Source organism: Lathyrus oleraceus, chromosome 4, assembly GCF_024323335.1.
Source record: "Lathyrus oleraceus cultivar Zhongwan6 chromosome 4, CAAS_Psat_ZW6_1.0, whole genome shotgun sequence".
NCBI lineage: Eukaryota > Viridiplantae > Streptophyta > Magnoliopsida > Fabales > Fabaceae > Lathyrus > Lathyrus oleraceus.
Window position 1 is genome coordinate 406284224 of NC_066582.1, and position 72089 is coordinate 406356312.

Here is a 72089-nt window from a genome sequence, read left to right on the forward strand (position 1 = left end):
ATATGGATGTCTAGTATTTTTATGGAGTGAGTTCATGATTTTATCTCTTCTGGATTTTTGATTGTGTGGAATTACTTGAACATGTACACAATTATGCCATGCCTCATTCAAATTGGTGTGAAATGCTCAATACTTGTCAAAATGCCATGAATTTTTACTTGATGATTCACAACCATGATGCATGATTTGTGAGATTTTATTTGGCATTTTTTGCAATTTCCTTCTCTGTTTGGGACACATGGACTTAAGGTGTGACAATGTGTGTCACACATTTGGATGTTGATCTTATTCATTTTCATATCTATGCCAATTGATGTCCTTTGTTTCCAATTGCTTGCATGATGAATGTGTGTAATATGTTGAGCTTGCACAAAAAGTTTCATGATTATTGGATGTGTTTTTGATTTAATGTGCATTTTCTCTTCTTGATGATCAAGTGTGACCACCATTGTGTGTCTTTGCCTTCTCTTGCTCACACATGATTTTGCTTAATGCTTTTGACTTGGTCCTTTTTAGGACATGTTCATGATAGAGTAAATGTGATTCATGTTGAGTTTTAGTTTCTGTTTTGACTTTTTGCCCCACCTTTGACCCTAGCCTTTGAGCTAGTGGTTTGTTCTCATCTTTTGGACTTTGTATTTCAGGTTTCAAGCAATTAGCCACATTGGTTGACATGATCTCATCACTTGAGATACAAGTTATTTTGGTTGACTAACCTTGCTGTTTTGTAGGTCTTGTGGATGATGAATCAATTTAGTTTGCTTGCATCTTGTGCCTTGCATTGATGTTGTCTGATGATTGGTTGTCTCACTGTTGGACTTTCTGTTTGATTTGTCTGAATACTATACTGATTGTTTGGTTGCTTACACAGGTACTTTAGTAGCTTTAACTCATTGCTTGAGTTGCTTTGCCTTGCTTGTGGTTGGCATACCACCTAGGTAACCTCTTTGACTTCATGTAGTCTGGAAGACCTGTTATCTTTGGCAGGCACCTGTCTGAAGCCCTCCTTAAGAGGCAATGTTTGTGGTTGTTTATGTTTGTGCCATGTACTTCAAAGACCTCCTAAGTGAAGAGGAAATTGACAGATAGAAGGGATGTGCAATCCATCCCCTGCTATTCAGTTGAGTCATTCATCTTGCTCGCACTACGTGCTGATGCATTTTGAATAAACACCCAAGATCCTTGTATATATAGTCAGTCAAGTGGAGTAGGGTCCCACATTCTGGATCCCCACACTTTCATTGAGTCAAGCTCACCCAGGCCCGGGTTAAGAGCTATGAGGTCTTATCCTCATTACCTTTCATCTGCTCACCCTGACGGTCAATGTCAGTGGTTAAGAGCCTCAGACACCCTTTCCAGTTGGCTTGTTTGTCGAGGTTGATATGACCCCTTGACTAAAGCCCAACATTGTATGAGCCACTTGTTTGCATATAGCGTGTGATACCTGTTCACCTGTGCTTGTGTTTGCTTACTTATTGTTTAGGCTAGCTTGCTTCCTGTGCAAGTTAGGACCTGATTAGAGACCTCAACATAGGGTTCGTTTTCATGACAACTTCTAGGCTCGAGTCGTAGTCTCCCTCTTAGTTGTTATCTCCCTAGTCTCTGGTTAGGATAGAAGTTTACCCTGTTAAGGGGAACTACGTCGCCCTGATCCTCATACCAGATGAGGTACGTAGGCAGGAGATGAGCAGATCTCTTCGGGCGCCCTTTTTCTTTTTCAACCCTCTTGTGTGTTTGCTTGTTTGGAGTCTGACGTAAGTCCAGCGATTGGCAGTCGGTTTCCTTTGTGTGTTTGCTTGTTTGGAGTCTGACGTAAGTCCAGCAATTGGCAGTCGGTTTCCTGTGTGAGTTTGTGTGCTTGGAGTCTGACTTAAGTCCAGCGATTGGCAGTCGGTTTCCCGTTTGTGGTTGTTTTGTCTGGAGTCTGATGTAAGCCCAACGATTGGCAGTCGGTTTCCTGTGTGTGTTTGCTTGTTTGGAGTCTGACGTAAGTCCAGTGATTGGCAGTCGGGTTCCTGTTTGCGTTTCTTTTGTGGAGTCGGATGTAAGCCCAACGATTGGCATTCCGTTTCCAGTTTGTGTTTGGGCGTTTGCTCTGACGTCTCAGTGTCTCCGTTTAACATTTTGTTTGGTGTGCGTTAGCTGAGCTACGAGTGCTCTGATTCTTACACTGGTTAGAGAAGATACGTATGCATAGGGTGCGATGTCCTAGCGAGCACGTTTCCCATGTCCCCGAACTACGTTAACTCTGATGTTTGTTTCTGACAAACTACGTAGGCCCAGGATGCGACATCCTGCCGAGTCCTCTTCTTCCGTCTTCCATTTGTGTTTCATTCCAGTTTTGTGCAGTTTTTGAGCAGTTATTTAGCAACCTTTCTTCTATTCTTTTTGAGCGTGGATCCCGTCGAGTACGACAGATGCGTAGGGGTGCTAATACCTTCCCTTCGCATAACCGACTCCCGTATCTAGCAATCTCTGGTCGTAAGACCATTCCTTTCCAGGTTTACTTCGAGCGTTTCCTTTCCCTCCTTTGGGATAAATAACGCACGGTGGCGGCTCTGTGTCTTTTCCCGCCGGTTTTTCGCGTAATGCGACACACCCCCATGCCACAAGCTGATTTCCAACGGGCCTTTTGGCCTTTGGCTCATGCGCCTATTTTACTCTTGGCACCTAATTACAGCAATGCACCCCAGGCCCAATCTCATTTATTTATTGTTTTTTGATATGTTCATGAAATTTTTATTCTCAATTCTTGTTTTTGACTTTAATTGTTGATTTCCATGAGTAGAAAATAAACAAAAATAGTCTTTAATTTTAATTGTTCATTTAGAATTTTCATGAGAATTAGATTAGAACTATACTGGATTTAGGTATTTGTTTTGTTAATCAAATTAGAAAATCCCTTAAAAAATAATTGATTAACTATTTTAATTTTGATGTGATGAATCATTTTAATTCTTGACTTTTAACATTCATGTTTAGGTAGAATAAAAGTTGATTTAATTTCATATGCCATGCTTGATTTCAATTCCATTTTAATTGGTGTTATTTCTTTGATTATGGTTATTGGATCTAAATTGAAAATGATATTTCAATTTGATATGATGTTTTAGCATGTCCATTATTTTCACCATGATCACTATATCATTTCATCATTTTATCATATGGTATTTAATTTCATCCATTTGTGTTAGCATTTTAATTCCATTTTAACCAATTCATTAATGCATACTAACTAACTTTGGTTCATGTTTATGTTCACATGTGACTTTGAGATCCAAGTACATCCCAAGTTGTCCCATACCTTTAATCCATTCAATTGACTTGTATTATGTGAAGTACCATGTCACTTGTATGTTTTAGGCATGATACATTGTTTGTATTTGTTTAATCCCTTTCCATTTCCCATTTATGTGGAATAGTTTCATCCCCCCTTTGTGGGTTACATGTCCCCCCACCCCATGAATATGTAATAGTATAGGTTTATTCTTTTATTAGTTCATCATGCATGCTAACTAAAAAGATAAAAGCAAACGATAAAAATAAAATATTTCCAAAGAAACAAAAAGTACTTGATCCAACGTCAAGTTGTTTTCCGAATAAAACTCACACCATTGCAACGCGAGTACTTGATCCAACGTTAAGTATATCTCATCCATTCTATGATCCATGACCCATCTCTTCTCCATTATATTCTCAATCTCATTCCACCCCTTTACCTTCATTCTTCACACGCACATTTTCACAATAAATTCAAACACTTGATCCAATGTCAAGTGCCTTTTTCAAAACCTTTTCATAACAATCCGGAATGCAAAAGTGGGGTGTACGTGCTTGTACATAACATTCAAGTACTTGGATTGTCGGCTATACCTAGCTTGAGGATCCAACACTTGACTCCCCCCTTAAAACATCTAATGATCAAACAAGTTAGATATAAGTACTATGAGGGAGAAAAAGGATAGTTAGGATACTATCGTCCTCTCGACTCCCAAGTATTCTAATTATTGGTCGTACTTAGTCAAATGTCAGATACTTGTCTCCCTCTAAGTTCCAATAATTATACTTGCCAAACCTTTTTCACAATTCAAATCTCTTTTGGACGAAAAAGAGTGGTTAGGATAACATTGTCCTCTCAACTCCCGAGTTTTTGGGTTGTTGATTGTATCTAGTCAAGAGTTTGATGCTTGTCTTTGTACTAAAATCAACCCCAACAAATCAAATCATCTTTTGCCTCAGCGCACTCTTCAAACCTTTGAAAAAGGACGTGTTACTTTCATTCTACCGTGAACGATGTTTAAGCCTCCACGTGTGATCAAATAATGTTTAACTGCTAGAGTATGATCCAAACGCATCCACTTTACCGCAAACAAGAAAATACTTTCCGCTCCCATGTCAGAGTATATAAGTGAGTGAACAGTAGCACACGAACGTTAACACTATTCAGTAAAAATAACCAAATAAATACTCTATTTGTGAGCGGAACTATGAAGCTCTGATTTCTTCATTGCATGTATGAGGATACGTAGGCACAAGGGCCTAAATCCTTGGCGAACACACTACTTTAAAACTTATTATTTCCCACATCTCACTTTATTCATCTCATTTCACCGATAGCAAGCAACATACAGATAAACAACATTCATATGCATTAATACAAGCAAGTGGTTCCCATCGAGTACGATGGATGTGAGGGGTGCTAATAACTTCCTCTTCCATAACCGACTTCCAAATCCGCTCTTGGTTGCGAGACCATTCCCATTTGGGGTTCTATCGCTATTTTCCCCTTCCTTTACAATAAATAAATTTCAGTGGCAACTCTGTATTTTTTGCGGCGCGACAAACCCCAACAAAGCTTATATTTTGTAGCAAATCATTACTTTTAAACTCTTACTCACATTTGAGAAATATTTTGTTCTCATATTATCTAATGAATTTTAACTTTGAAAAATTCAACATAAGTATTTAATACAAAATTTGATATCAATTTCATGAACCAAAGTTAGGGGAGGCAAACAGGCATGCCCGTCCCGTTTAGCCTCGCCCCGCAAAAGCCCGCAAAAAACCGGGCGGACATGCATAATTGAGGATGCGGGCTTAAAACTTTGGTTCGCCCCACAAAGAAAGTGAGGCGCGGCGGTGTTAGCTGGGGATTTCGACAGATAGCTGAAGGTCTTTGGAAATATTATGTTTTGGAGAATAAGTAAAAGATGGTTGTGTCGAAGCTGTTTAATTCTTTTCGTGGGTGAACAATTCTTTGTTGTCGAAGCCTGGGACTTAGAAGATTTTTTGGGTTTCCATAAAGCTCTCTTCGACGTAGGCGTTCACAGAGTCGAAGCTTCAAGCAGGAACTATTTGAAATTCAAACAAAGCCGTTCCGTCAGGCCAACACGTGGAAACATCCGAGATATGCAACGCTTGAGAATGGCGAATGTGGCAGTCATATGTGTAAAGGCCGTTAGGGTCGAATTTCTATAAATAGGGGTCTTAGTTTTAGATTCAAAGGTGTTCAAACAGATATACAGAACTTCACAAAATACACTCGAAGTACCGGAGCGAGAGAAAAGAGTTTTTACGCTGAAATGTATGTATGAAGAACACCATAAGTTTCGTTCATGTTATATTTTTCATACCAATTATTTAAATTAAAGTTATTCACCGCCTTTTATTCTGTCGAATTGTCCTTACTTTTCAGTAATTTATCATCACTTTTACTTTGCATTTACATTTCGCCAAGTCCTCATTTCCAGTACTTTCTCAAAACTTAATTCATTTACTTCGAGTCCTTTATCTTTACCTTTCCCAAGTATTTTCGTTATCTTTAAGAAACCTTTTACTATAAAGTTATCGTCATTTACTTTGTTCATAAAGTTATATGTTTCTTTCAAAGTTGTTGTCAAAACACTTTTCGTCATCCACACATTAGAAACAAACTTAACCATGAGTCAAATCACCATAATAATAATTCTTAAGACACATGTCCTAGGATCAATCTAGTCGATCCTGCGAGTTACCAAAAATATATAAATTTGGAAGACTAGCGGTTGTTTATCAGAAATCACTGCTAAACAAATTGGCACACCCGGTAGGACAGTGTCAAAAGAATTGTTGATTACAATAGTTTGTTTTACGATTCGCAAAATTGTTGTTATTCTTTTGGTTTAAAAAATTAGTGTTGTATGATCCTCAGAAGTGGTAGGATAGCCAATAATTCACAACCTATAACCAACAGAAAAAACGCAAAAAAGATGGTTAATACAACTAGTCAAGGGGAACAATTCCCTCCCCAAGGAACATGCACAATCGGAGCGAATTCGATTGATGTATCCACTGAAATCCCTAATGCACAGGCCATACCAACGTCTGGATCCATGGCCTTGCATAATTCGACAGCAATGCCTATCATGTCAGGCACGACAGATACTTCTGCAGTTTCAACCCCTAGGCCACCAGGATTCGAAAACTTTAGGCCTGTGAGAGATTACCCATATGGAATGCCATTTACCGCCATGGCAGGACTTCAAAACAATTCTTCCATATATACTCAACCATATAATACGGTTATTTCGCCAATCCAAAATTCTGGATCTGGCATGAACCATGTAGGTCGAAATAACCAATCACAAGGAGTCCCCACCCTATTACCGACCCTTACAACGAATAATCAGGCAGCCTTTAGACAACAAATGGATGCCAGTAACCATGATATGGTAGGAGTTATGGCCAGAGAAATGAATACCATTTTTTCTCCTTTAATACAGAATGTGAATAGGACTAATACTAACAATGCCCAAACATACCAACAATTGTCAGCACAGATGGGACGCATAACAGATTTTCTAGGCGCCCCACAACCTGCTCTTCGACGCAGGCCAAACCAGGTTATAATCCAGGGAGAAGAACCAACGATAGATCAGGTTCGACCACAAAGGCAAGCCCCTGACGAAAGAGTCATGGGGGCAAGATTGGAACAATAGCCAATTCGACGGGAAGTCCCTGAAGAACAACCTAGGAGAGTGATAATGGTTAATAGAGACCAGGATGCAGACGAAGTAATTCATAGGGTCAGGCGGGAAAACATGATGGAAAATGACCTAACCAGTATGATAGAGAGAATCATGGCCCAGAATGGTCTGAATACAGGACTTCGACAGCCAAATTATTCTTCTCCTCTATCAAAATATGTCCTGCAAACAGAATTACCAAGGGGTTGTAAAATCCCTAAGTTCACCAAATTCTCAGGGGATACTAGTGAATCCACTATAGAGCATATAGCCAGATACATGACAGAGGCAGGGGATTTGGCGAATAGTGAGAACTTAAGGATGAAATATTTCCCTAGTTCTTTAACAAAGAACGCCTTCACGTGGTTTACAACTTTGCCACCAAATTCCGTAGATGCTTGGCCCCAGTTAGAAAGATTGTTTCATGAACAATTCTGCATAGGCCAAACTAAGATAAGTCTTAAGGAATTAGCCAGCATCAAAATAAAATTCACCGAACCTATATATGATTATCTGAATAGGTTCTGTTTGTTGAAATTTAGATGCTTTATAATAGTGCCTGAACACGAGTTGGTCGAAATGGCCGCTGGAGGTTTGGACTATTCCATCAGAAAAAAGTTAGATACCCATCATCTAAGGGACATGGCCCAATTAGCAGATAGGGTTCGACAGGTCGAACGCTTAAAATCTGAAAAGGCCAGAGCGAATAAGAATTATAAGAAAGAGAGGGTTGCTTATGTCGAATTCGAAGACGGAGAGTCTGAAATTGCTGAAGACCCTTATGGTCCTGAGGAATTCGAAGTAGATTTGGCAGAATTAAAAGAAGCACCACCCTACGCTTGCAAATTACTTACACCTTCGAATGGCAGAAATCCTGTCGAAACTGAAAAGAACGAGAGATTTCCCAAAAAGACTTACACATTTGATGTTACCAAATGTGACGAGATCTTCGATTTATTAGTAAAAGATGGCCAAATGATAGTGTCTCCTAATACCAAGATTCCTCCGTTAGAACAACGAAAGAAAAGAGGCTTTTGTAAATATCACAGTTTTTTAGGCCATAAAACTTCACAATGCTTTCTTTTCAGGGATCTTATTCAGAATGCAATCAGAGATGACCGCCTCAAGTTCGCTGACAAAGGGAAAAACCAGATGAAAGTTGATACTGATCTCATTAACATTGTTGAGACAAACTATGTTGAACCTGTCGAAATCAACATGGTTGACGTAGGGGAAGTGGAGGTTGTAAAAGCAACAGGAACCGGAGGCTACACGCTGGATGGAAAGTAGGCTACTGATGGCCTAAGTAACGATGTTTCCTTTGGAATCTCTGTCAAAGGTAAACAGGTTGCTAACGTCGAACCTATGGCCACTGAAGGTCTCAAGGGGAAAGCAACCGAGGCTACTGAGGGCCTAAGAAAGAAGCTCGAAGCAATTTCAATCACTGATGGCGCCAGTCTAGGTGTCAACATGGTAGATCTGAAGCAAACCCCTTCAGTAATGGAGGAAATGGAGGAATGTTTGAAGATAGAGCAAGAAGGGGTAAAGTTTGGCTATCCCAAAGCCAACGAAAGCCTACATGAATATCTCTGGAGATGTCACAAAAGGAATGCTGACATGTTGTTGTGCCCAAGATGCAGCATCAGGATATCTCGAAGGGTGGCTGAGGATTACGAAAGATGGCAACGAACAAAGACCGAGAGAAACTGGAGGAAGAAAAGCCAATTACAGAAGGTGTATCCCACACCAGGAGAAAGCCTTCTGGGTTTCATTGTGCACTGCTATAAATATGAAACAGAATGTTTGATGTGTCCCAGATGTGGGGAAATGTACAACCGAGAATTAGCCGAAGCCTTCGAAAGAATCCCATATGACCAAGGTTGGGACGGACATGGAGGTAATCTAAACATGTATAGCTTCAACAAGAGGGGAGCACCTAGGAGGCCAGATAGCCCTCACCCAAGAGCGAAGAGAGTTATGTTTAAATTGTCAGCAGAAGTCCCTGAGGACAAATGGACTCAGGCGGGACCAAAGAAAGGAAAGTGGAGAAGTTTCGAAGATGGAGGAAGAACCTCGTGGGCGTATAGAAAACAATTTCAGGCGTCCAAAAGAGAGGCTATCAGGCTAGAAAATTACAAAGGAAAGAATCTTATGTCAAGATCCCAATGGAGAAGACATCAAAGGATGAGGAAAGCAAAAAGAGAGATGAATCTAAAAGAAACTGGAGAATCCAGCAGCGTCAAGGTTCCCCCAAATATCATGGATTCGACCAAACCACCCGTGGGAAGGAAGTTATTTCCAGATGAAAACGTAAGTCAGAAGGTTCAGAAGGAACAAGTAAGAGAAGAGGAAATGCTCACAAACGACTTCGAGTCCGACGGAGTGTCTTCTGTGAATATGAATTGCAACGTAGTCTAAGTCCTGCCGTACGAGTATAACCAGGAAACAGAGGTTGAAGATAATGAGGAAGCGGACACTGCGGAGATGGCGAAGCATCAACCAGTATGTTACTATGTTCTGAACAGTGGTGTTGTCGAAGAGCAAAACACTATTTTCGAAAGGCCCCACCAGGGGATGCAGAGTCACCTAAAACCCCTATACATTAGGGCCAAAATTGGACAGGTGGGAGTGAATAAAGTCTTGGTGGACGGAGGAGCAGTCGTCAATTTGATACCCCAATTCATGTTGAAAAAGACAGGGATGTTCGACACTGACGTCAAACCTCACAACATGGTACTGTCAAATTATGAAGGTAAGATAGGACAGACGTTGGGCGTCATACAAGTGGACCTAACTGTTGGGTCAATCACAAGACCAATGATGTTTATGGTAATACCTGCAAAAGCAAATTACAATTTACTACTAGGGATAGAATGGATACATGGAATATGGGCAGTCCCTTCGACCATGCACCAGAGAATATCTATTTGGAAAGAAGATGGTGTGGTAGAGAATGTCGAAGCTGACCAAAGTTACTTCATGGCAGAAGTAAACCATGTGGACAAGAGAAACTTCGACAGAAATTTGGCGCACATAGGACCATGTTACCCAGCAGAAGAAGGCTACGCCCCAAATAAAAATGCCTTGTACTTCTTGACTCTCCACCCAAATGGCTTCCAGTGGGATAGAGAGATCATGGGAGACCCAGAAGAAGGGGAATCATCTGAAATAAGGCCAACAGGCTGGGATGAAGACCTGTACTATGACTGAGTCTTCTTTCTTCGAAAATATTTCGGCCTACATGGTTGAGAATAAAAGACAAGCGGCTCTCGAAGCCGAGATAACAAACATGGCTAACAAAGCCACATATGGTGAAATCTATAATACAAGACCGGGGGAGTTCTTTAAACCAAAACCCCCTGACGAACAAGTACCTGTGGAACTAACAGAACATAGGTTAGACGCCATCTACGACGAAGAGCCTTTGGGATTTGAAAAAGATCCAGTAACGTCAAGTGCAAAGATGTTAGCGCAAGATCCTCTCGAAGAGATTGATCTCGGAGATGGAAGTGCAAAAAGAATTACCTACATCAGCGCTAAACTGGACCCCAAGTTGAAAGTGAGAAGTATTAAATTGCTAAGAAAGAACAAAGATTGCTTCGCTTGGGATTACGACGAGATGCCTGGTTTGAAGAGGGACTTGGTCGAATTAAAGCTGCCTATCAAGGATGGCAAGAAGCCCATCAAGCAGACTCCAAGAAGATTCGCCCCAGAAATCCTCACAAAGATCAAAAAAGAGGTCGAAAGACTTCTTCGCTGCAATTTCATCAGGACCACAAGGTATGTCGATTGGATTGCTAATATTGTCCCTGTCATCAAGAAAAATGGCTCTTTGCGAGTATGTATAGATTTTCGTGATCTAAATGCAGCAACCCCTAAGGATGAGTATCCAATGCCTGTGGCAGAGATGCTGGTTAACTCAACCGTAAGCTATGAATATCTCAGCATGCTTGATGGATATTCTGGCTATAACCAGATTTTCATTGCAGAAGAAGATGTTTCTAAAACAGCTTTTCGATGTCTATGGGCAATAGGCACTTATGAGTGGATAGTTATGCCTTTTGGCCTAAAAAACGTTGGGGCGACATACCAGCGAGCAATGAATTCTATATTCCATGATTATATAGAGACATTCATGCAAGTATACATAGATGACATTGTGACAAAATCTACGTCAGATGAAGATCATTTATCCCATCTCAACCAATCATTCGAAAGAATAAGAAAACATGGCTTAAAAATGAATCCTCTTAAATGTGCATTCTTTGTGCAGGCTGGAGATTTTCTGGGCTTTGTGGTCCACAAAAAGGGGATAGAAATCAATCAGAACAAGACGAAGGCTATTATGGAGACCAAAGCACCATCAACCAAAAAAGAATTGCAATCATTATTAGGAAAGATAAACTTCCTAAGAAGATTCATTTCGAATTTAAGTGGTCGAACTCAAGCATTCTCTCCCCTTCTGCACCTGAAACAACGGAAGTTCGAATGGAATGACGAACATCAAAAGGCATTCGACAAGATCAAACATTATCTGACGAATCCTCCTATCTTGGCACCACCATATGGAAAGAAGCCTATGAGACTGTATATATCAGCTTCCGACACTACCATAGGTAGCATGTTGGCGCAAGAGAATGAAGATGGCGTCGAAAGAGACATTTATTACCTTAGTAGGGTTTTAAATGATGCATAAACTAGATACACTTCAATAGAAAAGTTGTGTCTTTGTTTGCATTTCTCTTGTACTAAACTCAAGTATTATATAAAACCTATTGATTTATACATCTCTTCGCATTTTGATGTCAGCAAGTATATGTTATCTAAGCCAATAATGCACAGTCGAATTGGCAAATGGGCTTTAGCACTCACTGAATACTCTTTAACCTTTATGCCTTTAAGGGCGATGAAGGGACAAATAGTATCAGACTTTATTGTAGACCATGCAGTGGTCGAAAATCCTCAACTTCAAGTTGATTTGAAACCTTGGAAATTATTCTTCAACGGTTCCACTCATAAGGATGGAAGTGGGGTTGGGATAATGTTAATTTCTCCTGACGAAATTCCAACAAAACTCAAATATAGAATTGAAGGTCCCCTTTGTTCTAACAACGAAGTAGAATATGAAGCCCTTATTGCAGGACTTGAGGCTTTGTTGGAATTGGGGGCAACTAGGGTCGAAATTAAAGGAGATTCAGAATTAGTAATCAAGCAACTGAGGAAGGAGTACAAATGTATAAAAGAAAATTTGATTATGTACTTCGTCATTGCAAATAGGTTACTCAAAAAATTCGAATACGTCGACATAAAACATGTCCCTAGAATAAAAAACCAAGAGGCTAATGACTTAGCACAAATAGCCTCAGGGTATAGAATTTCAAAAGAGAAGCTAGAAGAACTTGTCGAAGCAAGAGGAAAGGCAATGGCTGCCAGATTATCTCTGACAGATTTGGAAAGCACCTAGTTAGGATATGCTAACAAAGAGGAGTTTGAAGTATTGGCCATTGATACCTTGATAGATACAAATTGGAGGAATCCAATTATTAATTATCTCAAGGACCCTTCGACAGACACAGAAAGAAGAACCAAGTACATGGCTTTATCTTATGTATTGATAAGGAATGAATTATTCAAGAAAACCCTGAAGGGATCCTGTTGAAATGCTTAGGAGAAAGCGAAGCTTACTTGGCATTATCTAGTGTACATAGTGGATCTTGTGGAGCACACCAGGCAGGCCATAAGATGAAATGGTTGCTTTTCAGATATGGAATGTATTGGCCCACCATGTTAAAAGATTGTATAGAGTTTGCTAAGGGTTGCCAAGAATGTCAAATACATGCAGGAATTCAACATGCTCCTGCAAGTGAACTTCATACAATTATTAAGCCTTGTCCCTTAAGAGGTTGAGCATTAGATCTAATTGGGGAAATTAGACCCAATTCATCCAAAGGTCAAAGATACATACTTCTAGGAATTGACTATTTCACTAAATGGGTCGAATTAGTACCTTTAGTAAATGTGGATCAAGAAACTGTTATCGAATTCATTCAAAGGCAAATTTTATATAGATTTGGAATCCCAGAAAGTATAACAACAGATCAAGGATCAGTTTTTACTGGTCGAAAGATGCAAGAGTTTGCAAAGGAAATGGGTTTCAAATTGTTAACATCCACACCCTATTATGCTCAAGCCAATGGGCAAGTTGAAGCAGCCAACAAAGTAATAATTGGTTTAATCAAAAAGCATGTAGGGAAAAGGCCAAAAAATTGGCACAAAACTTTAGACCAAGCACTCTGGGCTTGTCGAACCTCCCCTAAAGAAGCCACTAACACTACACCTTTCCAACTTACATTTGGACATGATGCAGTACTGTCTGTCGAAGTCTACTTGCAATCAGTGAGAATCCAAAGACAAGGAGAAATTCCATCTGACTTATACTGGGAAATGATGATAAATGAGCTGGTAGATTTGGACGAAGAAAGGTTACATGTGTTAGAAGTATTAAGAAGACAGAAGGAGAGGGTAGCAAGGGCATACAATAAGAGGGTCAAAGGTAAAACCTTTACTATGAATGATTTAGTTTGGAAAGTCATATTACATATGGATTGAAAGAATAAGGCATTAGGAAAATGGTCTCCACATTGGGAAGGACCTTTTCAAATTATAAAAGCCTTTTCAAACAATGCATACGAAATAGAAGAACTAACGGAGGATCGAAGAATCCTAAAAGTAAATGGAAAATACTTAAAGAAGTATAAACCATTTATGCACGAAGTTAGAATCATAACAACATAGTAAGTAAAGAACTATCAGGGTCAAAATGGTGAAGATATTTAAACCAAATATGTGCCAAAATGGCTTTCGTCTCAATCAAGTTACAAGTAAACAAGAGTCGAATAAAGCAAATATAAGAGGAAATCAAAAAGGAATAGTGGCCCTCATCCGATCATATTTTTTCTTTGCCAAGCCAATCTTGTACTGAACAACCGCTTGAACTCCTCTGAGGCGTGCAATATCTTCATTCATTGCCGTAACTTTTTCGACATGATCCACGCTTTGCTTCGCCAGATCATCAGCTTCAGTATTATCCAAGCCTCGGATAGCAGTCTGCTTCGCCTTAGCATCAAAAATCTTCTGCTGCAGTTCTGCAATATGAGATTCCCATAGACGTATCGAAGCAGTCTAAGTGTCGAACTCTGCTTGGGTTGATTTTCTGGAAGCGGCTAACTCCTCAGAAGCTTGTGAAGTTCTAAGGGCATTATCAAACTCAATGGCTTGAGCTTTTTCAGTCGATAGAAGCTTAGATTTGGCGTCCAGCTCCTTATGATATTCAACACACACTTGGTCAATGAGGTTCTGAATATCAATAAGGGTTTCACCTACGTCAGCGAGGCAAGCAGTAATGTTAATCTTGCTTATCAGCTTCTTTATGCTAAAGCTCGCCCCCACATTATTACTTATTTTGTCAAAGAGATTTACATCAAAAACTACCCTCTTCACCTGCTGAAGGAGTTCGTCATGTGATTACTAGCACCAGCCTGGGTCGAAGCTCCAGAAATACTTTGCTCTGAAGAAGACTCTTTTTGAGCCATCATTAACCTCACATACTTGAGGGGATCATTTTGTTTTAAAGCTCTTTTCTCCTCCTCAGTGAGTGGTGTAGGTGAAGTCTGGGTGATGGATGGTCGAACTTTAGTTGGATTTGGGACCGTGTCGACATTGGCATTACTAGTTCCAGTTTGATTTACCTCAGTATCAGCTTCTCCCATATTCATGTCTTCATCTTCTTGAAAATATCCCTCAATTTCATCTGAATCCTAATCATCCTCATCAGCATCATTTGAAGGGAACGCAACTCTGGCAGGAGAATTACTAGGAGTATCCTCAGAGTTTTCTTTCCCTGTTGAGTCCTTCTCGTCAACGTGCTCCGAATCTCGTTTACCATCTTCATTAGTAGAAGAGGTTTCTTCTTCGTTTTGAGCGTTATCTACTTCAAGATTTTGAGCCCTAGTCGAAGAGCCTTTGTTTTGGATAGCACCGCTGACTGTCGGAGGAAGAGATGGATTCATGCCGCTCGAAGGGTCACTTTGATTGGCAGTAGAAATGAGGGGAGTGGTGGCTTTGTCCTGAAAATAAAGTGTTAGAATGAAAATATGAATTTGTCGAATGATAGAACACTTAAGGTCGAAGTATACCTGTTGAGCCTCAAGATCGGAGGCATTGCTCCCAATATGCTCCAACGCTGCAGCACCAGAAGGTTAGGATGAAGTTTTCTTTGGAAGGGGAGGGAGAATGGTGGTTTCGACACCTTGTTGTTGATTTGGTTGGAAAGGGGTAACTGTTGCCTTATTTTTCTTCTGTTTTTTCTTGAGTGGAGTGGGAGGAGTATCCTCTTCATCATCTTCGACAAGAATTATATTAGCAGGAGAGGTTTTTCTTTTCTTGGGTGTCAAAGGAGGCTTGCCACTACCCTAAAAAAGAAAGTTATAAATAGTTAGAAGAAATTCGAAAGAGACAAAGAAGTTATTTGATGTAATACCTTTGAACTCCTCTTCATTTTTTCTGGAGCAGCACCAGAAGGCACTCCCTGGCTTGAAGAGGTAGTTGGCCTGGAAGCAGTAGTCGAACTAGCCTTCGCCGCAGGCTTTTCTTTCTTTGCCACCTTCCTTTCGACAGCTAAAAAAGGATGTGAGTTAGTCGAAACATGCAAATGTTTGAAAGATTGGCAAAAAGACGAAAGGGGGTTGTAAAATCAAGAAATCCAAACATTCCACACCTTCACATGTCGGAGAAGTAATTCTCACTGCAGCTAAGTCGAAGTGAAGAAAGCCTTTGAAACGGTCTAAGGTATGTTTGGATGCAACTACCCTTTTAGCAGGTTTTTGTTGGTCATTTTTCAGTTCATTAAAAATATTCCCACATGTAAACCAGTTTGGGTAAAGGGGGAAAAATGACAAAGCAAAATCTACACTGGGTAACTTTGGAAACTTGGGTGGTTCGCACTCAAAGGCCAAATCATATTTCAATTCAGGTTTTACAGCTTTGAGAGATTTTCTTTTGGCAATCTGCTTTTCAAATTTTTCTTTTAAAATTGGTGCTGCATAACAAACGGTTCCAACAAGGTTCGTTGGGTCATAGACAGTTTCAAAGTACTTTTGGAATGCTTGGATTTCTGCAGAATGAGTAAGCTTACCCTTGGGGACATTTTCATGCAAAGATGAAAAAGCCTTCGTTAGACGTTCTTTGATCTCAGCAGTAGAAAACATATTCTTGGAATAGAAATCTGTCCACCAAGTGGCGAAACCATTGTTGGAATAGAACGACGGTTGGAAGGCTATTAATTGGAATTCGGCAAAATTGGCATGAAATTCTTTATGGACGGCAATGTCTCGACCACTCCATCCAGTCCCTGCACAGCAGATCTCGCGCTTTCGTTTGAATAAAGAGAAAGGGATAAGTTGACACAACCCAAATTGTCGAGAGACAAAATTAGGTTGATAAGCCAACAGACATACATGACTCTTTACTGGCAGAATCCTAGAAACAAGTAGCCTTGGGAGGAGAAAGGCACGCCATATGTCTTCGATCTCTGTGTTGGTATTTTTCACAGCGTCTTCGAGCGAGGCAGTAAACCAGGAAGGACCATGCGTTTGACTGACAAAAGGAGCCATCGAAGGAAGGAAATGGTGACGCTTCGAGAACATCAAGGTGTATTTGGTGAGGGAAGTTTGTAAGTTATCAACATCATCAGCTGGAGTCAGTCGAAGGAGTCTGGTGCCCTCAATGCTTCGATTCATTATCTCTGGGGCATTTTTTCGATGTTTCCTCGTGTTGGCAAGAAGGATTCGAAAGTGGCATTAAGCCACAATTGAAGAAGCCAATAAGGCCCAAATAGTAATAGATTGGTGCCAGCTTCATATTCCTTTAGCTTAGCACTAGCTGATCCTAGACTTTCGTACAAACTAGCCAATAAGAGTTCACTCAAACACACTCTTCGACCAGCATGCAATTGGTTAGCGAGCGTTAAAAATCTTTTGGCAACTTGTAGAGATTTGCAGCAAAAGAAGAACTTGGACAACCATAGACCTAAGAATGCTATATATTCTATATCAGAAACTTCTTCCCCATCAGCGTGATATAGATTAATATAAGTACTAAACGAAGCGTTCTTAATGTTGAAGTCAATCAAGTTTTCACAGTCTTGGTAGGGGTCGAAGGTTTCTTCTGTCGGAGAAAGTCCAACAATAGTAGCTATGTCGAAAAGTGTGAGTCATCATTCCACAAGGAAGATGAAAGGTGTTATAGGTGCTATCCCAGAAATATAGGCTGGATAATAATAAAGGTTGACAATAACTGAATCCTAGCTTCGACATCTGGATTAGGTCAAAAATACCCAATTCTTTCCAAAATGAGGCTTTCTTCTTCTCATTTTTTGTTAACCAAGCGAGATAGGATTTGTCTAGAGTTGGACAAGACCGAAAGGGTATGAAACTATCGGTGATAGAATCTAGTTGAAAAGCCTCTCTTTGGTTTAGATCCTCATTGTCTTTAGAAGAAAGGGTTTTGTTGGCTATGAGTTTAGTAGTATGATGACAAGGAAAAAATTGAGCACATTTCTCTAAATGTTCTTCAGACACTAATGGGCCTAGAAACCCTAAAGCATTTCCAGAAATAAGGGAAGGAACCATTACCTGAGAAGCAAAAATTGCTTTCTGTTCTTTCAAAAGTTTTGGAGCAGTGATGTATTCTCGGTCCCCAACAGTGATGGTTGTGCTGGTTGAAATGTTTTGGGAAGTAGAACTTTTTGAAGATCCAGCACCTTTGATGTTCTTTGATTGCTTTGGTTGTTTATCAGAAGACATTGCAATGGATTTTGGAGGTTTTGATGAATTAGGGTTTTAGGGAAGAAGAAGCGTTCAGAAAGGTTGAAGAAGATGAACTTAGATGGAAAATAGAGATTTTCGTGAAAAGAAAGAAAAAAATGACAAATGAGTTTTTATAGTACTAAACCTGCGAAGCTGACTGGTTACGCTTTACTAGGATAGTGGGCCACGTGGAAGTTTTTCTGAGAAAAGGGTACAGGGAATACTATTCATTTTCTTGGAAGTTGAAGCTCATGATGACATATAACTGCGCACACGTTCTGATGAGACGTTTTGAAAAAGTTAATCATGATTAACTGACAAACATGGACTTTTAGGTCTATGAAAGGTCTCTGGTCGAAATCCGGTGAATACAAAAAATGTCCATTTCTACAGTAATTCGAAATAGACATTTCTTGGGGGCAATTTGTTAGCTGGGGATTTCGACATATAGCTGAAGGTCTTTGGAAATATTATGTTTTGAAGAATAAGTAAAAGATGGCTGTGTCGAAGTTGTTTAATTCTTTTCGTGGGTGAATAATTCTTTGTTGTCGAAGCCTGAGACTTAGAAGATTTTTTGGGTTTCCATAAAGTTCTTTTTGATGTAGGCGTTCGCAGAGTCGAAGCTTCAAGCGGGAACTATTTGAAATTCAAACAAAGTCGTTCCGTCAGGCCAACACGTGGAAACATCCGAGATATGCAACGCTTGAGAATGGCAAACATGGCAGTCATATGTGTAAAGGCCGTTAGGGTCAAATTGCTATAAATAAGGGTCTTAGTTTTAGATTCAAAGGTGTTCAAACAGATATACAAAACTTCACAAAATACACTCGAAGTACCGGAGCGAGAGAAAAGAGTTTTTACGCTGAAATGTATGTATGAAGAACACCATAAGTTTCGTTCATGTTATATTTTTCATACCAATTATTTAAATTAAAGTTATTCACCGCCTTTTATTCTGTCGAATTGTCCTTACTTTTCAGTAATTTATCATCACTTTTACTTTGCATTTACATTTCGCCAAGTCCTCATTTCCAGTACTTTCTCAAAACTTAAAACATTTACTTCGAGTCCTTTATCTTTACCTTTCCCAAATATTTTCGTTATCTTTAAGAAACCTTTTACTATAAAGTTATCGTCATTTACTTTGTTCATAAAGTTATATGTTTCTTTCAAAGTTGTTGTCAAAACACTTTTCGTCATCCACACATTAGAAACAAACTTAATCATGAGTCAAATCACCATAATAATAATTCTTAAGACACATGTCCTAGGATCAATCTAGTCGATCCTGTGAGTTACCAAAAATATATAAATTTGGAAGACTAGCGGTTGTTTATCAGAAATCACTAGTAAACAGGCGGGGAAAGCCCGAAGACACTGCATCTTTTCAGCATAAAAACACAAAAAATATAAATACTTATGCCCACAAAAGTCCGCGAAGAAAACGGGGCGGAGCGGGGCAAACACATTAGAGGATGAAGACCTAAATTCTTGGGCCTCCCCGCACTAAATTACGGACAAAACGGGCATGCCCAATGAACCGGACCCGTTTTACCACCCCTAACCAAAATCATATGTGATATCGATCAAATATGCCCATAAAGAAACATATTCAAATAATTATAAATTAATTTGATTTAGACAAACAAATTCAAAAATCAATTCGTAAAAAGAAACAATTCTAACTGTATCTCTAAAAATACCTAATTGTGCCTCTAAAAATATTTTATTTTCTTATAACAAACTAATACAAGTAACTTCATATCATATGGAGGTTAACTACACAAAAAAAAGAAGAAAAATTCAAAAATCAATTGATCAACACAACGAAGATCTTGTAAATTTGAAAAAATATAAATTTCACATTAATTAAAAGTATATATATATATATTTTTATATAGTGTCACTTTTTCCATACAATTACTATTTTGTATGGATGAATTATACTGAAATTTAGTGGTATTTAGCTCATTGGCCACATATTCAATATTGCGAATAGGTTGGTGTATAGGAAGATGCAGTTCACCGTTAATATTATTCTATCTACGGTCCTTAAGCTATTAACTAGCTATACACGGATCACCAATATAAGCCGTCGATTACCTCATATTTTAACGGTAGATATCAAATTGAATTCTTACAAGCCTCTTCTTCCTCCCGCTGCAACAGATGAATAAATAGTGCGATCACATTCACATTTCTCAACACGAATTCATATTCAAATCCTAAATTCCCAATCACAAAATTTCAATCGAAAATGTCAGGTCGTGGTAAGGGTGGTAAGGGACTAGGAAAGGGAGGTGCAAAGAGGCACAGGAAGGTGTTGCGAGACAACATCCAAGGTATCACAAAGCCAGCTATTCGTAGATTGGCGAGAAGAGGAGGTGTGAAGAGAATCAGCGGTTTGATCTATGAAGAAACAAGAGGAGTTTTGAAGATCTTTTTGGAGAATGTGATTCGTGATGCCGTTACATATACCGAACACGCTAGGAGGAAGACGGTTACAGCTATGGATGTTGTTTATGCTCTCAAGAGGCAGGGAAGAACCTTGTACGGTTTTGGAGGTTAAAGATGATGAAGAAGAAGCTCACTTATGATTTTTCTTTAGCTGTTCATGATGATTATGATTAGGTTTATGTTGTACTCCTATAATTCTGAATGAGATTGATGTATGATATTCAGTTTTAACCTAAATTTAAAGTTGAAACCAAAATGAAGTGATTGTGATGGTCTAGACTGGTTTTAATTTATACAGATCATGGATAAATCTTGCCCTGTAATGTAGTTATGTGCTATGTGCTGTGATAACGTTCGAGCCTTTGGCTTTGCTGCTCAATTTGGTTTAGTGGTCTCTCATCTGGGTTTCCTCATGTAAATGCACAATTTTTTTAACCTTGCTGGGTAGAAAGTTTCTCTATCCTCATAAGATATGCAGAAGCTTAATGTCTAATTTGTGGTATATCCCAATTTTTATTCACATTTGACTCTCATTGCATCTATTAGATGTATAACTTAATGTTACTAATATTGCAAGGAACCATAAAAAACAAATCCTTAAGAATTATTGATGAAGAAAAAATAAAGTTTCTTAAGAAATATTCTAGTGTTCTCTATTTATAGGTTCATTGGAATCAGAATCAAGTCCAACTTTAAAGTCTTTTAAGTCTTTATTTATACACACCAAAATCTAGACAATTAAAATCCATCGTCAACTTATACACCAAAATCTAGACAATTAAAATCCATTGTCAATTTATGTATAAACTCATATTCTATTGTTTAATTAAAAATGGATGGAATGTATTCTATTCCATTCCATAATTTTTTATACCTTTCGATTTGGACGGATGAGAAAATTGCTCTATTCCGTTATGAAATACCCAAACATTCAAATGACATATTTATTCCGCTCGGTTCGTTTTAGCGTATTCAAAAATAGTCTTAAGGATGTGACTAAAATTAGATGAAAAATCATCATATATTATATCGGCCATTGTTGTTGGTGAAGAAGAAGATGGTAGCATGAAGTTATGTGTTGCCTATCAATAACTTAATAAGATCACAATTAAGAATAAGTATCTTCTTCCAAGAATTGATGACTTTATGTATCAGTTAATAGGTGCTTTTGTTTTCAATAAGATTGATCTTAGATCAAGTTATTATCAAATTTTAGTGAAGGTTGAAGATATTTTGAAGACTGTTTTTATAACCCGTTATGGTCATTATGAGTACTCAGTGATGCCGTTTGGTGCGTCTAATGCACCAGATGTGTTTATGAAGTACATTAACATAATCTTTCATCTCTATTTAGATCAATTTGTTGTAGTATTCATCGATGACATCTTAGTGTATTCAAAGTCAAATGAAGAGCATGCAAGACATCTGAGAGTTATGTTGAAGACTTTGCGAGAGAAGAAGTTGTATGTCAAGTTATCCAAGTGTGAGTTCTGGTTGCATGAAGTGACCTTCCTTGGTCACGTGATTTCTAGTGGTGGTATATCGGTCGATCCGTTTAAGATAGATGCAATGTCGTATTGGGAGATTCCTAAGTCTGTTACTGAGATCAGAAGTTTTCTTGGTTTTGGTGGTTATTACATGAGCTTTATAGAAGGTTTTTTGAGATTAACTTTGCCTTTGACTCAGTTGTCTCAAAATGACAAACTAATGTGTGGGATGCTCAGTGTGAGGAAAGCTTTCAAGAGTTGAAGAAGACTTTAACGACAATTGCAATTTTGGTTCTACCAGATACTAGTGAATCCTTTGTGGTATTTTGCGATGCTTAGAAGATGGGCTTGAGTGGTGTGCTTATGTAGAATTGTCAGGTTGTTGTGTATGCTTCGAGACAATCGAATATCCATGAGAGGAATTATCCTACCCATGATTTAGACTTGACAACTGAATCAGGTGAAAGTGTCATGCTTGAACCAAAGATCATTGAACATACTACTGAGAAAACCGGGATGATTCAAAAAAAGATGAAAGCTTCATAGAATCAAAATAAGAGTTATCATGAAAAGTGAAGGAATGCACTTGAGTTCCAAGAGGGAGATCATGTATTTTTGAGAGTTACTCTAGTGATTGGTGTTGGTCGAGCATTAAAGTCTCGAAAGCTCACGCCTAGTTTCATTGATCCATATCAGATCCTCCAGAGTGTAGGAAAGGTGGCCTACATAGTTGTATTTCCATCTTTCGAATCTTCATGATGTCTTTCATTTGTCGCAACTTCGAAAGTATATTCCTTATCTATCTCATGTGACTCAGTTGGATAATGTGCAAGTTAGAGAGAACTTGACTGTTGAGACATCACCTTTGCGGATTAAGGATAACTAAGTGAAACACTTGAGAGGCAAGGATATTGCTTCAATGAAGGTGGTGTGAGGAGAACCTGCTTGTGGGAGTGTAACGCGGGAGCTCGAGAGTCAGATGAGAGAGTCTTATCCAAAGTTTTTTCCTTCAGGTAATTTTTTAGGACAACAATTTATTAAGTGAGGGAGATTTGTAATACCTCCAATTTTTGTATTTTTGTTTTTATTGAGTTAAAAATTGTTTTGTTTAATTATTGGCATCTTGGATATTTTTGTGGGATTTATGGAGAGTGGTGAGAATTATTTAGAATTTTAGTTAATTTTAAATTATTAAAATAATAAAAAAATAGAGAATTCATGAGATTTGAGTGAAAATTAGGAATAACAGAAATATGGGGTAAAATGGTGAGAAATAAAGGTAAGTTAGGGGCAAGGTGAAATAATTAGAAATATGGAATTAGGTTAATATTAATAAGGATTAGTGAAGCCTTTGAGGTATCAGTAAGTGAAATTAGAGAAAATTAGGAGAAAAAGCAAATTGTGAGAAGAGGTAAAACTAGAGTTTGAGAGAGAGGAAGAAGCCATAGCCAAAGCTTGTTCTTACTGGAAATTAAGATAGAGGGATTACTCTAATATTGGTGTCAAATTCATGAAAGATAGAGAGGAATTCTCACCCTCCTCTAGGTTTTTATCTTTTTCATTGTTGTTGATGTTTGACGTGTTTGGGGAAGATTTATGTGAACTTAATTATTATAATGTGATAAATATGAGTTTGATGTTAATTATCGTATGCGTATGTATTTACAAATTTATCGGGTTGTTATTCATGTGTTAATATATTGGTGTTATGTATCAGTGAAGAGCATGATGATCTAATACGATGGTGTTGGTTTTGATGCTGTGATATGTTTATTTCTATCAGTTCATGTACCTTATGATATGATATGTTTTGGGGGTTGTTAAAGGAAAAAACTTGGGGTTTTCGGGCTGATACAAGGCTGAAAAAACAAGAGAGATCTCATAAAATCGCGAGCTAATTAGGGTTTTCTAAGCACTGCTACGGGCCATAGCAGCTATTTTTTGTACTAGAGGCATGCCCAAAGGACGTTTTTTGGCTTGAGGAGTTCTACGGGCTATAGGAGCTCCTTGGATTTTGTACCAAGTGCGTTGTTTCCGTGCGTGACTTGAGTTCCATGACTCCGTTTGAGATGCGGTTTGAAGGTTTGGATAGCTGATGCATAACTCTACCTTATAATAATGCTTTAGAGATTAAACACATACATGAAAATATGAATGATGTGTTTTACTTGTGAAAATTTTATGAGATGATTATTGAATAATTATATAATCATGGATCTAAAGGTTGTTACGAGTTGACGAAGAGTGTGACAAATTATTGTGATAAAATATTATGAGGAATTGAATAACACCTGGAATGTAGACATAATTCTATGATTATATATTCTTGAATATATTTGCATATCATATTTATTATGTTGAGGTGATGGACTTATTGACGGTGTACACAATCACAAGTGGGGCTGGTTGTGAATGATCATATTTGCGTGTTGTTGTTGAGTCCATGCATCTTGGTGTACAAACTTTGGTTCGGTGGTGAGCTCTGGTTCTGAATGGGGACCGGGAGCGAGTAGCTGTTTTCAATAATGAGATTAGTGAAATGTTACTGATTTAGTAGTGGGGATCAATGATGATTATGGTGGGCTTACGTCCAATTATCCTTTTTCACCCGATTTAATTACGATTTTTTTTTGGTTTAATTAAAAAAAAATAATTTTAGAAAACATATTTGGTTTTTATACTAAAAAGACTTGTTGATTTTTATATTATTTTTGTTAATATTTAATAAAGGCTCCACTAAAAAATAAAATAAATAAAGAAACAAAAATAAAGCTAAAAACAAAAGGAGGGGGCATACATAAGTGAAGGGAGATGACTTGAAGCTAAAATAATTGTGTAGAAAACCCTAAGGGTATATATCTAAAGTAAGAAAAAATTAGCCTAGTTTTTGTCGGTACGTGTAATTTGAGAAAAGAGGCAAAAGGAGAGAAAGAGCTTTTGAAGGAAAAAAGGAATTAGGGTTTGAAAAATGAGACCCATAGATATTATATTCTGTTTGTTGGAAATCTGAGGTAAGGAGGGAGAAAGGGCTACCAAATTAGGTGTATTGCATGATGGGGTAGTGATGATAAGTCCTTAATCTCATTAGGGTTCTAAGCTTTCTTGTGATGATTTATTATATGATGAATTTTCTGGAAATTGTTTGTTGATTTTGTGTTTATAGGTGTTGTTATGATTGAATCAATGTTTGAATAATCATGAATACGTAAGTATGAAGTTTTGCCATTGATGTGGATGTGAAAGTTTGAGTTTTATTCATGATTGATGATGAATTTGCTGTTAAATTTATTGGTGAAATTGCTATGAATTATGATGAAATAAGTGTTGTATATGCTAATGACTAAGCTAACATGATTCACTATTAAATTCGTTTTTGAATCAATGGGGTTTTGGAAAAAATAGTTGGAGGCATGTATGAAAGTTTAGGGATGAAGATCGTATGATGAAAACTAGATTTTTTGAAAAAAAACTACAGTGACAATCAATTGCGCTGGTTGATATTTTGAAAAAAAATACATAGTGCAATCGATTGCACCAATGCCTCAATCGATTGCCTAGTCTAAAAAAAGTATTTTTTTTGTGAAGTCAATAGCGAAAGGTGTTCGCTGACAATCAATTGTGACCCTATGAAAATCGATTGTCATAGGCCAAATGGTGAAAAATTATGTTTTGTCCTAGTTGCGTTGTCCGACGATTTTGGCCGTATCTTTCATTTCGTAAGTCCAAATGAGATGCGATTCAAAGAGTTAGAAAGCTAACACATAGAGCTAAATCATGGTAGTGCTTGGCGAATTGTTTGAGTTATAATAATGTGTATTTCATGGCAATGTTTGTGTTGACATGTATGATTGACTAGCGAATCGTTATATGATGATGTGTTGTTGTTTTGGTAAAGTAACATGAATAAATGCCTATGAAGTTAAATTTGTTGAGTTACTCTTATTTGTTGTTTATTACTAATGTCGTAACATTGATTGATTATTGTGTATGACAAATGATGTGGTGCATAAATGGTGAGATGTGTATTGTGATCCTTTTGGTGGTAATGTATGTTGTCGAGAGTCATGCATCATGGTGTACGAACTTCAGTCCAGTTTTGATATGCTCTGGTGCGATGGTGTGGATCGGAAGCGAGTAGATAATTCTAATGAAGAATTAACGAAGTGTTATTTATGGTGATGGTAATGAATTTTGGTATGCTTTAGTCTTATGGTGGGGATCGGGAGCGAGCATTCGGTTCCAGATGGGGGCTGGTGAGGCGTTACCTATGATGATGATAACGATTTGGTATATGCTCTAGTTCTATGATGGTGATTGGGAGCGAGATGAACCTGAGTGTTCGTGAATGGTACCACATTCATAATGAGTCCGTTGTGGAGTACATTTGCATACATGATTGCATATGTAGTTGATTGTTCATGATGCTATTGATTGGTTGTGAATGTGTGTGTACATATTGTTATGAATTGGTGTGAGACTATGTTATTATCGATTGTGTAATGAATATGGTCAACAATGGCATCCCTAAGCTTGATAATAATGCAACTGATGCTCAGAGAGTCATTCATAAGGATGTAAAGAAGAAAGATTGCAAGGTTGCGTATTATATTCAATCAGCAGTAGATGTGACAAACTTTGATAAGATTTCTCATGCTGAATTGGAGAAAGAGGCATGGGATATTATTGTCAAGTATTAAGAAAGTGGTGAGAAGGTTAAAGTCATTAAATTACACACATTGAGAAGGCAGTATGAATTACATTAGATGGGAGAGGAAGAAAATATTGCAGGCTATGTCTCGAAGGTGTAGAATCTTGTCCATCTCATGAAAGGTTATGGTAAAACCCTAAATGATAAGATGATAATTGAGAAGGTAATGCATACGTTGATCTTTCACTTTGGTCATGTTATTATAGCCATTCAAGAATCCAACAATATTGAAACCATGAAACTGGAAGATCCTATTGGTTCGTTTGAGGCACATTAGATGAGAATTGTCGAAAGGAAAGGTGTTCAAGATTCATTATAAGCACTACAAGCTCATACTTGGAAGAAATACGGTGGTTCCAACAATTTCAAGGTCAAAGGAGACAGGACTTAGATTAAGAAGTCTTGATCGAACCCTGAAAAGCATAAGGTCGATGATAGGGCTTCTGAATCCTCCAAAAGAGGAGAAGGAAACTCCTATCAGAAAGATGAAGAAGAGAAAAAAAGGCGTGTAATGATATAATTGTTAAAAATGAGGTTACTTTGCCAAGAATTATTAGTACATGATATAACTGTTAAAAATGAGGTTACTTTGTCAAAGATGGACTATATGTACATGGAATGAAGTGAACCTTGCTATGTGTTGGACAATTGGTCGAAAAAGGTTTCTCAGTGGTTATGAAAGATGGATACTTGTAATTGTTTGACGCTCATAATAGTTTAGTCTTAAAATATCCTATGTCGAAGAACAAGACATTTAAGACCACGATCAGTTCAACAGAGGTACAATACCTTAAAACAGTTGTCGACCGCACGAATAGTTGGCTGTGGCATTTGAGGTTTGGCCACTTGAATTCTGGGGCACTCAATCAATTGATTACTCAATATATGGTAACTAGTATACCAAGTCTTGAGATGCTCGACAAACTCTGTGAGTGTTGCTTAGTAGGGAAACATTATAGAAAGTTTTTCATTTCAACTATGCCAATGAGGTCCTCTTGCATACTAGAAGTAGTACATTCTGATGTATGTGACATGCGTGAAGATCATACGATGTGAGGAGGCGCAAAGACAAAGTATTTTCAATCTTCAAGAGATTCAAGATGCTTGTCAAAAACCAGAGGGAAAAGTAGATCAAAGTTATGCAAATAGATGGATGTGGCGAATACACATCCAAGATGTTTGAAGAGTTATGTGAAAAACATGGTATCGATCATGAGGTAACTACTTCTTACACGCCTCAACATAATGGAATAGCAGAAAGAAGAAACATGACCATAATGGATATGGCGAGATGCATGCTGAGGCATAACAATTTACCAAAATCATTATGGGGTGAAGTTGTCACCATTGTTATTTATATTATGAACATGTGCCCTACCAAGAAGCTGAAAAATAAGGTTCTTGAAGAAGTGTGGAGTGGAAAACAACCATTTGTGAGTCATTTGAAGGTGTTTGATCTATTTGCTACAAGCATGCTTCTAATGCAAGAAGAAGGAAGTTTGATGATAAAAGTGAAACTATGGTTCTAGTAGAATATCACAAAACTGAAGCATTTATGCTATTCAATCCAATCAACAAGAAGATCGTAATGAGTCGAAATATCATGATTAATGAAAAATCTGCATGGGATTGGAATTTTGGTGATGCAATTAACAAGCCTTTGACAAGTTACGGTGTTGACAAAGAAACTGATGAAGTCAAAGTCAAAGTAGTTGCTGATATTCCAGACATAGCCGTACTTGAAGAGGGTGTGGCTAGCACAAGCCAAAGACCTAAAAAACTAGAGTACTCCTAGAAAAGCTTCAAGACTGTGAAGTCGTTGGTGATGATGAAGTCACACCAGATGGAGATTTGATTCATTTTTCTTTACTTGCAAGTGCTAAACTAATCAACTATAGTGAGGCCTTCAAAGATAAACAATGGAAGGAAACTATGGTCCAAGAGTTACAAGCAATTAAAGGAAACATTACATATGAGCTAGTCGAATTGCCAACACATGCAAAAGCTATCGAAGTGAAATGGGTGTTCAAATTGAAGCATAATCCTGATGGGTCGATTGCAAGACACAAGACAAGATTAATAGCTCGAGGATTTCTTTAAAGATCAGGACTAGACTACTCTGAAATATATGCACTGGTAGCAAGATTGGAGACTGTCCAATTGGTGGTAGCCTTGACATGCAAGCAAGGTTGGCCGACATTTCACTTAGATGCGAAATCATCATTTTTGAGTGGTCCCTTAGATGAAGTCGTGTATGTAATACAACCTCTCGGGTTTGTGATACAGGAGGAAGCGAGGAAAGTGTATAAGTGGCAGAAAGCGCTATATGGTCTCAAGCAGGTGCCTAAGGCATGGAACAAGAAGATCGACTCATACTTGGTCGAATTAGGATTCATCAAATACAAGTCTGAGTATGGTGTTTATGTTCAAGTTGTGGCACAAGATATAAAAATCATATGCTTATATGTCGATGACTTTTTAGTAACTTGAAATAGCATGGAAAACTTGTCAAAGTTCAAAAAGCTGATGAAAAGGGAATTCAAAATGCCAGATTTGGGAAAATTGTCTTATTTCCTAGGCATGCAATTTCAAATGTCGAAGCAAGTTATGGTGCTACATCAAAGAAAATATGTCAAAGAAATACTCAAGAGATCCAGGATAGAAGAATCGAATCCTGTATCCTCACATGTTAAGTCAATTATGAAACTGGAGAAACATGGAGAGGAGGACAAGGTCGATGCAACTTTGTTTAGACAAATTGTAGGATCTATGAGGTATGTGTGCAATAACATACCTGATATATGTTTCTCAGTTGGATTAATGAGCATATACATGGATGAACCAAAGGTGTCACGCATGAATGCTGCAAGAAGAATACCAAGATTCTTAAAAGGATCAGTGAATGATGTAATCCTATTTCGACGAGACTCTGAAAGCAAAGAAACTGTGATTAATTGCTATTCAGACGCTGATTGGTGTGGAGACAAGGAAGATCGAAGAAGCACAACTGGTTACTTCTTTCAAGTATTTGATGCCCTAATCTCATAGTGCTCGAGAAAGCAACCTGTGGTGACATTATCATAATGTGAAGCTAAACATATAGCAAGATCATATGCTGCTTGTCAAGCAATTTTGATTAGATATGTGTTGGAAGAGATGGAAGTCGAAGTGAAGAAACCTCTGGTGCTGCAGATGGATAACAAGTTAACAATTAATCTTGCAAAGAATCCAGTTCTGCATGGAAGATGTAATCACATTGAGGTTATGTTTGATTTCCTAGGGGAGAAGGTAAACCAGGGTGAACTTGAATTGAGACATTACTCGAGTGAAGAACATTTGACTGCGATTTTCACCAAAGGATTGAAGATCGACAAATTCCTAACTTTGAAAAAGAAATTAGGAATAATTCAGATCGACTATGATTACTTTGTGTTCGACAACTTGGATTATAAGGGGTATGTTGTGTTAGTTACTTAGTATATAAGTAACATAGTTGTATATATACACATAACTGTAATTCAGTTTTACAGCTTTTTAATAATAACAATTTATCAATTACTTCTCATTCCCTCTCTCATTCCTTCTATCACTTAAAATGTCTCACACACTAACATACTTCTCTATATACCACCGATTAATTATGCTATTGTCTTTTGAATTATTCAATATATCTAGGGTACTCTATTTTAAGGTCTTCATTACTCTTTTTCACCCCATCAATTCTTAGAGCATATCATGATGTCGATTGTGCCGATAGTTCAATTCTTAGAGCATATCATGACGTTGATTGTGTTGATAGTTCAATTGATAGTGGATACATCACTAGTTTATATATTTTTTTTAGAGATTCCCTTATTTATTGGCGTAACAAGGAGCAAGCTTTCACAACACACTCTCACACTCTCGCATCAAAGTCGAATAATGTGATATTGTTGATACTACTTTTGAGAGATATCATTGATATGTTTTTCTAGTGATTTAGAAACATCTTAATCTTTAGCCATTGACCTTTATCATCTTTAAGATACATTTTAAAAAAATAATTATAATTTTGATTATAATCTTCAATAAAATAAAAATTACTTTTTAAAATTAAAACAAACCGCTGGTAATAAATCATTGTTAAGTTTTTCTGATCCTTGCCAAGGGAAATAGTGCCATATTCTCATTTTCCATCGCTAGTCACAGCAACAATATTAAATATACTGGTCTATAAAAAATCCATCTCACCGTTAATATTCTTCTATCTACGGTCCTTATGTTATTACCCAGCTATCCACGGATCACCAATATAAACCGTCGATTACCCCAAATTTAACGGTAGATATCAAATTGACTTCTCATAAGTATCCCCTTCCTCTTGCTCCAATAGATAAATAAATAGCGCGATCACATCCTGCATTTCCATCTCAAATCGAATCAAAATCAAACCCTAAATACTCATTTCCGAATTCTCCATCGAAAATGTCAGGTCGTGGTAAGGGAGGTAAGGGACTTGGAAAGGGAGGTGCAAAGAGGCACAGGAAGGTGTTGCGAGACAACATTCAAGGTATCACAAAGCCAGCTATTCGTAGATTGGCGAGAAGAGGAGGTGTGAAGAGAATCAGCGGTTTGATCTATGAAGAAACCAGAGGTGTCTTGAAGATCTTTTTGGAGAATGTGATTCGTGATGCTGTTACATATACCGAACACGCTAGGAGGAAGACGGTTACAGCTATGGATGTTGTTTACGCTCTCAAGAGGCAGGGAAGAACCTTGTACGGTTTCGGAGGTTGAAGAAGAAGCTATCTTATGCTTTTTCTTATTGATTATGTGAATTTTCTTAGGTTTACGATGGTGATTAGGTTTAATTTGTAATCTGTAAGGCTGAATTAAACTGGTGTTTATCCAGTTTTACCCTAATTTTAAAGTTTAAATTGAAATGAAGGTTTAATGTTAGCTGGTATATCATGTTTTTGATTTATTTTCACACTTTGTTGATTATATTCTCTTTTAAAATAAAATTCATTATTCTCTCCCTACTATTATGTTGGTAGTGAAATAAATAATATCATAACCGTATTTACTTAATTTGGAAAAAGCAACTCAGTTTATGTTTTGAGAGATATTTTTCTATAAAATACTGTATCATATCTATAAAAATATGTCCGTGTTTATGTGACGCTTCTACCAATATTTATAATTATATTTAGTTTATTTTTTTTAAAAATTATTATCAGTATCATCGAATTAGTATCGAAATCCTATTTGTATTCGTAATAGTCGTGCTTCATTGAATACTATCCACCATTTGAATATTTTATCAATTACATGACATTATTATGATATTTTATACTAATTGTTACAATATAAATTGAAGTATAAAATACACTAATTATTAATATAAATTGTATAAAATGTAAAATTAGTTTTTGAAACTTAGTAATATTATAGGGAGTCTTGTAACATTTGCAACATTTAGTGACGAAGTTTATATATAATAATAGGTGGAAATGTAAATCAATTAAATTTTTCTTAATTATTAATTTAATTGACAACTACTTCTTCCCATTTTGTTGATCTCAAATAAATAACAATTTCTTCTTTTGTTGACCTCTACTATAATAATGTTTTTCAGCTTAAATTTTATTTAATTTTATTGTCTCAAGATTTATAAATAGAAAATATATATTTTACTTTATTTTAAAATAAACTTATAAAGCTTTTACTAAATACCAACTACAAACACATGATTGGGTCAATCCTCTCGTATCAAAAGACAATCTACTATAAAAATCAATGTAACATAAAAATCAATAAGTGTAATCAAAGTAAAAAATTAAAGGAGAAAATATCATCAAAAAATATTATTAGAAATCTATTAGGTATTGTGCATGTCTTACAATTCAAGTTACAATTTGTAAATCTATTAGGTCTATCTTTTTATACTAAGTTTTTGTGCATGTCTCACGTGCCTATAGTTTATTATCGCATGCACAATTGATAAGAAGTATTTAGAACCAAAAGCAAAATATTGCAATTCAATTTTTATTTTATCTGGATACAAATGCATGGTAGAAGTTGTGTGATTTACCTTGACTACAAATTGGTATATAACATTTTCTTCCATGCAACTGATGTTAAGATGAAGAATTTCAAAAGAAAAAACTTTTTAAAACTATTATAATCCTTGAAACTTGACCTGAAAATTCTCTGAGATATCACTCTTAAAATCACATTTGGACTTAAGATTTTCACTTCTACATTTGCAACTGAAGAATTGTATGCTTATATACATAAGCTATACAAAAGAAATATTTAGTATGCTTATATGTATACATGAGCTACACATTCACATTCAGTAACTACCATCTCAACCGCTATGACATCTTAGCCAATCAATTATTTAACTATTATTTAAGCTATGATCTGGTAATAACTATCACCAAAGAGAATATGAAAAATACCTAGCAAATTCAGTTAATCTTACAAAAGAAAATTAAATACCTAAGAAATTCAGTATGTAGCGATTCTTCATTATGGCAGAACCAACACTATTGACGATTTATTATGCAGTTATAAATGTTGATTTTTTATTTTTCGAAATAAAAAACTTTTGATTTATTTCTAGAACTTTATCGCTCACAACTTATGCACCAATGTTTATTTTCTCAATAAGCCCAAGTTTTTGGTCAAAATATGCAACTGTTGCCAAGGCTATCGATGATAACTGGAGTTTCTCATCAAAAGTCTTTGCTTAATTGGCAACGTTTTTCTCTAAGACAAAGCCTTTGGCTACCATGCTGAAGACTACATCCTCTGCCTTTCGCAACGCAGATTCAACATCACCAGGAGTTTTAATTTCATTTACCTGCAACAAATGAGTAAAATAAACAAATCTCATAGTTATGGATTGGTTCCACCTCAACAAAAACACTTAAAATTGGGTCTCTCACAAATAACAACATTTGAATTTGAAGTCATTTTGTCACTAATAAAGATACAATCTCGTAAGTACATGTAAAATGGTAAAAGAATGCAGAGACATTTGATATGCTGGACGCAAGTTCAAATATGCCATTTCTCATTTTCAATACTTTGGTTTGTTAGAATTTTGCAACTAGAATATTCAGAACACCAAAACAAAAACTAACTGCATCGACCGAGAACCTCACAAAGATAGAATAGATCCTCTGGTCATCAACACAACAGAAATAGAGAAAAAATTGCACACACGACAATAACTAAGGAGTGCAAGATAAGTTTTTAGTTATGTAGCATGACAGCAAGACCCGATAAAATCCTGTGGTTGTGAGTTGTTGTTAATGGTACAAGAATTGCACATGAAGCCAAGAAGAAAGAGAGAGAATGAACAAGATAAGGAAAGGAAGAAGATAACAAAATGAGGTGTAAAACTATTATTCATTGAGTAGTGTGTACAAAGCTACAATAACCGGTATAAATACATCGGGAAATAACTGCTAGGTAGCAACTTGTAACAGAAAATTACACGTGTACTGAGGAGATTAAAGGTAATATAAATTATGCTATATTAATATCCCCCCTCAAGTTGGACTATGGATGCTATATAGTCCTAACTTGGATAAAATGGAAGATAATGAAGGTGAGTGTAATGGTTTAGTAAAAGCATTTGTAAGCTGAGACTTTGTCGAGATCGGTAACAAATGGATTAACTTGGATTGTAGCTTTTCACGGATAACATGACAGTCGAGTTCAATGTGTTCGCTTTGCTCATAGGATTGTGAGCAAGATATATAGCAGATTTGCCATCACAGAATACATAAGTAGGTTGAGACAAATTGATATGGAAATCTTGGAAGATGAATTGCAGCCATTGAAGCTCACACGTCAGTGAGGCTAAAGCCTGATATTCTGCCTCCGTTAAAGAGCGAGACACATTGTTCTGTTTCTTTGATTTCCAGCACAGTAAAGAAGAACCAAGAATGACACAATAACCCGTAACAGACTTCCTGGTGTCAGGGCAACGAGCCCAGTTAGAATCAGCAAAAGATGATAATTTGAGATTGCTGGAAGCGGAAAAAAGTAAGCCTTTTGCAGGGATAACTTTTAGATATCGAAGGATCCGTGTTGCAGCTTGATAGTGGGGGAGCAATGGATTGGAAACATATTGGCTTAAATGTTAACGTCTCACTTTGATTACATTATCGTTTCTATTCAAGAATCCAGCAATCTTGAAACACTGAAGTTGGAAGATTTGACTGGTTCGTTGGAGGCGCATGAGTTGAGAATTGTTGAAAGAAATGGCGTCCAAGATTTGATACAGACACTACAGGCTCAAACATGGAAGAAGCATGGTGATTCTAAAATGTCTAGAGGCAAGACTTAGAGTAAGAAGTCTTGGTCGAACCCTCAGAAGCATAAGGTCGATTATGAATCCTCCAAAAGAGGAGAAGGAACTTCGACTATTAAAGAAAAAAAAGAAAGGTGTGAAGTGTTACAACTGTGAAAAATGGGGTCACATGGCCAAGCATTGTTGGTCCAAAAAAGACAAGGGAGCGACAAAAGGCAAGGATAAAGGAGCAAATCTTGCACGTCAAGATTCAAATGATTATGAAGATTTGGTGTTTATGGATGCAGTTGCAGATGAACATGTCGATTTCAAGATCTGATTCCTCAACACAGGCTGTTCGAACCACATGACTGGTCGAAGAAAGTGGTTAGCAAACTTCGACGAATCAAAGAAGAGCAAGATAAAACTTGCAGATAATAGCTCATTACAAGCAGAAGGTACATGTGACATAGTTATTCAGAGGAGGAATGGTGGAAAAGCTATGATCAAAGATGTACTCTACGTACCTGTAATGAAGTGAAATTTGTTTAGTGTTGGACAAATGGTCGGATTTTTTTTCTTAGTCGTGAAGAAAAATGGAGCCTTAGAACTGTTTGACACAAAGAATAATCTGGCCTTAAAGTCTCCGTTGTCAAAGAACAGGACATTTAAGATCAAAATCTGCTCGACAAAGATATAATGCTTGAAGACAGTTGTCGACAACAAGGATAGTTGGTTGTGGCATTTGAGGTTTGACCATTTGAATTTTAAGTCACTCAATCAACTGATTACTCAAGAGATGGTAAATGGCATACCAAGTCTTGTGATGCCCAACAAGCTTTGTGAAGGTTGCCTAGTAGGGAAGCAATCCAAAAACTCTTTTGCTTTAACTGTACCAATGAGATCCTCTTGCATACTACAAGTAGTACATTCAGATGTATGTGGCCCGTTTGAGGATCATACCATTGGTGGAAACAAGTATTTTTTTTTTCATTTGTTGATGAGTGTAGTCAAATTTTTTGAATCTATGTGATTAAGCGAAAGGACGAAGTATTTGAAATCTTTAAGAGATTTAAGAAGCTTGTCGAAAACCAGAGTGAAAAGAAGATAAAGGTTTTGCATACAAATGGAGGTGGTGAATACACATCCAAGATGTTTGAAGAGTTTTGTGCAGAACATGATATTGATCATGAGGTAACTGCTTCTTACACGCCTCAACACAACAGAATAGCAGAAATAAAAATAAGACAATATTGGACATGTCAAGATGCATATTGAAGTAGAAGAATTGGCCAAAATCCTTATGGGGTGAAGCAGTCACAACTGCTATTTATATTCTGGACAAGTGCCTTACAAAGAAATTAAAGAACAAGGTTCCTGAAGAAGTATCGAGTGGCAAACGGATGTAAGTGAGTCATCTAAAGGTGTTTGGCTCTATTTGCTACAAGCATGTTCCTAATGCGAAGAGAAGGAAAGTTGATGACAAGAGTGAACCCATGATACTGATAGGATATCATAAAACTGGTGCATACAGGATGTTCAATCCAATAAATGAGAAGATCATAATAAGTTGAGATATTGTGATTGATGAAAATTATGCCTGAGATTGAAATTCTGGTGAAGCAGCTACAAGCCACTGATGAGTGATGGCTTCAACGAAGAAACTAATAAGGTCGATGTCGAAGAAGTTACTGAGATTCTAGATATAATCGACATCAAAGAAAACAATCGAGAGGGTGTGACTGGTACATGCCAAAGACCACAAAGAATTAAAGCTCTTCCAGCAAGGCTTCAAGACTATGAAGTTTCCAGGGATGATGAAGTCACAACATATGACGAATTAGTTCATTTTGCTTTACTTACAAGTGTTGAACCAATCAAATACAGTGAAGCCTTAAAGAATAAACTGTGAAAGTCAGCTATGGTCAAAGAGTTTCAAGCAATTGAAAGGAATAACACATGGGAGTTAGTCGAATTTCTAACACATACAAAAGCTATCAAAGTGAAGTGGGTGTTCAAGTTAAAGCACAATGTTGATGGGTCGATATCAAGATATAAAGCAAGATTGGTAGCTCGAGGATTTCTTCAGAGAGAAGGACTTGACTATTATGAAGAATATGCCCTAGTAATAAGATTTTAAACTTTCAGATTGGTGGTTGCATTGGCATGCAAGCAAGGCTGGTCGACATTTCACTTAGATGTGAAATTAACATTTTTGAATGGTCCCTTAGACGTAGTTGTATATGTCACACAACCTCCTAGGTTTATGATTTAGGAGGAAGAAATGAAAGTATACAGGCTGCACAAAGCTCTATATGGTCTTAAACAGACACCTAGGGCATGGAACAAGAAGATCAACTCTTACTTAGTCGAATTGGGATTTGTTAAATGCATGTCGGAGTATGGTATCTACGCACAGGCCGAGGCACAAAATATAACCATCATCTGTTTGTATGTTAATGACTTGCTGGTAACAGGAAATAACATGAAGAACTTGTCTAAGTTCCAAGAGCTGATGAAAAGGGAATTTGAAATGTCGGATTTGGGAAAATTTTCATATTTCCTAGGCATGGAATTTCAGAATACCAAGCAAGGGATGATGTTACATCAAAGAAATTATGTCAAAGAAATACTCAAGAGGTTCAGGATAGATGAGTCGAATCCTGCATCCCCGCCTGTCGAAGCAAACCTAAAACTAGAAAAACATGGAAAAGAAGACAAAGTCGACGCAACTTTGTTCAAATAAATAGTTGGATCTATGAGGTATGTATGCAATAGTCAACTTGATATAGGTTTCTCAGTCGGATTAGTGAACAAATACATGAATGTACCAAGAGTGTCGTACATGAAGGTCGCAAGAAGAATCATGAGATACCTGAAAGGATCAATAAATTGTGGAATTCTATTTCCACGAGATTCTGAAAGCAAATAAGTTGTTGTTCATTTCTATTCAAATGCTGATTAGTGTGGAGATAAGGAAGATCGAAGAAGCATGTATGGATATTTTTTTTCAAGTGTTTGGTGCTCGAGAAAGCAACTTGTGGTGGCATTGTCGTCATATGAGTCTGAATATATAGATGGATCCTACGCAACTTGTCAAGCAATTTGGATCAGATCTATGTTAGAAGAAATGAAGGTCGAAGTTAAGAAATCCCTGATGCTAGAGATCGACAATAAGTCATCCATAAATCTTGCAAAGAATCGAATTCTACACGAGAGAATCAAGCACATCGAAGCTAGATTCACTTCTTAAGGGAGAAGGTGAATCAAGGTGAACCGATGTGAACTTGAAGTGAGACATTGCTCTAGTGAAGCACAATTGGCCGATATTTTCACCAAAGGCTTGAAGATCGAAAAATTTATAACGTTGAGAAAGAAATTAGGAATAGTTCAGATCGACTAGTTAGTATGTTCGACAAGTTTGTACATTCGTGTTTGACAAACTTGTGCGTTCGACAACTTGGATTATAAAGGGGTATGTTGTGAATATAATTCAAGTTAGTTACTTGGTTAGGCCCAAGACCAAAAGTTAATTAGGTTTGGACATGTATATAAATAGATATAACTTATAATTCAATTGTGTACTACTCTACTCATTCAATAATAATAATCCTATTTTCTCTATTCTTCTCTCTCTATTTTTTCGACACAAAGCCTTCTTTCACACAAGTGCCTCTTGCATAATAAATTGTTATGAATATAATCCAAGTTAGTTACTTGTTAGGCCCAAGCCCAAAAGTTAATTAGGGTTTGAACATGTATATAAATAGATATTGATTGTAATTCAATTGTGTACTACTCTACTCATTCAATAATAATAATCCTATTTTCTCTATTTTTTGCTCTCTCTTTTTCGACATAAACCCTTCTCTCACACAAGTTCCTCATGCACTAACAAATTGGTATCAGAACCTGGTTCGAGAAAAAGGACCGACTTACTTGTATCAAAAGTCAACGACACCATGAGGGTGGTGAGTAAGAAGCATTCCGTTGAAGAGTGTCAATGACGCCAAAGTGGTGAGTAAGAAACGTTCCATGCAGTACAATAGTTTGTAGAAGTAAGAAGAGCTTCCATTTGAGGGGGAGCATTGTGGACTCACACTTGAGGGAAAGTATTTAGAATGTAACAAGTGTGAGTAGTGTGGCTAATAGTTCTAGCATTGGTTGGAAATGTAGAGACTTGAGAATTTATAAGTGAAAAAACCCACACACCTATCACTTTAAGGTTTTTGGTGAATATGTGGTGTGTCTCTCACAAAGGTGTTGCTCTAAAAGAAAAAGTCCCACAATATTCAATTCTCCATAGTGAAAAACTCCCCCAACAGTTACAACCATAGTTTGAGATGTTTTATATTCATGCAACAAAAAGTTGAAAAACCAAAACAAAATAGAACATTGATAAATATCACATGTAGTTAAAAAGAAAGCAACAAAAGAAATGAACATAATAAATCATAAGCAGAAAAAGAAAAACCTCAAACCTGTTTTTGCATATTGGTTTGTAAGAATATTTTGGTCTAATTGTATCCTCTGTAATAAACATATCCCATAAACAATTAAAATTTTAGAATAATTGTATTTTGTTTTGTTTGAAGAAAAAAGTGTTAGCCAAATTTAAAATAATCACATTGTGAGCATGTCATACATAAACCAGTATACCAAACAACGATCGAGAAAAGTCTACACAACAAAGATCCATCAAAATCTAGTAAAAACTAAGAATCTGAAGGAGGAGAAAAAAGAGATTAAAGAAAGAAAGAAAAACATGTAATGATACATAATCAAACCCTAAACCTTAATGATTTCCACCACGGTGAGATCAACCAACAAATCTGACATCATTGCAACTTCACCATCTCACACGACTATACTTTCTTCTTCTTTCAAATCTGCATATCTCCAATGTTGAAGGAAAAATAATGGGAAAAAAAAGGAGATAGAAAATAAAAGAGAGGAAGAATGTGGTAGAGAGAGGAAGAGACGAGGGGGGAATTGGATTCAGAGAAGAAAGAGAATAAAAAGTTTCTATTTTTATGAACATTAATTTTAAATTTTAAATTGAAAAGAGGGGAAAATTGGATAGTTGAAAAATACCACTGTAATATAATTAGATATGGAGAAGGGATTTAATTTGTACATTGTTGATTACATATAAACTCTTTTAGTAGTGTAAATTGTGAGGACAAAAAGGATAAATTAGAAAGTGCATGCAATTGAATTATAATGGGTTGATAGTAGATGTCAGATTCACACGTGTTGTGGCTATACTCTACTCCCGTGCAAAACTCCTAGAAAATGCTAGATTCATTTTAAGACAACAACTTATTTTATAGATAACTTTATCCAATTTTTTGTGATGATTGTGATGGGTAAATAATTTATTTTGTAAATTTAAATATTAAAATTATAATAAATTAAATTATTAATAAAAAATTTCATACATATATTTTGCGCCCTTCATGTTTACTTTATATGAATTTCACCCAAACTTTTGAGTGAAAAAAAATAAGGAAGATTAAGATAGCAAAAATGAAACTAGTTACTCAACGATTTTAATTAGTAGATTAAGATAGCGAAAATAAAATCAAAAACTAAATTATGGTGATTAGTAGATAAATTAATTTAGAATAAAAGTTATCATCTTCTTGAATAAGAAGGTTCTAGAACCAAATTTTAGATTTCTTCTTTCTTTGGAAGAGTTTTTTCTTCAATCTTCATGAAATTTTCTTAACACCCTTTTTTCAAAATTTTCTTAACACCCTTTTTTCAAAGTTGTTCACCTCACACTGCACACAACCATACTTTTCCCTGAAATTGCCCAAACAACATGAACCATTCCACTCCTATTCATATATTCCATTCCCCACACATACAAACACATTTCATCTTTCAATCTCTCTTTTCCTCTCCTATCGCTACTGTGTAGCGGGGTATTCGTTACCTTTAAATTCATTGACTAAATCAAAAGTAAGCATACAATTCGAGTCGCCACCGCACTTCTATTTATCTAAAGGAAAGGTTAGAAAGCGAAGAAAAACCGATAAGTTTTATCAAAGCAAAAACTAATAAAAATGTCAGAGATCTGGGTAGGGGGGAGGGGGGTTGGTTATGAGATGGGAAGGTTTTAAGCATCCAAAACATCCTTAGTACTCTAAGGGAGCCCTTTTTGCCAAGTTGTATGGTAGGTTGGTATTTGTAAAAATATTTTTGCAAACATGATTGGGGAGATGAGAAAAGAATATGCAAATTATTTACAATTTTGTTGTTTGAATGGATGAACCCATTGCCTACGTACCATCACAAAGGTAGGATCAAAACCTCGTAGTTCGGGGTAAAAATCTCAAAATAAGTTGGTGAATTGCTTTGTCAAAAGCCTTAAGGTCTTTTGTAATCAAAGGGAGAAAACTCAACCTAAACCAACAATCCACCATGTGAGGAGAGCTTCAACATACTAGTGAGGGATCCACCCTATAATAAGTATGGAAGACTTATAGTCCAATCACTAAGGATAAGGTGAGGTTTACATCAACCACTATGATAACTCAAATCTATGGCTAATGTTTATGAAAAAAGTTTTAACAAAGGTGGCCATTGGAACCACAAAAACAATTTGAAGGGAGTTGTATTTACCAATTAGAAGTATTCACAAAATGAAGTCAAAGTTGACTTAAGATTCAATTCAAAATAAGTATTAATGAAAAGAGTTTGAAAAATCAAAGGCATATGACCTAGGTTTCTAGTTTTGAAAACAATGTCAATGTTTGCACAAAATAAGTTTGGCTTGGGTTAGAGTGGAGAGAAGAAGAGAAGGGATAGTCCTAAACATGCAAAGATGAGAGAAGAGAATAAAATCCTTGGAGTTCCTTTCTTGAGATCATAAAGATGATCCAAGATGCTCATTTCCTTTGGACTTAGCAAGCAACAAACAATTAACTCAATCAATCAAACAAATATTCAATCAAGCTCCTAGGATCTCCATTTGGCTTGTCTTTCTCTTAACTTGGATGTTCATGACAATGGTTCTTCTAACTATCTCAAATTTGGAATCCCTATCACACAAGAACAAACAATCAAAAAGTTCACAATGCAATAAGAGGAATGGACAAAGAGAGAGTTTAAATTAGGGGTCATTTCAAATCAACTTCAAGATGTAAGCATTCTAAAGGCATGAGGCCTAGTTTCTCTTCAATAAATTTAGCATTCTAAAGGCATGAGGCCTAGTTGCTCTTCAATAAATTTAGCATTCTAAAGGCATGAGGCCTAGTTTCTCTTGAACTCCATTAAGCATAGGTGAGGTCCTAATTCTAAGTCCTTTCTCCTTTTTGCATTGGGTTCACACAAACAACGACAAAACAAGCACAAGGCAATAATATATTTACATAATAATGTGCTCAATTGAGCAAAAGGCAAATAGCATAAATATAAACATGAGCTCAAGTGAGCAAAGGGAAAAGACAATATGAATAAATGAGAAAGAAATTAAATTACATTAAAGTAAACTGCAAGAATTAAATGGTTGAATTAAAAGTTAGTAATTAGTAGTTAGTGTTAGTGTGCCATAAGGCAATTTAGCGCTATGTTAAGCAATCGTAAGTGGACTAATATAGTAGTCACACCTATTTGAGGTCGGTCAATAAAACTATAGGCAAATAAACATAAGTTAGAGACCATGACTAGTAAGCCAAGCTCCTACAACTTGCCATGCCAAAAGAAAAGAAGAATGACCTTGTATGGATTTTAGGTCTTTGCTTGACCAAGAAGCAACCTATCTTGGACACAAAACAATTCACTTGATCTTTGATCAAGTTGAATTTGATTTGGATCAAAGAAGGTTAAGCCCCTCATATGTCAAGGCTAACCACAAATAATTAATTCATTGGTCAAAAAGAAAAAAGAAGAAGATGAGAGATGAAGATGAAATGTACAAAATGAAAATTCAAAAGACATAACCAAAACACAATGATCAAATGTGAATGGGATCAACATCAATCAATGGTAAACAGAAGTGAAATGAAGATTAGAAGTCAAGAAAGGTCAAACATATTTTTGGTATTTTTGGAATTAAAATAATACATAAAATAAAATGAACAAAGCATGGTCAAACTTCAAATCCCATTCAAATCAACTTGGATAAGTCCAATTAGATCATCATAAGTCTAACATGGTCAAACTAGGTTTGACAAATTTTCTCAACATTTTTTAAAAACAGAAACTATTTTTAAACAATTAAAAATGAAGAAAAATAACACAAATGGACTAAAATCTCAAATAAATCTCAAATCAATTAAGAAATTGATGAGAATATTTTTCATAGACTTATCATCATCCACATATATTAAGAAAATATTTTTGGCATTTTTGAATATCTAAAAGTATTTAAAATGAATTAAAAACAATCAAAAACAAAATAATTCACAAAAAATATAAAATGGAATCACAAAAATAATTAAAAACAGATTATGAAACTAGAATTTAAGAGACATTTTTTGCAATTGATCCCATATTTTTGTGATTCCAAAAAAAGGAGTTATGAATTTTTGAAAATAAATGGATTTAAATAAAATAAAACTGAAATTAATAAAAATAGAAAAATCCACAGCGCTTGGATCAACATTCATTAATTGACGTGGTTAATCCTAAGGCTCTCAGGCGCGCGCTCATCATGCTCATTAGTCAACAACACCACATCACGTATTAAAAAGAGTCAAACAAAAGCATGGCCATGATTAGATCATAGCACTTGGATCCAATGGCCAAAGAGCTTCCACGTAAGGGACGGTGGTGGAAACCACCATCTTCTCCAGCGAGCAAGTAAAAACCGGCCACCAGTTGCAGGTTTTGCAACCTCAACCAAAGCACACGATCCTTATATCAAATTAAAGCTGGGGTGATGTACATCACCCTTGTAACCTTAGTTTTCACTCAAGATCCCTATGGAAGGAGAAATCTGAGGTGGAAAATCTAGGTGTTCAATATGAAGTTCAACAATTCATGAAATTAAAGCCACCATTGGCTTGCCTCTCATACGAGGACTTCAGAAAACCAAACCAACACAAGCAATGCACAATATATAGTGAGATTCGAAGCAAAACAATTGAGAGGTAAACCTTTGTAGTGCAACTTTGATGAGCACGATCCAACCAATCTCTTGCTTGCAGCTTGATCTTGAAGTATAATATGAATGCAAGGCTTATGAATTAGTATTGAAGATCAACTGATGTTGTTGAAAATCAAACTTGAAAAGTGAAATGAAAAATGCAAAATTCCTTTGGTGTGAGGTTAGGATTCAAATCCAGCAGGGTTTCAGGCGCCTTCAGGTTGAGAATTGAATGAAGCAATGCATCTATTTATAGCTGAAATCCAAAGCAAGGTGGAAAGGAACTCGTGTGCATGCTCATTGGGTCCTCCATGCATGGGCCTGTACAGGCGCATGTGAGGCCCAAAAGCTAATGGTTTTGCAAGCTGAAATGATTTGAAGCAAGTTTGGACGTGCAGATTGAATGGCATTGACTTGTGCATGAAGGTTTCACTTGGATTCCATAAATGGTCACAAATGTTCTCCTCTGAAAGTCATACATAGAAATTCCAAACATAAGCATGTGGTAATGGTTGGAAAGGTCTTGACATAAGGAAGAAAATCTATGTTGGACAAAAATCCATTTGGAGTTTGGAAAATTGTGAAAACTAGCCATGAAGTTCAAGGTACAAAACATGTATTTGAAATTTTTTCCAAAAAAGGACCAACTTCAAGCCCTTCTGTTTCAATGATGCAAGCCTCAAATGGAAAAACCTCCAACATAAAAGTTGTAGGTATTTTCAAGTGAATCAATTTGGAATTAAAGTTTGAATCATTTTGATTTTTTATGAGAAATTTATGGGCACTTGAAGTTGGACTTTTTCAAGATTCAATGGCTTTGGTCCAAAGTGACCTATAATGTTTTGTATTATCACATGTGTTTATTTTAGGATTATGAAATTTTGTCCAACATAACAATTGAATTAGACATATAAAATTTCCAATGCACTTGGTCTCACATCAAAATCATGAAAAATGAGTGAGTTAGGTCCTTGGGAAGTTGACTCAAAATTAGGGTTTCAGTCAAAATGACCTATAATGTTTTGAAATGAATTATGACTTTCCATGTTTCAAATGAATTTTGGATGTAAATGAAAGTTGTTCATGTGGTTCTTAAGAACAATGTTTATCTTGGGGTCATCTTCATTTGACAAACACATCAAAAGTTAGGTCTCAGTGGATTTCAATTTAGTCAGATGACTTGACTGGTCAACTTCTCAAGTCCAAACTTCAAATCTTGATGAATAAATGATTGAGGATACTCACATAGGCTCATATACGCATAAAATGATGAATTAAAGAACTTCCCTTCATTTAATTTGATCATAGGTTGAGGTTGCTTCATGAGCAAGGCACAGTCAATGCACAGCTGAATTGGGGTTTCCTTGGGAAGCAATCCTCAAGCCCTTTGGTTTATCCTGATAAAATTGAAAAACTGAGATACTTGGGAAACATATATGATGATTGAGAACTTTGGGAACCATTGTCATGCTTGCTTTCATCTTCATCTGACCACTTCAATGGGCATAGGGGCCTCCTAGGAGCTTTGGATCACCTGACTGCTTAAGCTTAAAAAAAAACAAGTTAGTGACACATTTTTGTGCTTTTGGTTAGTAAACAAAATAAGAAAAGAAATAATATATAATTCAAGCATGCTTGGTGGTCTCAAACCAACTCACATAAGTCCCCAAACCTAGGGTAAGGAGCCAAGATGCTATAATCCTTGAGGCAAAATGCAAGGAGCAATGATATGATGCCATGAGGGATCTTAGGGTCAAAGTTAGGGTCTTACAAATGCCCCTATTTAAGGTCATTCTAGCCGGAGATATGAAGGTTAAAATCTTCATCTCGACGTGGTAGAATGGGCTTAAATAAAAACAAAGAGACGAATTTTGGTCCCTAAGAGACCTCATGATGCAGATGTATGCATGCAAAAGTTAATACTCTATGGGGATATATAGCCACAAAGAAAAAGAAAATCGGAGAAACTGAGAATCCAAAGGAGTAATACACTCACTAGGAAGACCGAGACTCTGAGGGGAAATAAGGGTAAAATGCGTGAGCATGTCACGACTTGAAACTTGCTGGGAGACACGAAGGGATTCCATGAAAATAAATTAATGGAAAGACTCGAGCTGACACAAAGATGCGTGTATTAGGGAATATGCCAATACAACAAATTATCCACGAAGGATACTTCGAATAAAAATCCAGACTCAGGTGGGGATGTCCATTAAGGACCCAACTGAGGAAGCAAAGAATGAGGTATTACCGGTTACTGGGTAATAAACTCAAAGAGACATGTGATCTAATACACCAGTATAAGGGTGAAGGAACAACACGCTTAAGGAGAAAGAATATCTAAGACCGGTATAAGGGTGAGAGACATCAATCATCCAAAACATTTGAGGAAGACCTAAAAGGTATATTTCAACTCAGGGAAATTTGACTCCACAGGGGACAAAAAGTCATAATAGGGAGCAAAAGGAAGGAACACCAGAGATACCGGTTACTGGGCATATAATAGGTGATCTACCAGGTGTGAATTGGGAAATATTTCCAAGACACTCATCATTCGAAAGGAGGGTTGAAAAAGCAAACTCGATTTATAGGATGGGCATTCGATTCCATAAGGAAATACGAATCTTACTCAACTGGGGAAGGAAAGACTTCGACTGAAGAGCGCATGAGATATATTATCTATTACCGTCAGAACATAGATAACATACTCGCATGTAAGATTATCCACAATCGGCTACTGGGTTAATAAAGGATAAATCGACCGAAAAGAAAGGACATCGGGATACCGGCTACTGAGTATAAAATGATGACCGATCCAAAGGAGAAACGATCATTACCAAACAAGAGTAAATGAAAGATGACTCGCGGGGGATACATCGATAAAAGCAATGTTCCGGGAGATATGTCACCGGTTACTGGGTGGTATACTCAAACAATGAAGGAATATCAATACCGAATATTGGATAAAGATAACCAACAAAGATGGGATTACATCTACCGATTACTAGGTAGAAAACCACAGAAGTAGGACTTACAACTACCGGTTACTGGGTAGAAGGCCACAGAAAATCCGTTGGGGAGAGAATGAACAACTACTGTTTACTGAGTAATTGATCACCTGAACCACAGGGAACTGTCGGGGAAATAACAAGAAAGGAGTCAATCTAGGAACAAACTAGAGAGACGCGATGAAACAAGACTCAACCCAATGAGGATATAACTCAGGGGAGTAATTCCATCCCAATACATATCTTGGGAGGAAATTGAAACAATAATCATCCACGAGGACATAACTCAGTGGGGAATATAGAAGGAAGGGTAGACACTTTCTGCCTATGGGGCTGACTCTAAATGGAGAGATCATACACAAACATCTGCTTAGGGAAGAATATTTCACCAATAGCAGGAGATAACAAGTAAAAATATATGGCAAAGGATGCAACATGAATATCTAAATGCTATAAATATACATATATATGCGTGGTCTATGTATGATTAATGCTGACAGACAAACATATCTAACACAAACAGGTCCAAGAATCAATGGACAAACATCCGATATAACATCTCAAAGGAGAAAAGCAGGCCCACAGGAGGAAATCCCATCTGGTGGGGAGCAACAAATACCGAGAAACACCAATCACAACTGGGGGCCAAGCAGAGTCGCTGCTGGGGACAAAGACCACTGCTGAGGATCAGAGACCGCTGTTGGGGATCAGCAAAAGGGTCACAACTACCAAATGCTGGGGATCTTCCAACAATACGCAGAGATATTGATAAGATCTGTCAGAGAAAAAACTTTACAGGGGGTCTTATCAGGCAATAATGCGAAATTCTGTGGGGAACAACCACCAAACAGAAACACATCAATCAAGCATTCACTTCTAACCACTGAAGGAACTTCTCTGCTGCGGAGAAAAAGAAGCAAATTACTCCATCAGGGAAGCTATAGAGTCACCGCCAGGGATTTGCTGCCGAACAGACGAAAGATCCGAAGCAAAGCAAACTCTACCGGAGAGCTCAACACGGATAAGATCCATCGTAGAAGAAACTCTACTGGGGAATTTATCAAGGAAAGATATGAAACTCTATGGGGAACAACCACCAAACAGAAATTCCAATAATCAACATACTTCCTCAAATCTGTTGGAGAAATATCTCTGCTAGGATGAGAGAGAACCACTGCTCCGCTGGGGAAGGGAACTCTACTGAGAGAGAAGAACAAATATATCATGCTCTGATCAGGCAACTCTACTGGAGAAAGACTGCTGGTGACTGGACTGGGAATAATTTGTAGGCGACCCAACTGGGGGAAGTCTAATGCGAGCAACCCTACTGAGGATGGGGGGAAAAATTGCAAGCCAACCTGCTGAGAATTTCCACTCATTCTGGGAATTCCTGCTCACTCTGCGGGAGATTTCCATTCACAATGAGGGAATACCAACTTCCTCGAAGAGATAGCATATCAACTTTTATCAATCTATAAGGGATTTTAGGTTAGTCCACACAAGGGATGACAACCATATATTTTATAAAACACAGATGCTAAACTCAGACTCTATGGGGATCTGAGGACGGAGGTATATACATCTCCAAAATATCAAGGGCCAAAACTCCAGATTCCCTGGGGACCTGATGACGTATCACCCTCTCTGTGCTCACTGAGGAGACAACCGGAAAGATGATGAAGAGAATACGAATATGCCAGAAATATGAACAAATGTCTTACTCTTTTGGAGATCGTACTATCCTTGGGAGAGCACTGAAGACTTTCCATTTATCCTTTCAATCATTGTGAATGTTCACTTTGTTTAAAAACAGCTTACACAAACTTTATTTAAAACAATGATATTTATCAATTAAAACATGCAAACATTGGTTAAACAGAAACAAATAAGAGTGCAAAGAATTGGATAAAGGCTCAAATTTATTTGATGGAATGCTAGTCCGCAAATGGCGAGACTCCATGGGTCTTTACAAATTTGAAATTGGTGTTATATATTGGAAAAAGGGCTACATTGAACATAATGACCATTTCTCCACCAACTCCGAATCCAATGTATTTGAAGCTTCAGTTGACAATGACTGAGCGAGAATCTTTGACAGATGACAGTTGTGGAACAAAGTCTTGTCAGGATGCAGTTACTTGCCAAATCCCTAATTTTTGCCTTGATTGCCCCAAGGTGAGGTACTCAATCTAGCGGGATATATTCATTTTTTCATGTCTCCAACTTTTGCCTGGATCGCCCTTTCGGGTTTTCAATCCACCGAGACGCTCATTTTTGCCTAAGCTGCCCTTTCGGGTTTTCAACTTAGCGAGCTATTCTGTTTTTATTTTAGGCGAAGTATTTCTTGACTGCATCTGAATTCACAGGACGAGTGAAATCCTCCCCATCCATAGTTGTAAGTATCAAAGCACCGCCTGAAAAGGCTCTCTTAACAACATATGAACCTTCATAGTTTGGAGTCCACTTGCCCCTGGAATCGGGCGCGAAAGACAAATCTTTCTTGAGCACGAGGTTACCTTCTCGGAACACACGAGGCTTAACCTTCTTATCAAAGGATTTCTTCATCCTTTGCTGATACAATTGACCATGGCACATGGCAATTAATCTCTTCTCTTCTATCAAATTCAGTTGGTCATAATGACTCTGAACCCATTTAGCCTTAGTCAACTTGGCTTCCATCAAGACTCTCATTGATGGGATCTCAACCTTCACGGGGAGCACAACCTCCATGCCATAAACAAGAGAGAAATGGGTTGCCCCTGTTGAAGTGCGGACAGATGTACGATAGCCATGCAAAGCAAATGGCAGCATCTCATGCCAATCTTTGTACGTAACAACCATCTTCTGGATAATCTTCTTGATGTTCTTGTTAGCAGCTTCAACAGCCCCATTCATCTTGAGTCTGTAGGGAGAAGAGTTATGATGTGCAATCTTGAACTCGCTACACAGCTCTTTCATCATCTTGTTGTTCAAGTTAGATCCATTATCAGTAATGATCTTGTCTGGCATACCATATCGGCATATGAGTTGATTCTTGATAAACTTCACAACCACCTGCCTGGTCACATTTGCATACGATGCCGCTTCAACCCACTTGGTGAAGTAATCAATAGTTACGAGAATAAAATGGTGACCGTTCGACGCCTTTGGCTCTATCATTCCAATCATGTCAATTGCCCACATGGAGAAAGGCCATGGTGATGAAATAACTTTCAGAAGTGTCGCGGGAATATGAATCTTATCCGCATAAATCTGACACTTATGGCATTTCTTCACATATTTGCAGCAGTCAGACTCCATTGTCAGCCAATAGTAGCCTGCTCTCAACATCTTCTTCGCCATGGCATGTCCATTGGAATGAGTACCAAATGAACCCTCATGACTTCAGTCATCAACAGGTCTGCTTCGTGTCTATCCACGCATCTGAGCAGAACCACATCAAAATTCCTCTTATAAAGCACATCACCATTGAGGTAGAAACTGCCAGATAATCTTCTCAAAGTCTTCTTATCTTTAACAGATGCCCCAGGAGGGTAAATCTGACTCTGAAGAAAACATTTGATGTCATAATACCATGGCTTATCATCTTTCACTTCTTCAACTGCAAATACATGAGATGGTCTATCCAAGCGCATCACAGTATTATTGGGGACTTCATTCCAGAATTTCACCACAATCATTGAAGCAAGCGTAGCAAGAGCATCTGTCATCCGATTCTCATATCGAGGAATATGATGGAAGTCAACCTTGGTAAAGAAAGTTGAAATCCTCCTCGCATAATCTCTGTATGGGATGAGGCCAGGCTGATTCGTCTCCCATTCACCCTTAATCTGATTAATAACAAGGGCCGAATCACCATAAACATCAAGATGCTTGATCCTAAGATCAATACACTATTCTAAACCCATAATACAGGCGTCATACTCCGCCATATTATTTGTGCATTTGAAAGTTAGCCTTGCTGTAAAAGGAAAATGTGTGCCATGAGGAGTAATAATCACTGCCCCAATACCATTTCCATATTGATTAACAACGCCATCGAACACCATGCCCCATCGGGAACCAGGCTCTGGCCCTTCATCGAGAGTAGGCTCATCACAATCTTTCATCTTCAAATACAGAATCTCCTCATCAGGGAAGTCGTACTGAACTGATTGATAATCCTCAATTGGTTGATGTGCCAAGTGGTCAGCCAAGATACTACCTTTAATAGCTTTCTGAGCTCGATACTCAATATCATACTCAGACAACAGCATCTGCCAACAGGCAATCCTCCCAGTTAAAGCATGCTTCTCAAAGATATACTTGATTGGATCCATTTTGGATATCAACCAAGTGGTATGATTCAACATATACCTGTAACACCTCAAAATTTGCCTTCCTCTCTTGGGACTAGCATTATCATGTTGCATATCATTTTTAGGTCATTAGGCATTGCATATTGCATATCATGTGGTTACATTGTGCAAGCTATCTTCCCAAGTCTTGATCAGAAGATGAGGAAGTCAAAGTGCAAGCCTAGGGTTTATTGACTGATCACGGGCCATCTGAGGATTGGGCTGTAAATTAGGGTTTCATGGTTCTCAATGGATGTTGGTCTTCATCTTGATTGAAGTGATACATCATCATCATCAGGGTTGGATTTCATCAAGTGATTGAAGCAGATTCCTTGAGATTAGGGTTTTGACCACTGGTCAACCCTAATCAGTTGCATTGGGCCAGTCAGGGCATAATCAGGAGATGGGGTCTATGATGGCTATGGGGTTCATTATATGATTATATGGAGATTATTGAGGCTAGGGTTTCACCCTTGAGCCATTTCATCAGGAGAATGGGGCTCAGATTGATCTATGCTTGGCCAAATTCATCTATCAGCTGAAAAGTCAACTGTGGTCAACTGTACATGATTTGATGGATTTGGAGGTGGAAATGAGTTGGATGCACTTCATTCATGTTGGAACAAGTGTTATTTGACATTGCAAAGCTCAAGAATGGAGAAAATCAAGTCAGAACAAAAACTGCCAAAAATAGAAAGTGACTTGTAATGGAAGTTTCCAAAAATGGAAAGTTTTTGACCTCAAGACCACGTGTCCAAGGAAGCTTCAAATGAAAATTTGTTCAACATGAAAGTTGTAGATCTTGTTCTCACCTTTCCAAAAAGTCCTAGAACTTGAAAATCCCATGTATGGTTGTCAAGTTATGGTCCAGTGAATTTCAAAAATGACCCATAATCAGGAGGCCATAACTTCCACATGGAGTGTCCAAATTGGAAGTTCTTTATATGCACAAACTCCATTTGACATGTACTTTAATGGTGCATAATTGGATTTTCTCAAAATTGGTCAATGCAAAAAGTCAAATTTCAACTGGACAGTTAAATGGACCAGGGGCAAAATTGTCCAACTTGTGAAATAATTGGAATTTTTGAGTGGGGATTTTTGCAACACCTCACAAATGGCATTTGAAACTTGTTGGAATATTCATAACATGCCAAGGCTTCATGGTTTGGAAAATGGCTTTTGAAATGGACTTGAAAATGAACACATAAGCCATCACATAGTGGAATTTCCAAAATACTCATCCAATGAGCATAAGCCAAGTTGCAACAGCTCACACATGTCATTTTGAGAGTGTGTGAGCTGTCCATGAGGTGGCAATGAGCTGGCATATGAAGTTACAATTTTGCCCTTGCTTGAAATTAACACATTCCACTAACACATTCCAATTGATTAATTAGTGTGGTTAAGTGGTGATTAAGCAAGCATATATAATCCTAATCATCATCTAATCATAACAGAATCACAATTCATCAAAATTCAGATCAAAAACCCTCCACATTCTCCAAAATCTCTCAAGAACACTTCACACTCAAATTCATCAAACTTCCTCAATTCTCCATCATTTGGCAAAGTACTTTTGGATTCGAGTTTCATTCATCATTTGCTGCATCTGTTTTGGAAGAATGGAGTGAAAGGAGTTCCAAATCGCCACTGTTCATACAAGCTTCATTAATGGTGAATCAAAATTTCGTGCATTAGAAGCTGTTTCACTCGAACCTAATCACATCATTCAACTTCTTGAAGTGTCTGGTCCATCTGTTTGAGGTTGAATCGCGCGAAGAACCAGAAATTCACCACTGCCATTCCAGGTAATCGAAAATTCGAATGTCATGATTCTTTGACTGGTCATATGCGTTTTATAGTTCGTTGAACATAGATCGTAGTGATGTGATTAGTTTAGGAAATGATGAACTGTAGCTCATGTAATCTGGATTCAAAGTTTCGTTGCAAAACCCTAACTCGATCGATCCGTAAGATTTAGGAATAGTTAGGTTAAATTAGGATCATATTTGGACTCCTTGTTCTTAGACGGTTCCATTGACTATGCGCTTGTGGTTTTTTGTGAGGTTTCGATGTTCATCATGTTCATGCTGTTCCTGGAAAAATTCTGAGTGAAAACGATGAACAAGGCTTGTTTGATCTGGATTTTGGTTTGAAAATTTGAATAGGAGGTTTACCGCTCCCGCGTTTGCCTAATTACGACTATGCCACTGTAAAATCTAATTAATTATATTAATTCAAAAAAATTGTTAAAAAGATCACAATCATCTTAGAAAATTCACCAAAAATTAATAAAAAATCAGAAAAATATGTGGATCGTTTCCTTGACTTCCTAATTGACTGTAGAATTTTATTGACTTATTTTTGGAAGTTGTGCTTGGAGAGATTTTAGTTTGACCTAGGGTTGTTTCACATGTGTGCATTTTTGATACATTCTACCATATCCATTGTGAAATCCTCATGGTTACAAAGAAATGCTTGAAATTTTTTGTGGTAATTGTAGACTGGTTGATGGTTATTTACATGTAAATTTCATGAATTTTTGATACCTGGTGTTTGAGTTAGAAATTTTTGAATCTAGGTGTGACAATTTGTGTCACACCTAGTTAGGTCATCTTTCTGGATTTATTTTCATGACCTAGGCTTGTTAGAATGATGTGAAATTTTGCATGGATGTTCATTAACATGTTAAGATGCTATGTGTATTTTTCTGGATCAGGTCCCTTTCTATGCTACTAAGGAAGAACCTGATATTGGCGGGATTTCTCGTGCTTTCTATCTGAGTCCAGAGGTGGTGAAGGGTAATCTGAAAGAAGAAGGGAAGTTGCCTGGTTTTCATCTCAGTTTCCTGGAGGCTAAGGCTAAGGAGCAGGCAGAGTTGGGTAACTGGAGAGCTGTCTGTGCTTTGATTGCTGCGGGCATTCATGGGATCATTCTGTTTCCCAACCAGAAGAACTTCGTGGATATTAATGCCATCCGCTTGTTTGTTCGAGGAAATCCTATTCCCACCTTGATTGGAGATGTCTATTATTCGGTTCATAACCGGAATGAGAAGAGGCGTGGGGGATTGATTCGATGCTGTGCACAGTTACTATTCAAGTGGTTTATGGGTTACTTGCCGTCTAAGGGTGCTTTTGTTCTTCTGGGCCAGAATGTTAATTGGGCGACCAAACTGATGGGTTTGAGGGCTAAAGACATAGATTGGACTCACGGTAGTGGGGTTGGACAGGATTTCATTTGCAGTTGCAGGGGTTTTCCCAATGTACCGCTTATAGGAGTTCAGGGTTGCATTAACTATAACCCGACACTTCTTAAGAGGCAGATGGGATTTGCTTTGGAGCTTCCACCATACAAGAGTGATGTTCAGGAATCTGTGTACTTCCCAGTTGAGGGCAATCAGGCCAGGGTGAAGCAGATAGCTGAGGCATGGCGCAGCATTCAGAGAAAAGGCAAGGCTTCTTGGGGTAAAGCTAATAACAGATCTTTTCCTCCGTTTGATGACTGGCTCAGCAAGAGAGTGGAGCTTACTTGTCTACCATTTCCGATGATCGATCCTTGGTATCCGTTGATTGAGGAGATTCCTTCTACTGTTAGTATGAATGAGTTTTTGGAGATGAAACGGGAGAGAGATCAGTTGCTTGCAGAGAAGACAGAATTGGAGATGAGTGTCGCTCGGGTTCAGAGGGTTAATCAGGAGTTCAAGGAAAAGATGGAAGATCAAGACAAGCGACATGCCTTGGAAGCCAAGCGCTTTGAGATGGATACGGCCTATTATGGGAAGATTAGCCAGGCCTTAGCATCGTCCAACCGGGAGCATGACATCACCAAAGAGAGATTGGCTAGAGCTTCGAAGGTTATTGAAGATGAGAAGAGAAGGCAAATCTTGGTGAAAGGTCAGAGGGATGACAGAGTCCGGGTTCTTATTGCTGAATGGGAGGCAAAACTAAGGGTTAAAGAAGCAGAGAATCTGAGGATTGTTGCTGAGTGGGAGGCAAAGCTGAAAGTCAAGGAAGCGGAGAATCTGAAGATCACCGCTGAGAGAGATCACTACATGGCAGAGAGAGACCACTACTTCAGGCAGATGAAGATTCATCAGAAGGAAGTGGGGAGACTACAACAGGAGAACACCGAGCTCCGGTTCGCCGCAGAGTTCGCGAGAATGGAAGATGAGATAGGGCCATCTGTGGGACCCTCATTTAGCTAGATCTTTCATTTGTGTTGGATTACCGTCAGACTTGTTGACGGAATTCACTTGTCTGTATTTCTTTCCTATTCTGGAGGATTGTATTTGACTTTATTTGACTTGATGTATGACTATGGCACTGATTGTGCACTTTTGGTTATGTGATGGTTATTTTTCATTCAGTGTTTGATCTTCAAGCTTTATTTGCTTTACCGTATGCACTCACACAAGCACACACATGGTTGGGGGTATCATGCTGAATCACATATCTCCGATCTGCACGATAAAATCAGATGCCGAATATCAGAATATTGATGCCGGATTATTATTTGTCTCAATGATGCCAGGATCGAGAGACAAAGTGTCCTTCATATGGATAGACACTGCATCCATGCATTAATCATAATAACTGTGTTTTATTTTGCAGGTGTTTGTTACTAACGTGCTTGTTTGTGACAGGAATCATTGCTCGCGCTCGAAGAACAGTACCCTTGCACTCAACACGCCCTCACAGATATTATACCAGAAGAAATACTCCCAGACTCATGGAACTTCCCAGCGCAGATATGCTTGAGCTAAAAGATAAAATGAACGAGCTGATCAACATAATGCAAGGTTTCGCAGTTGGTCAGAAAGCGTTAGTAGACAAGGTTGAAAAGCTCGAGCGGGCTTCTGCAGCAAACAGTGGGGTTAACCTGGATGGAGTCTCCAACCAGGGGCAGGGATCTCGAGACGGCGGAAAGAGGACGACTGTGGGTCTCGTGAATAATGCTGGTGGTCTTGGTGGTGCTGGTGGCCAACCGGGTCAGAATCAGAAGGATAATTTTGTGCCTCCGTTCTACGGGTTTGACGAAGACCAGGAGGAAGACAGGGAGGCTGACCAATTCTCTATGCAGAACGAACCGTTTGTGCCTTATAATGCTCCACCTCAGAACAGGGAGATTCAACTGCTGGCTGAGAAAATTAAGGTGCTGGAGAGTTATGCCACTCTTGGAGTGGTGAATATGTCTAATATGGGGCTTGTCGAGGGGATTGTGATCCCGCAAAAGTTTAAAGCGCCCACTTTTGACAGATATAATGGGAGCTCTTGTCCAGAGACGCATTTACAAGCTTTTGTCCGCAAGATCTCTGCGTACACGGTAGATCAGAAACTGTGGATGTACTTCTTCTAGGACAGCCTGTCCGGAGGCTCCCTGGAGTGGTATACTAAGTTGAAATCGTCTGATATAAAGAATTGGCAGGATCTTGGGGATGCTTTCTTCAAGCAGTACCAGTTTAACGTTGACATGGCTCCGAGTCGTACCCAGCTGCAGGGTATGTCTCAGAAGCATAATGAAGGATTCAAGGAGTATGCCCAGAGATGGAGAGAACTGGCTGCGAGAGTTCAACCTCCTCTGGTGGATAGAGAAATGTCTGATTTGTTTATGGGGACCCTGCAGGGGCCGTTTGCGGAAAGGATGGTTGGATGTTCTGTCACTAATTTCTCTGACATTGTGGTGGCAGGGGAAAGGATTGAAAGTTGGTTAAAGCTGGGTAAGATTCAGGGCAATGCATCTTCTTCTTCTTCTGGTTCAAAGAAGCCATTCAGTAATAATGGTGGGCAGAGAAAGAAGGAAGGAGACACCAGTGCCGTTTATACTCAACGTGGACCCAGTAGGGACCGTTACTTCCAGCACACTGCTGCAGTAACCATTCCTGCTGAGCCTCAACCTGCACCGCAACAACAGCAGCAACAGCAACAGAGACAACCGTTTCAACAGAGGCAGCAGAGGGCCGGATATCAGGTCCGGGGCAGAGCACAGGACAGACAATTTGATAGGCCTCCAGTGACTTATGCTTTCTTGTTTAAGAAACTGGCAGATTTGGGGCTCGTGCAAACCAGAACCCTGACACCTTTGAGACCTGATCAAAGGCCAGCCAGTTATGACAAGAATGCCAAATGTGAGTTCCACTCAGGTGCGCCAGGGCATAATATTGAGAACTGTAAAGCTTTTAAGCACACAGTTCAGGATTTAATGGATTCCAAGGCAATCATTTTGCACCATCTCCCAACGTCAATGCAATCCCATGCCCGCGCATGGTCAGAGGGGGGTAAATGCAATCTCCGAGGAGGATAGAGTTGGGCTGTCTGATGTTGATCAGCTGAAGACGCCTCTGGCTGAGGTCAAGAGGCAGTTGTTGAAGAGTGGGGTTTACCCGGGCTGTGGTGTTAATTGTGTTGAATGTCGGGTTGTTCAGAACGGTTGTGAGCTTCTGAGGAAGTGTGTCCAAGGGCTGATGGACGAGGGGAGCATTGTAATTGAGAGGGCTGATGAAGAGAAGGAAGAGGAAGTCTCCACCATAACCATTTATTACGACCCGGCGGATTTGTCCAACCTTAGTGAGGAGGCTCCAGTTACCATCACGGTACCCGGGCCAATTCCCTACGACAAAGATGATGCCGTGCCGTGGCATTATGGTGGGGAGGTGTATTGCAACGACAAGAAGTTGGAAGAGCAAACTGCAAGTGAAACCACCGTGCTAAAGGTGGATAATGCCGGTCCCAGCGGTTTCACTCGTAGTGGAAGATTATTTGCTCCTGATGCATTGAGGAGAGGTGAAGAGGAAAAAGATAAAAAAGAAAAGGCCGAGGCTTTAGCCAGGGCGAAAGGGAAGGCTGTGGTGGATGATGGTAGTACTCCTGTGGTGACACCGGCGCCTGCGGGGTCGGAAAGCAAACTTGATGATGAGGCTGAGGAGTTCTTAAGAATCATCAAGAAGTCGGAGTATAAACTGGTTGATCACTTGCAGCAAACTCCTTCCAAAATCTCAATTCTTTCATTGTTGCTGAGCTCTGAGGGGCATAGGGAGGCCTTGCTGAAAATTCTGAAGAAGGCGTATGTTCCTCAGGAGATCACTATTAATCAGCTGGAGACGGTCGTATCCAATGTTCATGCCAGCCATGGGCTGGGTTTCACAGATATGGACCTGACAGTGGATGGAAGGAACCACAATAGGGCGCTACACATTGCGATGGAATGTAAAGGAGCCGTGCTTTCGCATGTGCTGGTGGATACCGGCTCCTCATTGAATGTGTTGCCGAAGAAGGCCTTGGCGAAGCTTAACTGTGATGGATTAATTTTGACCCCGACTGATTTGATTGTGCGGGCTTTTGATGGGTCAAAACGGGCTGTATTTGGGGAAGTTGAATTGCCGGTGAAGATTGGACCTGAGGTGTTCAAGTCGACTTTCTATGTCATGGACATTCAGCCGGCATACAGTTGCCTGTTGGGTCGCCCATGGATTCATGCTGCGGGAGCAGTTACATCGACTTTGCACCAGAAGCTAAAGTATATCTGGGAAGGTCAAGTCGTCACTGTCTGTGGAGAGGAGGACATTTTGTCAGCCACCTGTCTTCTTTCAAATATGTGGAGATGGATGGAGAAATATGGGAGACGCCCAGTCAGGCTTTCGAAACCGTTAAGGTGGAGAATGCCCTGTTTGCTAAGCAGGAAGAGGAGAAACCGTCTATCGCTTCATATAGGCAGGCTGCTGAAGTGGTCAAGAGTGGAGAGGCTCCTGGTTGGGGCAGAATGATGGAGATCCCTGAGAAGAAAGACCGATTTGGGGTTGGATATCAGCCTGGCAGAGGCTCGTCTGGGCAAGGAAGAGGACGTCGTACGTCGGTCACCTTCACAAGCGCCGGAATGCTGGATCCGGATCACGTCTGCATGATGGGTGAAGATACTGATAGTGACTGCGACATGGACCAATGGATAAAGCCGTGCACACCAGGGATGGAAATCCAGAACTGGAAGGCCGAAGAGATCATCCGGGTCACTCTCCTTGAAGAGTAATATTTTCGTGTTTTTCAGCTTTATATGCATGAAAGCCATGCGTGTTGCCCGACACGTAATGGTTCATTGTAAGGGCCACCTCATGTTTAAATTTGCAACATTTTGCATCATTAATAAAAGGATGTTTTTCAGTTAAAAGCGGTGTTCCCTGTTTTTCATTTATTTTTGCTGTTTAAAAATAAAAACAAATAAAAATGGCAATGTTTTCATTTTTCTTTTTTCTCACACCGGTTCTAAAGCAATGCATGAATCAACATTCATGCAGATGCGATTCCTCTCCGGATCTCATTGATAACAATCCTGTTACACCCTTGTATGACTTCGACAATCCAATCTATCTTGCTGAGGAAGAAGACGAAGAAGATTGTGAATTACCAGGGGAATTAGCCAGATTGTTAAAACAAGAGGAGAAGGTGATTCAGCCGCATGAAGAGCCGATTGAGGTGGTGAATCTGGGTACCGACGAGGTCAAGAAAGAGGTGAAAATCGGGGCTGCTTTGGAGGAAAGTGTTAAGAGCAGAATGGTAGCCTTATTGAAAGAGTATGTCGACATCTTTGCCTGGTCTTATCAAGATATGCCAGGGTTGGATACCGATATTGTTGTGCACAAGCTACCGTTGAGAGCGGATTGTCCTCCAGTGAAGCAGAAATTGCGCAGAACTCGACCTGACATGGCAATGAAGATTAAAGAAGAAGTGCAAAAGCAGTGGGATGCTGGTTTCCTTGCTGTCACTAATTATCCGCCATGGGTTGCGAACATCGTGCCAGTCCCGAAGAAAGATGGGAAAGTGAGAATGTGTGTGGACTACCGAGATCTGAATAGAGCTAGTCCGAAGGATGATTTTCCACTGCCTCACATTGATGTGTTGGTAGATAATACAACTCAATTCTCGGTGTTTTCCTTCATGGATGGCTTTTCTGGCTATAATCAAATCAAAATGTTGCCAGATGATATGGAGAAAACAACGTTCATTACACCATGGGGTACCTTTTGTTACAAGGTGATGCCATTTGGTCTCAAGAACGCCGGTGCTACTTATCAGAGGGCCATGATGACTTTGTTTCATGATATGATTCATCATGAAATCGAATGCTATGTTGATGACATGATAGCAAAGCCCCAAACAGAAGAGGGGCATTTGGTAGATCTGGCCAAGTTGTTTGACCGGTTGAGACAATTCAGACTGAGGTTGAATCCGAATAAGTGCACGTTCGGAGTGCGGTCCGGTAAATTGCTGGGGTTCATTGTAAGTGAGAAAGGAATCGAGGTTGATCCTGCAAAAGTAAAAGCGATAAAAGAAATGCCTGAACCGAGAACGGAGAAGGAGGTTCGTGGTTTCTTAGGTAGATTGAACTACATTTCACGGTTCATATCTCACCTAACAGCCACGTGTGAACCAATATTCAAATTGTTGAGAAAAGATCAGACGGTCAGGTGGAATGATGATTGCCAAGCGGCATTTGAAAAAATAAAAGAGTATTTGCAGGAGCCTCCGATTCTGATGCCTCCTGTGGAGGGAAGACCGTTAATTCTGTACCTGACGGTCCTCGAGGGGTCTATGGGGTGTGTATTGGGGCAGCATGACGAGTCTGGTCGAAAAGAGCATGCCATATACTACCTTAGCAAAAAGTTTACCGACTGTGAAACAAGATATTCACTGCTCGAGAAAACTTGCTGTGCTTTGGTCTGGGCTGCTCGCCGACTAAGGCAGTACATGCTGGTTCATACCACTTTATTGATTTCCAAGATGGATCCAATCAAGTACATTTTTGAGAAGCCAGCATTGACCGGAAGGGTTGCGAGGTGGCAAATGATTTTGACAGAATATGATATACAGTATACCTCTCAGAAAGCGATTAAGGGGAGTGTATTGTCTGATTACCTCGCCCAGCAACCTATTGATGATTATCAACCGATGAAGTTTGAATTCCCTGATGAAGACATCATGTTTCTCAAATCGAAAGATTGTGAGGAACCAATCCCGGAGGAGGGGCCTGACCCTGAATCCGAATGGATTCTGATGTTTGATGGGGCCGTTAACGTGAATGGAAGCGGTGTTGGTGCTGTTTTGGTTACGCCGAAAGGATCCCACATTCCTTTTGCTGCCCGGCTAACATTTGAGTGCACCAACAACGTGGCTGAATACGAAGCTTGCATATTGGGGATTGAGGAGGCGATTGATTTGAGAATCAAGAACCTTGTCATATATGGAGATTCAGCTCTGGTGATAAATCAGGTTAACGGAAAATGGTATACGCATCAATCTCATTTGGTTCCGTATCGAGATTATACGAGGAGATTGTTGACGTTTTTCACCAAGGTGAAGATGCATCATGTGCCCAGAGAGGAGAATCCTTTGGCAGATGCTTTGGCTACTCTAGCCGCCTTGATTAAGGTGCAGAGGTGGAATCAGTTCCCCAGTGTGGAGATTGGTCGTCTGGATAGACCGGCTTATGTGTTTGCTGTTGATACAGCGCCTGATGATGAGAAGCCGTGGTATTTTGATATCAAACGCTATCTTGAGACGCAAGAGTATCCTGAGGGAGCATCGAAAAAGGACCGGAAAACTCTGCGGAGGTTAGCCATGGTGTTCTATCTGAATAAGGACGGGGTTTTGTATAAGCGGAATTTTGATTGGGTCTTGCTCAGATGTGTTGATGATGCAGAAGCAAGCCAACTGATGAAAGAGGTTCACGAAGGATCGTTCGGTACCCATGCCAGTGGGAATGCAATGGTGAAGAAGCTGCTGAGGGCAGGTTATTATTGGATGACAATGGAGGCCCAATGTTTTAATTTCGTGCGGAAGTGTCATAAATGCCAGATTTATGCTGATAAGGTGCACGTGCCTCCAAATCCGTTGAGCTTAATGTCGTCTCCATGGCCGTTTGCTATGTGGGGCATCGATATGATTGGGAAGATAGAGCCTACAGCTTCGAATGGGCACAGGTTCATATTAGTGGCTATTGATTACTTCACCAAGTGGGTAGAAGCAGCCTCTTATACGAACGTGACGAAGCAGGTTGTGGCCAGATTTCTCAAGAGAGACATCATTTGCCGATATGGGGTTCCCGAGAGAATCATTACTGATAATGGTTCTAATTTGAACAATAAGATGATGGCAGAGCTGTGCCGGGAATTCAAGATTGAGCATCACAATTCTTCTCCTTATCGTCCGAAGATGAATGGGGCGGTTGAGGCAGCCAACAAGAACATAAAGAAGATTGTGCAGAAAATGGTGGTAACATATAAAGACTGGCATGAGATGTTGCCGTTTGCATTGCATGGGTATCGAACGTCGGTGCGCACATCTACTGGGGCAACTCCTTTCTCATTGGTATATGGGATGGAGGCTGTGTTACCCGTTGAGGTTCAGATTCCCTCTTTGAGAGTCCTGATGGACGTAAAATTGCAAGAGGCAGAATGGGTAAGGACCCGGTATGAGGAGTTGAGCCTAATTGAGGAAAAGAGGCTAGCAGCCATCTGTCACGGGCAGTTATACCAGCAACGGATGAAGCGTGCTTTTGACAAAAAGGTGCGACCTCGGGTATATCACGTAGGTGATATGGTGCTGAAAAGGATCCTTCCTCCTCAAAACGATCGAAGGGGCAAATGGACACCCAATTATGAAGGTCCATTCGTGGTCAAGAAGGTTTTCTCTGGCGGAGCCTTGTTGCTAACGACCATGGATGGTAAGGATTTTTCATCCCCTGTGAATGCGGACGCAGTTAAAAAATACTTCGTGTAAAGAGACCCGCTGGACGAAAAGAATAAAATAGTCCAGGCAAAAATGGGCATCCCGGCGAACCAAAAACGAAAGAAAGGTCGGGCAAAAATTAGGGATAAAATGAAAAAATGTACACCCGGCAAGTCGAAAACCTGAAAAGGCGACTTGGGCAAAAAGGGGTATCCCGGTGGACTGAAAACCTGAAAGGGCGGTCCAGGCAAAAGAGGGATTGAAACGAACAGCTGCGTCCAGCATGATCGTTTGCGCTTTGGTTAAAGCATCATGGATAATACCCGGTAAGGAGCAGTCAGAAGCGTCTTGTTCAGAAGGCAGAAAGCATGGAGAGTCTGAGGACATATGGGATGTAACTGAGTTGGAACTCGACGAGATCACGGGTTTCACATTGCCATTAGGATAGATTTTTCCTTTTGAGCGCAATTACCTCTTTTCAGGAATTGTTTCCTTTGTATTGCTCATTTGAGCCACACTTTTCCAATCAATAAAATGCATATTCAGTCAAATAATTTTTGTTTTTGTTTTTCATTACCGCTTTGATTGCAAAAACATCCAGATATTTTTGATAAAGAATCTTGCGTTTTAAGACATACAGGTTCCTTCCAATGCATGTTTATAAGATTGAAAACTTGAAATCTTATTTGGAAGGTTGAGTGACCCAAGTGTTGAAATCTTGACACGCCTGGGGCACGGTTTTATCTAACGGTCTGTTTTGCAGGTACTGTTAGATATTCTTCACTCACTTGCAGGTTGTGGTGTGGAAGCTTTGTAACAGATCCCCAGAGAGTTCGCTCAGGAACAAATGAATGAAGGGATGATGAAGAGACGTTGAGACGAACGACGATCCTTGATGGTAACCAAGAAGACTCTTCAAAGTCGGAAGACTTGAAAGTATGTAATTCCCCGCAGAGTCCGACCAGGGACGAGTGCATGAAGAAAGAACGGTAGGAAGGGAGACGTCGAGATGTCCGACGACCTTTGAAATTAACCAAGAAGACTCTTCAAAGTCGAAAGGTTGAAATTTCTGTATACATCCCAGGAGTACGTTTCCGTCGAGCGCGGAGCGATTGGGAATACAAGATGATGGAGCAGAAAAGGTCCAGACGAGTTTGGGAGTTCTCAAAAGTGGAAAGCTGATACGAGATTGGGAGGTGGATACCATGGTTCGACGAGTCGACGGGTATTCTATACCAACTTTTCTCATTTCCCAGCGAGGTCCCCAAGCAGAGTTATGAGGGCCAACTCCCCAGCAGATTCCAGATCTATGACTTCTCCAGCCGAGTCAGGATGGTTATCCCCGGCAGGTTTACAACAGCGGTGTTTCCTCAGTAGCCAGGTCTGAAGGTTGCTATCCCCGAGTGGAGCGGGTTTCAATGAAATATATCTCCAGCAGTGTTCATCCTACCAGTGGATGGGATGAGTTTCCATAGCAGACCGATATCTGCATCCCCAGCTGAGTGTATCCTACGTGTGGATTGCATGGGTGGTCCCCAGCGGAGTGGCATTCGTTTTCCCTAGCAGGATCAGGATGGTTATCCCCAGCAGGTGATAGATTGATGCTTCCCCAGTCAATGGGCCTGGAGATTGCTATTTCCCCAGCGGAGTATCTGTGAGCATTTCCCCAGTGAAGTCGTCAGGTATCTGTGAGGGTTTCTCGAAGCAGAGTCGAGATTTATATCCCTAGCAAGTCGAAGACTGTTGTGTCCCCACAGAGTGTTGGTGGTGCTTATCCCCAGCAATTTCTCGAGTGGATCGGGTGCAAAGAAGGTTCTTCCCCAGCAAGGTTTGCCTTTTCCCAGCAGCAGCAGTGCTATTCCCCAGCAGGGTGGAGATCGGAGTATGGACGAGTTCCTCAGCAGAGCGTCTCGTAATCCCCAGAAGAGTCCCTTGAGGGGGATACTTTTTTTATACATTCATCATGTAAAAAATAACATGGCATATTGCATAGAAAAATAAATAATCGCGTAGCATTTCCATAATTATGGAGCATTACGTAGAAAAAATCAATCATGCATCATTGCAAGCATAAGCTAGTCTCAAGCCGTGGTTACCGTTCGAGAAGTGGTTTGGGCCAGACAGTGAAGGTGTTACTCCGAGGAGTTTAGCCTCATGATTTGATCAAAGGTGTTCCCCAGTAGTGCGATACTGGAGGAGATTTCTGTCGTGCGAGACAGGAGTTGGATGTTACTCTGAGGAGTTTAGCATCATGGCGTCGGATCAACAGTGTTCCCCAGTAGTGCGGTATTGGAGGAAATGTTTCCGTCGGGCGGAGATGGAAATAAAATCAGAGGACGTTACGCGATCAGCGCGATTCCGGGGTTCAAATGGAGAAAAGGAGATGCTGAGGCATTTTCTGGGGTTCAAATGGAGATTGGAGTTGAAGATTATATCCGGGATGAGGTCCTCAGGATTATCTTCTGTTCATGTGTCACCTTAGACTCTGGCTGAGGCCAATGGAGGTCGTTATAGGTGTCTTCTGAGGAAGAGATACACATGCTACCTTCCTTTGTGAAGGTATACCCTCTGACATGTCGCCCTCAGAGTGGTGTTTGGTGTTATTTCCGACGTTGCCAGCGGAATTATCACGAGAGATCGGAGATCGGGGTTCAAATGGAGAAAAGAAGATGTTGAGGCATTTTCTGGAGATGGGGTTCAAACGGAGAAAAGGAAATGTTGCGGCATTTTCTGGAGAACGGGGTTCATATTGGCGATCGCAAGTTATCGTCAGGCGACTGGGGTTCAAATCGGAGAATGGGGTTCATTATTTTGGCAAACAGGAGACTGGGGTTCAAATGCAGAGATCCGAGGATCATTTGCGCAAAGAAAAATTTTGGGGTTCAAGAAAATGGAAAAAAATAGAGAAAATTTCGGGGTTCAAGAAAAGCAGAAAAAAAAATAACAATCCCGAGCGGATGAGTGGTGTTCAAGCCATGGTTATCCCTGCGTTACCATTTATTTTTGGTATCCGGATCGACTGTTTCGGTGATTAGGTTGACTTTCTCCGTACCAGACGGATTTTTGTTCAAGACTGCTTCTTCGCCGATTCTGACAGGCGTTGTTAATTATATCCCATCAGAGTGCAAATTGTTCGTCTGTTCTTGGTATTCAATCACTCTTCATCCTGATCATCTGAAAGCCGAGGCTATTCATATCGACAGGTTCACAGTGGATTGAATAGGGGCAGCTGTAACACCTCAAAATTTGCCCTCCTCTCTTGGGACTAGCATTATCATGTTGCATATCATTTTTAGGTCATTAGGCATTGCATATTGCATATCATGTGGTTACATTGTGCAAGCTATCTTCCCAAGTCTTGATCAGAAGATGAGGAAGTCAAAGTGCAAGCCTAGGGTTTATTGACTGATCACGGGCCATCTGAGGATTGGGCTGTAAATTAGGGTTTCATGGTTCTCAATGGATGTTGGTCTTCATCTTGATTGAAGTGATACATCATCATCATCAGGGTTGGATTTCATCAAGTGATTGAAGCAGATTCCTTGAGATTAGGGTTTTGACCACTGGTCAACCCTAATCAGTTGCATTGGGCCAGTCAGGGCATAATCAGGAGATGGGGTCTATGATGGCTATGGGGTTCATTATATGATTATATGGAGATTATTGAGGCTAGGGTTTCACCCTTGAGCCATTTCATCAGGAGAATGGGGCTCAGATTGATCTATGCTTGGCCAAATTCATCTATCAGCTGAAAAGTCAACTGTGGTCAACTGTACATGATTTGATGGATTTGGAGGTGGAAATGAGTTGGATGCACTTCATTCATGTTGGAACAAGTGTTATTTGACATTGCAAAGCTCAAGAATGGAGAAAATCAAGTCAGAACAAAAACTGCCAAAAATAGAAAGTGACTTGTAATGGAAGTTTCCAAAAATGGAAAGTTTTTGACCTCAAGACCACGTGTCCAAGGAAGCTTCAAATGAAAATTTGTTCAACATGAAAGTTGTAGATCTTGTTCTCACCTTTCCAAAAAGTCCTAGAACTTGAAAATCCCATGTATGGTTGTCAAGTTATGGTCCAGTGAATTTCAAAAATGACCCATAATCAGGAGGCCATAACTTCCACATGGAGTGTCCAAATTGGAAGTTCTTTATATGCACAAACTCCATTTGACATGTACTTTCATGGTGCATAATTGGATTTTCTCAAAATTGGTCAATGCAAAAAGTCAAATTTCAACTGGACAGTTAAATGGACCAGGGGCAAAATTGTCCAACTTGTGAAATAATTGGAATTTTTGAGTGGGGATTTTTGCAACACCTCACAAATGGCATTTGAAACTTGTTGGAATATTAATAACATGCCAAGGCTTCATGGTTTGGAAAATGGCTTTTGAAATGGACTTGAAAATGAACACATAAGCCATCACATAGTGGAATTTCCAAAATACTCATCCAATGAGCATAAGCCAAGTTGCAACAGCTCACACATGTCATTTTGAGAGTGTGTGAGCTGTCCATGAGGTGGCAATGAGCTGGCATATGAAGTTACAATTTTGCCCTTGCTTGAAATTAACACATTCCACTAACACATTCCAATTGATTAATTAGTGTGGTTAAGTGGTGATTAAGCAAGCATATATAATCCTAATCATCATCTAATCATAACAGAATCACAATTCATCAAAATTCAGATCAAAAACCCTCCACATTCTCCAAAATCTCTCAAGAACACTTCACACTCAAATTCATCAAACTTCCTCAATTCTCCATCATTTGGCAAAGTACTTTTGGATTCGAGTTTCATTCATCATTTGCTGCATCTGTTTTGGAAGAATGGAGTGAAAGGAGTTCCAAATCGCCACTGTTCATACAAGCTTCATTAATGGTGAATCAAAATTTCGTGCATTAGAAGCTGTTTCACTCGAACCTAATCACATCATTCAACTTCTTGAAGTGTCTGGTCCATCTGTTTGAGGTTGAATCGCGCGAAGAACCAGAAATTCACCACTGCCATTCCAGGTAATCGAAAATTCGAATGTCATGATTCTTTGACTGGTCATATGCGTTTTATAGTTCGTTGAACATAGATCGTAGTGATGTGATTAGTTTAGGAAATGATGAACTGTAGCTCATGTAATCTGGATTCAAAGTTTCGTTGCAAAACCCTAACTCGATCGATCCGTAAGATTTAGGAATAGTTAGGTTAAATTAGGATCATATTTGGACTCCTTGTTCTTAGACGGTTCCATTGACTATGCGCTTGTGGTTTTTTGTGAGGTTTCGATGTTCATCATGTTCATGCTGTTCTTGGAAAAATTCTGAGTGAAAACGATGAACAAGGCTTGTTTGATCTGGATTTTGGTTTGAAAATTTGAATAGGAGGTTTACCGCTCCCGCGTTTGCCTAATTACGACTATGCCACTGTAAAATCTAATTAATTATATTAATTCAAAAAAATTGTTAAAAAGATCACAATCATCTTAAAAAATTCACCAAAAATTAATAAAAAATCAGAAAAATATGTGGATCGTTTCCTTGACTTCCTAATTGACTGTAGAATTTTATTGACTTATTTTTGGAAGTTGTGCTTGGAGAGATTTTAGTTTGACCTAGGGTTGTTTCACATGTGTGCATTTTTGATACATTCTACCATATCCATTGTGAAATCCTCATGGTTACAAAGAGCATGCCATATACTACCTTAGCAAAAAGTTTACCGACTGTGAAACAAGATATTCACTGCTCGAGAAAACTTGCTGTGCTTTGGTCTGGGCTGCTCGCCGACTAAGGCAGTACATGCTGGTTCATACCACTTTATTGATTTCCAAGATGGATCCAATCAAGTACATTTTTGAGAAGCCAGCATTGACCGGAAGGGTTGCGAGGTGGCAAATGATTTTGACAGAATATGATATACAGTATACCTCTCAGAAAGCGATTAAGGGGAGTGTATTGTCTGATTACCTCGCCCAGCAACCTATTGATGATTATCAACCGATGAAGTTTGAATTCCCTGATGAAGACATCATGTTTCTCAAATCGAAAGATTGTGAGGAACCAATCCCGGAGGAGGGGCCTGACCCTGAATCCGAATGGATTCTGATGTTTGATGGGGCCGTTAACGTGAATGGAAGCGGTGTTGGTGCTGTTTTGGTTACGCCGAAAGGATCCCACATTCCTTTTGCTGCCCGGCTAACATTTGAGTGCACCAACAACGTGGCTGAATACGAAGCTTGCATATTGGGGATTGAGGAGGCGATTGATTTGAGAATCAAGAACCTTGTCATATATGGAGATTCAGCTCTGGTGATAAATCAGGTTAACGGAAAATGGTATACGCATCAATCTCATTTGGTTCCGTATCGAGATTATACGAGGAGATTGTTGACGTTTTTCACCAAGGTGAAGATGCATCATGTGCCCAGAGAGGAGAATCCTTTGGCAGATGCTTTGGCTACTCTAGCCGCCTTGATTAAGGTGCAGAGGTGGAATCAGTTCCCCAGTGTGGAGATTGGTCGTCTGGATAGACCGGCTTATGTGTTTGCTGTTGATACAGCGCCTGATGATGAGAAGCCGTGGTATTTTGATATCAAACGCTATCTTGAGACGCAAGAGTATCCTGAGGGAGCATCGAAAAAGGACCGGAAAACTCTGCGGAGGTTAGCCATGGTGTTCTATCTGAATAAGGACGGGGTTTTGTATAAGCGGAATTTTGATTGGGTCTTGCTCAGATGTGTTGATGATGCAGAAGCAAGCCAACTGATGAAAGAGGTTCACGAAGGATCGTTCGGTACCCATGCCAGTGGGAATGCAATGGTGAAGAAGCTGCTGAGGGCAGGTTATTATTGGATGACAATGGAGGCCCAATGTTTTAATTTCGTGCGGAAGTGTCATAAATGCCAGATTTATGCTGATAAGGTGCACGTGCCTCCAAATCCGTTGAGCTTAATGTCGTCTCCATGGCCGTTTGCTATGTGGGGCATCGATATGATTGGGAAGATAGAGCCTACAGCTTCGAATGGGCACAGGTTCATATTAGTGGCTATTGATTACTTCACCAAGTGGGTAGAAGCAGCCTCTTATACGAACGTGACGAAGCAGGTTGTGGCCAGATTTCTCAAGAGAGACATCATTTGCCGATATGGGGTTCCCGAGAGAATCATTACTGATAATGGTTCTAATTTGAACAATAAGATGATGGCAGAGCTGTGCCGGGAATTCAAGATTGAGCATCACAATTCTTCTCCTTATCGTCCGAAGATGAATGGGGCGGTTGAGGCAGCCAACAAGAACATAAAGAAGATTGTGCAGAAAATGGTGGTAACATATAAAGACTGGCATGAGATGTTGCCGTTTGCATTGCATGGGTATCGAACGTCGGTGCGCACATCTACTGGGGCAACTCCTTTCTCATTGGTATATGGGATGGAGGCTGTGTTACCCGTTGAGGTTCAGATTCCCTCTTTGAGAGTCCTGATGGACGTAAAATTGCAAGAGGCAGAATGGGTAAGGACCCGGTATGAGGAGTTGAGCCTAATTGAGGAAAAGAGGCTAGCAGCCATCTGTCACGGGCAGTTATACCAGCAACGGATGAAGCGTGCTTTTGACAAAAAGGTGCGACCTCGGGTATATCACGTAGGTGATATGGTGCTGAAAAGGATCCTTCCTCCTCAAAACGATCGAAGGGGCAAATGGACACCCAATTATGAAGGTCCATTCGTGGTCAAGAAGGTTTTCTCTGGCGGAGCCTTGTTGCTAACGACCATGGATGGTAAGGATTTTTCATCCCCTGTGAACGCGGACGCAGTTAAAAAATACTTCGTGTAAAGAGACCCGCTGGACGAAAAGAATAAAATAGTCCAGGCAAAAATGGGCATCCCGGCGAACCAAAAACGAAAGAAAGGTCGGGCAAAAATTAGGGATAAAATGAAAAAATGTACACCCGGCAAGTCGAAAACCTGAAAAGGCGACTTGGGCAAAAAGGGGTATCCCGGTGGACTAAAAACCTGAAAGGGCGGTCCAGGCAAAAGAGGGATTGAAACGAACAGCTGCGTCCAGCATGATCGTTTGCGCTTTGGTTAAAGCATCATGGATAATACCCGGTAAGGAGCAGTCAGAAGCGTCTTGTTCAGAAGGCAGAAAGCATGGAGAGTCTGAGGACATATGGGATGTAACTGAGTTGGAACTCGACGAGATCACGGGTTTCACATTGCCATTAGGATAGATTTTTCCTTTTGAGCGCAATTACCTCTTTTCAGGAATTGTTTCCTTTGTATTGCTCATTTGAGCCACACTTTTCCAATCAATAAAATGCATATTCAGTCAAATAATTTTTGTTTTTGTTTTTCATTACCGCTTTGATTGCAAAAACATCCAGATATTTTTGATAAAGAATCTTGCATTTTAAGACATACAGGTTCCTTCCAATGCATGTTTATAAGATTGAAAACTTGAAATCTTATTTGGAAGGTTGAGTGACCCAAGTGTTGAAATCTTGACACGCCTGGGGCACGGTTTTATCTAACGGTCTGTTTTGCAGGTACTGTTAGATATTCTTCACTCACTTGCAGGTTGTGGTGTGGAAGCTTTGTAACAGATCCCCAGAGAGTTCGCTCAGGAACAAATGAATGAAGGGATGATGAAGAGACGTTGAGACGAACGACGATCCTTGATGGTAACCAAGAAGACTCTTCAAAGTCGGAAGACTTGAAAGTATGTAATTCCCCGCAGAGTCCGACCAGGGACGAGTGCATGAAGAAAGAACGGTAGGAAGGGAGACGTCGAGATGTCCGACGACCTTTGAAATTAACCAAGAAGACTCTTCAAAGTCGAAAGGTTGAAATTTCTGTATACATCCCAGGAGTACGTTTCCGTCGAGCGCGGAGCGATTGGGAATACAAGATGATGGAGCAGAAAAGGTCCAGACGAGTTTGGGAGTTCTCAAAAGTGGAAAGCTGATACGAGATTGGGAGGTGGATACCATGGTTCGACGAGTCGACGGGTATTCTATACCAACTTTTCTCATTTCCCAGCGAGGTCCCCAAGCAGAGTTATGAGGGCCAACTCCCCAGCAGATTCCAGATCTATGACTTCTCCAGCCGAGTCAGGATGGTTATC

At 39.1% G+C, this 72089-nt stretch overlaps 3 protein-coding genes across 3 annotated transcripts; all 3 read left to right on the forward strand.

The window, feature by feature from the left end:
- Positions 1 to 7022: 7022 nt before the first annotated feature.
- LOC127137734 (uncharacterized) lies at positions 7023 to 8294 on the forward strand. The gene has a single exon (XM_051064163.1). It carries the CDS (start codon positions 7023 to 7025, stop codon positions 8292 to 8294), a length of 1272 nt encoding a protein of 423 aa, XP_050920120.1.
- An 11760-nt stretch (positions 8295 to 20054) lies between these two features.
- On the forward strand, positions 20055 to 20603 carry LOC127075709 (histone H4). The gene has a single exon (XM_051017169.1). The coding sequence runs from the start codon at positions 20127 to 20129 to the stop codon at positions 20436 to 20438; it is 312 nt and encodes a 103-aa protein (XP_050873126.1). The 5' UTR covers positions 20055 to 20126; the 3' UTR covers positions 20439 to 20603.
- A 10295-nt stretch (positions 20604 to 30898) lies between these two features.
- On the forward strand, positions 30899 to 31466 carry LOC127075710 (histone H4). Its single transcript, XM_051017171.1, has one exon. The coding sequence runs from the start codon at positions 30986 to 30988 to the stop codon at positions 31295 to 31297; it is 312 nt and encodes a 103-aa protein (XP_050873128.1). The 5' UTR covers positions 30899 to 30985; the 3' UTR covers positions 31298 to 31466.
- Positions 31467 to 72089: the final 40623 nt, after the last annotated feature.

What these genes read in the sequence shown, in the direction of transcription:
- LOC127075709 (XM_051017169.1), top strand. Translation starts at nt 20,127, where the DNA reads ATGTCAGGTCGTGGTAAGGGTGGTAAGGGACTAGGAAAGGGAGGTGCA.
- LOC127075710 (XM_051017171.1), top strand. Translation starts at nt 30,986, where the DNA reads ATGTCAGGTCGTGGTAAGGGAGGTAAGGGACTTGGAAAGGGAGGTGCA.
- LOC127137734 (XM_051064163.1), top strand. Translation starts at nt 7,023, where the DNA reads ATGGTTAATAGAGACCAGGATGCAGACGAAGTAATTCATAGGGTCAGG.